Genomic DNA, 72,089 nt, shown 5'->3' with positions numbered 1-72,089 from the left:
GCCTTATTGCACCTTGGAATAAAACTTTTTTACCCGAATACCGGCACCAGGGGGAAGGGAAGCCCCGGACCAGCCAGGGTTTGAAAAGATTTACCAAAGGTGATGAAGGTTTGGGGTCAGGCCATACAGATCTGCTTTAAATATGGGTTTTGTTTTTTTTTAATAAAGATGTGTTCTTTATACTTTGTGTCATCAAAGAATCTGTGAAGAATGGATAGCTTTGCACTGTCATGATTGGAATGATGAACGTTGCAACCCACAAAAATGGCGGCCTTTATTTCTATACTTGTAGTATCTCCCCGAGCTAGTTCACACAGAGGACAGCGTGCCCGTCTGGCTCACTAGAAAGCTGTTCTGCTGGTTTGTCACTTTGCAGCTTGACTATGTCACCCTTCTTCCCAGGCTTTATTACTTACACATAACCCGGGGTTTTCTTTATTTATAAATAGGCTGCATTTCTTAGGATTTTCTTATTTTCCTATTCCAATAAAGCAGGTGATTATCACATACCACATTATCACTCAGTGTAGAGGCTGTAAAAGGTGAGAACTGTTTATACAGGTGAGATCCTCGCCTGCCTAGACTAACAACCTGCCTAGAAGAACTGGTGTGCTTGGGGGTATTAGAGAACACTTCCCTGTAATACAACAAAAAGAAATAACAACTCAATACAAAGACACATGGAAACATAAAGGTTCTCTGCAGAAAGATCTATCTATTTATCTAACTCTATCTATCTATCTATCTATCTATCTATCTATCTATCTATCTATCTATCTCCTATCTATCTCCTATCTATCTATCCATCTATCTATCTATCTATTATCTATCTATCTATCTATCATCTATCTATCTATCATCTATCTATCATCTATCTATCTCCTATCTATCTATCTATCTATCTATCTATCTATCTATCTATCTTCTATCTATCATCTATCTATCTATCTCCTATCTATCTATCTATCTATCTCCTATCTATCTATCTATCTATCTATCTATCTATCTATCTATCTATCTATCTCCTATCTATCTATCTATCTATCTATCTATCTATCTATCTATCTATCTTCTATCTATTTATCAATCTTCTATCTATCTCCTATCTATCTATCTATCTATCTATCTATCTATCTATCTATCTATCTATCTATCTATCTATCTATCTATCATATCCTATTATCTATCTATCTATCTATCTATCTCCTATCTATCTATCTATCTATCTATCTATCTATCTATCTATCTATCTATCTGTCTATCTATATATCTCCTATCTATCTATCTATCTATCTATCTATCTATCTATCTATCAATCTTCTATCTATCTCCTATCTATCTATCTATCTATCTATCTATCTATCTATCTATCTCCTATCTATCTATCTATCTATCTATCTATCTATCTATCTATCTATCTATCTATCATATCCTATTATCTATCTATCTATATATCTATCTATCTATATATCTTCTATCTATCTATCTATCTATCTATCTATCTATCTATCTATCTATCTCCTATCTATCTATCTATCTATCTATCTATCTATCTATCAATCTTCTATCTATCTCCTATCTATCTATCTATCTATCTATCTATCTATCTATCTATCTATCTATCTATCATATCCTATTATCTATCTATCTATATATCTATATATCTCATATCTATCTGTCTATCTATCTATCTATCTATCTATCTATCTATCTATCTTTCTATCTTCTATCTAATAATCTATGGAGAGATGTTGCTAGTAAATAAACACATTGGGGGAATAAGCCCCAAGGCATCCCCCCTTAAATAAAGAAAAATACATATGTGTTTTGAAGACCCCATAACTATGGAACAACTTTTAGAATATAACAGACACAGATATGCCACCTCAAAACCTGTACTGGGATACTGCCTTTTGGCTGTCAAGGCCTAATGGGAATTTTAGTTTTGCAAAAGCTGGAGGCCTTTTTGACACTCCTGGTATATTCTATCTGTAGACCTTACATAGGTGATTACAGTGCAGTTACATCCAGTGACTATTGGAGGGGGGGTCCTCTTTTCCATTCAGCCCCCAACACCATTGTGACTCATCTACAACCAGTCCTCTGAAGGGGTCAGTAAATTGAGACTGACTCGAGTACCAGGAAAGCCTCAACAAGACAGTGGTTGTGGGTATACAGATTTAAAAAAAAAAAAAAGTTTTCAGGCATTTAAATTTTGCTGTGGATCTGCAGGTAGTCCACAATAATCCCCGCAACAAATAGTCAGGCTGTGACTCTAAAAATCTGCACCGCAGGTTAATTTCCTTATGGAAATTTTCCACTGCATAAGAGATTTGTATAATCTCATTCGCGTACACGTTACAGTAATCCTCTGCAGATCTGCTCCATGTGAACGTAGCCTTAAGGAATATTATGAACTAAAAGTGTTGTCTTATAGCAATAGTACGACAATCGCTTTCTTATGTAATAATAAAAATATACTACTAATCCTCATAAAGTTCTTTCACTAAGTGCCTTGTACTTCGTACTCGTATATCTCTTGTCCTAAGGCTGGAAGTGTTCTGTGTCCCGAGCACCAGGGAAGATTGATCTGTGTACAGGCACTCTGTATTTTATAAGAAGGCTGGCACAGAGGCAGGTATTTAGCAGACAGCTGGCAGGATGTGCGATGACATGAGGGCATCATCCCTGTAATACGCCTGAGGACTTGGCACCCAGGATGGGCAGCTTTTCACACTCCGCACAAAAAGAGCAACAGGAAGAGAAGGAGACAACTGTACATGGAGCTTCCCATACACAAACATCTCCAACATATTTCACCAGCCGCACAACTGTCCCGAGAGCAACCAGCAGCCATTGCTGAGCATTCCCTCCCCAACATATCAACAGAAAGGAGATCACTAAGAAATAAGGGTGCTATTACACAAAGCCAATTTTTAACCATAAAAGATCTCAAACGACCGCTATGGCGAACAACCTGAAATCATTCACCCGTTACTTATGATCGTTCTTGCGGTCGTCTTGTCGTCACTATTACGTTCGTTGCTACTGCAAACGACCAAACGACATCTTATTCTATGAGAACAATTTGCAGACGATCCAACGATAAAAATAGGTCCAAATTCTATCAAACGACGAAAGATTTCTCGTTGGTCGTTTAATCGTTGTCTGCTATTAGACTAAATGATTATCGTTCAAATCCAAACGATCTAACGATTTTTCGGCCCGTGTAATTGGGCCCTAAGTCTTACCGGTAGTGAATAGTGTACCGATTTGCCAAACTGTTCGGGTTTAACAACTTTCTTCAAGCCCAAACACTCAACATTTTACTACCAGATGGAGAAGTTTAATGCTGTCCTAGGGAGTCCTGGGAAACATGGATATATCCATAGGCTGTGTCCGTATTTTCCTGGCAGCATCCAGCTTCTCTAGCCATTGGGAGTCAATTGGCAAGCGTTTGGGCTTGAGCAAAGTTTGTCATGTCTGCTCAAAACTAGTGGTGAATACACCTTCCACAGCCCCCTAAACTGCGGAATGGGGAATCTTTGTATTTGCAAGGTGGAAGGTACTAAAAGAAAAGAGTGCCCTATTACTCAGAGCGATAATCGGCCGAATCTGCACAATTTGGCCAATTATCGCTCTGTGTAATAGAGACAATGATAAGCCGATGACAACGATCATCGGCTGATCGTTGTTTTAGGTGTTGACCTAAAATTGTTGGGTGCCAACCGCGCATCGCTGTGTGTAATAGTGATTCACGGCCGACGGCTGATGATTTGCGGCTGACAGGCTGCTCAGGCGCTGCTGCCGCCGCGGCCGGGTAGCTGTGGAGCACAGGAGAGAAGACCAGGAGCAGAAAGAGGTGTCAGGTGTTTGGGCAAACGCCCATGGACATCACTAACAATGTCCATGCAGCCCTTTCTGCCCGATTATCGGGCCATCTAATAGGTCCAGTAAACAAGCACCGATCTAGCAGATTTGCGCCCGTTTACGAAAATGATCGGGCTGTAGTTGGCCCGTGTAATAGTACCCTAACTCAATAGCTATATTGATATGTGTTATTTTGATGCTCTCCAATATAGACCATTTAAAACTCTAAGAGCCTTCAGTGCTCATTTTCAGCGCCTTCAGAAAACCTAATCAGTCAAATGGCCAGTCCACATGAACGATTGCTGAATAGTTGGTGCTGCCCATTAAATTCATCATTGTCAGCTGATCATTTGAATGACTGTCACAAAAGATCCAATCCACCTACAAACAAGCTGCTTGTTCATTGGCTGATCGCTGTCCATTTTACAGGGGCCAATTATGTGTTCCTAGGAACTCTCATTGGTCCTAAAAAGACTAATGCATTCAGCAATCACTTCAGCTGATAGGGGTCTGACTCCAGCCTGATATACACTGGTGATACATCTTACGAATACAATCAGACTTTCCGTAGTTTTGTCCATAGTTGGGGGTCCACAATTACGGACAAATTTAGGGCCCATTATTTCAATTGGGCTGTTTACACTGTCCATATATTTACAATCCGCAAAAATCGCATCTACAAAAATTATGGACTATGTTTGCGGCACAGATTGTCCTGTAGAAGTATAGGGGAGCATCCGTAATTTTTACAGATCTGTAACAAAATGTAATCATTTTAAACCATTTCCACTTTTTTTTTTACTTTAACTTTTTGCTGATCCGCAAAAACTTTAAATTACGGATGCATTACAGATGACTTTTTTGCAGATTGGGGACAAAAATTGAGGATGATTGCAGACATGATATACAGTCCTGAAAAACTATTGAGCATGTGAATGTGGCCTTTGAGTAGATCATCAGTGTTATACTCACAGAAATTTGAACATAAAACAACTAAGTAAGCCATATACATGAGGGTATACATTCTTCATTCTCATATACAGATAGATTACAGATAGATTTACCATTCAGGAGTCTAAGAAAGTATGGTAACAACTCCAGCCTGTAGACGCTTACTTTGACAATTATTCATCTCTCATTGATAGACAAACATACTGATCAATACTAAAAATATGTATATTCTACAAACTTATAATAAAAAACTCCAATATAAACAGGCCTGCTCACATAGGGACACTTATCTACCATCTTAGGGAAACAGAGGCTGACAAACACTCTGAGAAAAGCTGGCACCTACTCTAGGATTACCATACAGAGCAGTCACCCAGATTGTGACAAATACACAACCAGCTATAGTTATATAAGGCACAGGCGGCCAAGGGGAGTGGAAGGTCTAGGTACTCCTTCAGCACGGCTGAAGAGGAGGTGAAGCCACAGGATAGTAACTTACAGAGTCTGATTCATTGTTTACACACCCAGCAGTGCCAGCCAAGCCGCTCAACACATACCGGAGCTTAGTGTATTGTCCTGTAGAGCAATCCTGGGCCTCTTGTGATAGGGTCACACAGGTGGCATTTAACCCTTCAGCACCCGCTGAGATTTGGCAGGAGTCTTTGACTCACATTTATTAAGAATGTTGCCATTTTCATACCTTGTTGATACTATGAGAAAATAGGCATCGATATCTAATGCCCAAGGGGGCCCGCAGGCCACATAATAGGACACTGGTAGAGATCAGAGTGAGTCGGATCGCTCTGCATTTGATTACTAGTGGCTGAAGAAGTTGGATGCAGCCCTAAGGAGTCCGGAAAATCATGGATACAGCCATAGGCCATAGGCTGTAGCTATGTTTTCAAGGACTCCCTAGGGCTGCAGCCAACTTCTTCAGCTACTGGTTATCAAACGCCGGGTAATCTGAGTGCAGCATGTTCTAGTTACGCTCCTCTTATTATAAATGGCTCTGATAAGTCTGATAATAGTACACATGACCCTGTTCACACTATTGTCCTATGATCACAGAGCCAGGACAGCTATGCCAGACCAATTTTCAAATGGATACTGGCAAACCCTAAGGATCCCCATTTATGTTAATTAGGCCCATCGGTTTGCACAATTTTTCTGGTCACCAGAGCGATGTATGATAGTAGTCATTGGTGTATTAGGCAAAGCACAACTCCTTCCTTCCTCCCTCACCCATCCCTGCATTGCTTACAGTCTTAAAAGGGTGAGGAGAGAGGAGGCAGCTCATCCCGGTCCCTATGACTCTTAAGCTTGGAGGGAAAACATGATTTTATAACTTTGCAAACAGCCATCAGCTAAAGGCTCTATTCCATGGGCTGACGAGAGGAGCAGACGAGCGCTGTCAGCGGGTAAGTGCGGGAAGGGCCACGGGGAGGGCTGTCCGAGTGATCGCTAGATCGTCCGGGCAGCCCATAGAGGATAGCGGTGGTCTGCTCCTATTCCACGGGGCGATGGCAGCAGATCACTGCTATCACAGTCGTTTGTCTTTCAACATGTTTGGAAGACAAACGACGCAACGATCAGCCGACATGAACGATGTCGGCTGAACGTTGCCTTCTATTCCACAGGGCAATTATTAGCCGATTGGCTACGTCTTCAGCTCTTAGCAGGATATACATCTGTCAGACTCCCTTATAACAAGAGCTGTGTAATGCTTCATTTCTCCTGCGGTGGCGCTGTATAAATATCACCAGCTTCCCCTGAAGATTATACCTGATCGCTAGTAGTAATCCACTTATTCTTGTAAATCCTTTTAACAAAAAAGGAACTGTAATCATAGAGAAGGAAGGAAACACAGGGTAGCACATTTTATTAAAGGGGTACTCTGAAGAAAGAAAACGGTTAAATAAAATTTTTTGTTATTTATCCATTGTTGTAGCTACAGTACCAAGCAGAATCCCCCCAAAATCCACGAGGTACCTGCTAGAGATCCCTACAGACAGGATTGCTTTTTGTAGTACAGTAGCTTACAAGTAATTCCCAAAACAGCCAGAGGAGAATGGCGGGGCTCTCTGCACTAAAAATAGTAAAGTACCATAAAATGTGTTACAGTGTTTTATAACAACTATGTTCCCTCTTATAGGTATCTTACTATATGTTTTTAATTTTTAAACTCTACAAGAAAAACATATATATATATATATTGCTCACGACAAATCCTTAGAGGGTGCGGAGGTAATGTACTGATGTTGGGGCATAATGACACATACTTTATCAATTTTCCATGAGAAGCATTGAGATCCATGAATTTAACGCCCTCCCTGGGGACCCCAGCCATGAGATCAGCAGCATTCCCTGACAAGAAGGGAGAGGAGTCCCCCCATTGCTGTATAGCCCAGTGATTGCGGTATATATAATGACTGGTAATGATGGGGAACTGAGCCTTTTACTATATTGAAAGCAGACCCACCTCCACATTGCACAACAAATCGGCAGTTGTTAGGGTGATGTGGTCCTAAAACAAATAAGGGCCTGGTTGTAACAATGGTAATCCACAGTGTAATCCTTACTGTAGCCTTATTCAATAGGACAGGGCCCCAGGGTTCCCTTCCTCCCGCATACCAACCGCAAATGAGAATGGACGCATAAATACATGCAAATCGTAATAGAATTTCACATATGTAATGTCGTCCATGTGACAGCATCCGGCTTCACCAAATAATCATTTCATTCTTTAACCCTTTAAATCCCATAAAGTCAATGTCGTCCCCCCCCTCCCCGAGATCCTTTATAATACCTTTTGCTCTTTCCATGCCTAATTCTCATTCTAAACATTCTAAACATCCCCTCCCCTGCAATTACCTATTCATCCTCCTGTGGGGACAAACAGAAAATTATTACCTGAAAGGCCGTCATTAGGGGATTCTAGCCCACAATCTCCCATTAACTTTGCCCAGTCCAACTTTGGGCTATTCTGCCACCTTCTTACTGGAAGGAGCAATAAACATGGCATTTTTCTGGAAAACAGGATTAAAACCAATATGGCGGTCACTTCAACTATAACCAAAAGCCAAACTAAATCTGTATCCTGTGCTTCCATATTATTGCATATCTGGGCACTAAGATCACTAAGAAAAACGGGAAAGAAACATAGAAACATAGAAGATTGTCGGACTAGATGGACCCTCCTGGTCCATCTAGTCCGCCATTATATTATTTCCTTTCTTATTATCTTAGGATAGATATATGTATATCCCATGCAGGTTTACATTCAGTTGCAGATTTACCAACAACATCTGCTGGAAGTTTGTTTTAAATCTACTACTCTTTCAGTAAAGGAATATTTTCTCATGTTGCTTCTGATCTTTCCCCCAGTTAATCTCCCACTGTGTTCTTGAGTTCAGTTTTTTTTAACTAAACACACTTCCCTCCTGAACCTTATTTAGTCCTATAACATAGATAAAGGTTTCTATCATGTCCCCCTTTCTCTTCTTTCCTCCAGACTATACAGATTCAAATCCTTCAAGTACCCATTCAAGTCCATGGCTTGTCTGTGTAAGGACAGGACGGGTTCCCAGAGCAAGAGACACTCTTTATAAGTGATCTTAAATGTAATATTACTACTTAGGGTCCTATTCCACTGAGCGATTCCCGCGATTATCTCTCTGTGGAATATCTCTCTGTGGAACAGATTCAAATCCTTCCTGCTACGTGCAGCAGCAGCTTCGGTGCGGCCTGTCTGAGCTGACAGACCGCTCAGCCAATCACTGTCCAGGACCGCAGCGACCAGTGATTGGTTGAGCGGTCTGTCAGCTCACACAGGCTGCACCGAAGCTGCTGCTGCACGCGGGACCAGGAGAAAGAGCGCAGAAGAAGCCCTAACATTTTTAGGTAAAGTATGGTGTTTAAACAAGGGCTGCAAGGACATCTGTAACGATGTCCATGCAGCCCTTGCTAAACGATTATCATAATAGGCCCAGTAAACGAGGGCCGATCTAGCAGATCAGCGCTCGTTTACATTATCGATCGGGCCCCCATTGACCCGTGGAATAGGACCCTAAGTCTTCTTTTGGATGCAGGTTCAGCCTGACACTTGATGTACTGGGCAGGGAAATATGTTGGAAATATGTAGGAAATGCCCATATTTTACATTCAGGTCATCAATCTTTGACCTAAGCAGAAGTATCCAACCATGGGGTTCAGGCTTTTTTTAGATGCCCGATTATCATCCATGTCAAGGCTTTACATGGGCCTATGTAAAAGTCACTAATTTTTTGGGTTCTTTATCATTTCACTTAAAGACGCTAATTAAAGAAACGCTTAATAGAGTCATTGCGTTGTCCCTGGGTTTATGTGACGGTTGCGTATAAAGGGTTAAAGAGGGGGCGTGGCCTTTTTTTATCACTGGGAGCTTCATAACTGCCCCGCACAATAGGAACAATTAGTTGTCCTTGCACCTCGTTAAACAACACATTAGCCGGAGAATAGTTAATTATACACCAAACAAAACAGTGCCCCTTCCCAGCAGAGGCTCAGCACTATGAATGGAGGGAAAGGTGGATTAATCCATGGGTGGGGGTGGACAAGGAGCCCACCGGGGACGAGGGGGACACTATATACATATCCATTGCCTGCATTGTACTTTCAGACAGTAGGAGCAATTAGTAAAGTGAATACAGTGGAGCATAGCTCAAGATAAGCCGCATTATACGTATCCCTGACCAAGAATTTTACACGCCAATGTTCTTAATTTGTGTAAAAAATATTCACAAAGGGTTTGGTCAGCATAGAGGTACTCATTGCTAAAGTTTTACCTATTTGAAAATAGTACACTTTTTTTTCTTTTTTTTGCTGTTTATTTTAAGCCACACTCCTGGAGATCTATGCTGATCTTTGCCCATGGTATGGATACTCTTGTCCATGACAGCATGTGAGGTGGAGAAGTCTGTCCATGCCATCCCGTTCTTAATCCTTGGCTTTGATCCATCATGGAACAGCACAAGTGCAGTTGCAAATACCACACGGCTATGTTTCCACAAAGTTTTTTTTTTGCCATTTTTCTGTTCGTTTTTTGTTTGGTCCGTAATTTTATGGCTCAAAAAAATGTCCAATATACTATGTATGATCGTAGCGTTGTGCTGTTCTCTTTCTGATTGAAATGTGCAACAAAATATCTCTTAAGGGATAAAGTCTTTCTTAAGGGATAAGGGCCCTATTACACGGAGCGATAATTTGCTAAATCAGGCCTATTCGGCAGATTATCGCTCAGTGTAATAAAGACATTGATCAGCTGATGACAACGATAACGATCATCGGCTGATCGTGTCTTAGGGCCCTATTCCACCGGACCATTATCGTTCAGATTATCGTTAAATCGTTCGAATCTAAACGATAATTGTTCGGTTCAAATGCAGTTAACGATTAACGTCCGAACGAGAAATCGTTGATCGCTTTATAAGACCTGGGCCTATTTTTATCGTTCCTCGTTCGCAAAACGTTTGCATTAAATAAGACATCATTCGGTGGTTCGCAGTAGATACGAACGCAATAGCGAAGAAATAGTGAAAAAAAACTATCGCAAATACGATCATAAGTAACGATTATCGTTCCATGGAAATGAGTGAGCGTTTTCCGGTCATAGTAACATAGTAACATAGTAAACAAGGTTGAAAAAAGACAAGAGTCCATCAGGTTCAACCTAGCGAAACCCTACTGTGTTAATCCAGGGAAGGCAAAACCCCCCGCGAGGCAGATGACAACCACCCCACCACAGGGAGGAACCCCCGCCCCCCCCCCGACTCCAACGGCAACCAGAACAATCCCCGGACCAACCTATCACCGGAAATCTAATGCCCATAACTTGTAATATTATATTGTTCAAGAAAAGCATCCAGGCCTCCCTTGAACTTATTTAATGAATCGGCCATGACAACATCATGTGGCAGAGAGTTCCACAGTCTTACCGCTCGTACAGTAAAGAACCCGCGTTGATGGTCGATGAGTTCAGCCAATCACTGGCCGGGAGTGGCTTGTCACTTCAGTAAATTATTAAAGAATTCTATAGGTTTCTATAACTTGCAGCTTTCTCTCCACAGAAATCAGTACTGAGATGAGGAAAATGGCGAAATAAAGGTTCCCAAGCTCAGTCAAGATGATCTTCTGACATTCTTAAAGCCCCCATGCATTTTATACTAAAGTCATCTGAAAACCAACAGTATAAGGTATATAGTGTCCCCTTGACGCTCCATCGATGGATGATGCTGGTGGACATAAGGGTTGGACGTGATGGATTTTCACCGCCCACTCTTGCTGCAGCTTTTCATTCCCGTAGAAAACACATGAACACTCAGCGCACTTGGACATTCATGTGTATGGGGGGGTGGGAGAGATACCTGTTGGTGGAACGACCATTTGGTCAACAGTTAATGAAGGTGTATAGGCACATATAATAGCTGTTGGCCTAACAAGCTTGATTTGTCCAAGTATACATGCATTCTCATTGGAGAGAAGAGAGAAAGCCACTGCCAGACACCAACAATTAATTGGAATCCAACATGTTTGATCCTTCATCAAGAGATGTGGTAAGTATACACATGGTTGGACAGTCCTGGCCAAATTCCTGGGTTTTGTTCATGGACTAAAAAGTCGGTAGGGCTCTAGGTAAGTAAATTTGCGCACATCAATCCATGGTAGATTACACTCAAGCTAGTGAACCACAGGTTGATGGTTGACTGGTTCCATCAAAAAGATCAGGTTCTAATGTGTATGGGGGCATTTAGGGATCTGAAACCATCATCCTCTAAAAATGTGTGACACTCACCACAAAGTATGAGTAGTTCCTGTGCATTGTTAAATAAACTTTATATATATATATATATATATATATATATATATATATATATATACAGAGAACAAACAAACTACATTGATCAGTGGCCAGTCTCGGGACTGAACCAGTATTGAAGATGTCGCCACCAGATCATAAGGAACTAATCACCGGTAACATGATAGGCAATAAAATGTCACAAAGGCGTCTGTTTCCACTGTGTGTAGCCATTGTCTCAGCAAACAGGAATGTGTACGGCATTAATTAGAGAAGTGTTAATTCATTTAAGGCAATGATTAAACTTGTGCTAATATTGTGCTAGGGAAAGCTTCCAACTTGTTCGTCGGTGATAGAAGAGTATAGCGGCGGGCTGGCTTTCGTAGCGAGTACTATACATATGCAGATGTTAATGATAGCTTGTGGCATGGTCGACAATGGAGAAGTTTCTCTGGCTGCTTCAGACAAGGAACATCCTTGATTTTAGTGGATACACATCAGAAGTGGGGGAAAAAAGAGGAAAAAGAGCAAATATTGGAATGTCTAAGTCCATAAGGATTGTGAGTGTATTGAGGGCATGGGAAATAGTGCTAGGTCCACTAATAATAGGGAATGTGCATGAACCCATTGCAGATATGAGCTGCCTTCCTGTCCTGTAGTGTGGACGGCTCCTGCAGCATCTGTTTGTGATTCTGATATATACTGTCTACGATGAGGGAATTAGCCCCAGGCACTGGGTGATGACTATACAGAAATGAGGCAGAACGTATCATTAATACCGGTCATAGAGGCTCGCCGTAACGTATGGGACTGTTGATTGATTCTGACAATATGCATATTCTAAAAATATTACCCACTTCTGCAGATAATGATCTAAGTATGGTGATAGCCCGTACCTGACGGGGTATAAGAAACAGCAAAAACACTACAATACTCTAAAGGCACACATAAATGCTTGTTCACCAATAGCTAGCTCTCCCAATACCCACAATATACATGATATTGGGCTTGGGAAATTGTTTATGTGTTCTGATTGGAGACAGGAGGGGTACGCCGCTATAAGGTTTCCCTGGCGGTGGCTTAGGTCAACGAGAATAAAAAGATCAGGTAGTTGAAATCCATTGTGCTTGATCCTCAATGATCGTGTAGGAAGGAACATATGAACAATGGCTGGATCATTTATGGATCATCATTGTCAGCCAAACACAGGGCGTTGTACAGCCAATACCAATGATTTAAATAGCCCCACAAAAGATCCGGTCAGCAGAAGTACAAATGTGGTCTCATCACTGGCCTTTTCACATGGATCGTTCCCATGTGGCCAATAATCGGCCCGTGTAAAAAGGCCTCTAGGTTCTGGTCACATCTCACAATCATTTGGCATATGCAGTGGAAAATCTATAGGGTCCAACGTACCCATCATATGCTACAATAGTGTCCTTTCGGCATATGTCCGGGTGGTACGTGTTGCCATATTTTGTTCTCTGTATGCCTATATGATCATCTGTTGCAATGTGCTACCAGTGTTGTGAACAGAGCCTAGACTAGGGGTGTCAAAAGCAGGCCCTCCAGCTGTTGCAAAACTACAATTCCCATCATATCTGGGCAGCCAAAGCTTTTGCTTTGGCTGTCTGGGCATGATGGGAATTGTAGTTTTGTAACAGCTGGAGGGCCTGAGTTTGACACCAGTAACCTGGAAGACAGACCATACAATGGAAGAACATAGGCTGAACCCCATCTAATGGGGGACTCCCAACTCTCCCCAGTAGATAAAGTCAGAGGACGGAATCATCGGACATGTTTTCCCACTCTTCATTTAGAACACATGAATGCTTGGCTGAGCTACACTCGTTGGTCTTATAAAGGTATATGGCCGCTTTGGGGGAGATTTATCAAACATGGTGTAAAGTGAAACTGGCTCAGTTGCCCCTAGCAACCAATCAGATTCCACCTTTCACTCCTCACAGACTCTTTGGAAAATGAAAGGTGGAATCTGATTGGTTGCTAGGGGCAACTGAGCCAGTTTCACTTTACACCATGTTTGATAAATCTCCCCCTTTGAGTTTACTTTAAGATCTCGCTACCTCATCTGAGAGAGAATGTTTAATAGGAATGTACCAAATCATCATGTCCAGGGGATGTCCACATGAGCAATGACACAGACATCCTTATAAGCGATTTTAATATTTCTAATGTTCTCATTAGACAAAGCAATTTTTTCAATAAACAATTGCAAACCAGCGCTTTTGGGAAGCACCTGAAATCATTCACCATAATACATGGAACAACAGTTGTTAGTTACAATCACAACTACTACAATCACGACTATACTCTAGTATAGAAACGATCCCAATAACGAATGAACGATATACAAACGGTAAACAATGATTTTATCGATGGCTCAAAAGATGTGATCAATGACCTATGAACTAATTTTTGTTAGTTGTTTGATCGTTGCCTGCAGACACATTGAAAGATTATTGCTTAAATTTGAACGATATGAAGATTTTTTGCACTATAATCTTTTTGTGTAATAGGGGCCTTGCACTATAAGTAAAAGACTGACTTCTTGTTAGGAAAACTAGTGGACTCTGCCAACAATCTAAATCCCTGTTCATACCTGTGTCATGGCATGTATATATGGTAGCAGACATGGCACTGAGCTGGGGTCCATTGAAGTTCCATGTAGTCTGAATAGGGATTTTAAAACACTGGTAGAAATACTGGCGGTGGCTTATCGATCTGAAAACAAAAGGATCCAATAACAATCCAATATACCCAATCCATATAAAATACAAAAAGGAGAGTGTCAGCTCACCACCATCTGCAGGAATCAGCAGTTCAGAGCAAATGGGATGCCAAGTCGGGCCGACTCCAAATACATGTACAAAACTAAAAAACGAGTAAGGTCTTATTCACACGTCCCGTAAAGTTGTCCGTAATTGCGGATCCTTATTCACGGTTCATTGATTTATATTGGGTTATTCACACAGTTCGTGTTAATTTTGACCCTTAGGGTCCATTTACACAGAAAGATTATCTGACAGATTATCTGCCAAAGATTTGAAGCCAAAGCCAGAAACAGACTATAAACAGAGATCAGGTCATAAAGGAAAGCCTGAGATTTTTTTTTTTTTCAAATCCATTCCTGGCTTTGGCTTTAAATCTTTGGCAGATAATCTGTCAGATAATCTTTCTGTGTAAATGGACCCTTAATTCCTAACGTAAAAAAAAAGGTGCAGATTGTGATTACGGTACGGATTACTAATAGAAGTCTATGGGACGGACATCCGCATCCGTGACATCCGCAAAAAATATGGATCAAATATATGCAAACTAGTACTATTCACATTTTACGGAAACGGATATGGAAATACGGATGATTTTCCACGGATCATGGAGAAAAAATAGCGGTAGGTTTTACGACCGAGAAAAATCACTGAACGTGTGCATGAGGCCTAATTCCCCAGCTTTGGATGAATTAAAGCTTCAGACTTTATTAATTCATTGTTAAAAAACTGTATAGAATAGTGTAAAAAAAAACACAAATAAAACTCCAACGTGTTTCGAACTGTCAAAAATTACTCATCATGGCAAGAATAACAATGTATAACAGTTCAAAACCTGACAGCGATTCAATGGCATTTTTACACTATTCTGTACAGTTTTCTAATCAAGAACTAAAGAAGCCGGAAGTTTTATTTCCTCCAGAGTAAGACAACTACTTATTTCCATGTTTCATGCCCAACCCATTGCCGAAAGATTGGAAGACCTCTGTACACATTAGACGATTGACAAGTCCCACAGTGGGTTCAGCCAACATATGTGTAATGTGTATGGTGGCCTTAACATTTGACACCGCCGGATGCCCATTGGTAAATGAGTATTTGGGATTTTCATCTGGTATGGGTGATAACCCAGCAGTTACATTCCCGTTCTCATCAGTTTTTCTACACAAAGTATCCCCTGCTTTGTGTATAAACTTGTGGTGAGAGGTGTTGTAAGTGTGAATAACTTACCAGGGGTTCGACTCACTTTCCCAATTATTTTAACCCATGAAGGATTGCACAGATGTGAACGCCCATCACAATGAACAGAGAACGGGCTGAGGGGGGCTGGTGCACCAATGATTAATTGTCTGCGCTCACAGCGTTCTGCTAGCTTTTTTTTTCCTTCTCCTTTCCAGGGATTTCCAAGAAAGAAACATTGTTTTCTGTCACTTTCCTTCCAGCTTTGGCTAAGACGCTGACAGATCTGCGAGGCCCCTCCCATAGAGATTAGGTTTAGGGAGGTAGAATAATGGGGGAGAAAGGGAGGAGGAGATAGAAAGTGGGGTAGACCAGGGAGAGGAAGGAGAATGGGACTAAAGTTAAGGAGAGTTAAGGCACTATTACATGAAGCAACTATGGGCCGTATTTGGCCGATTATCAGCCATTACGGACAATAATGGCTTTGTGTAATACAAGACAAAGATCAGCCAATATGAACGATGTCGGCTAATTGTCTTTCGTTGTCTTTCAGCATGTTGAAAACAAATGACTAAAGGCCCTATTCCACGGGCCGTCTAGAAGAGCAAACAAGCGCTCTCAGCGCTCGTTTGCTCCTCGCTCCCTGCTCGCTGCCGCCGCTATTCAACGCAGCAGCAGCAAGCGGGTGAGTGCGGGAGGGGCGGCGAGGAGCTGCGGGGGGGCTGCCCGGGTGATCGCTGATCGTCCCGGCAGCCCATAGGATATAGCAGTGTCTGCTGCCGATGCTCCTATTCAACGGAGCGACGGCAGCAGATCGTTGCTGTATCAGTCGCTTGTTTTTCAACATGTTGAAAAACAAGCGACTGCAACGATCAGCAGACATGAACGATGTCGGCTGATTGCTGCACTCTATTCGATGGGACGATTATCGTCCGTAGCGGCTGATATCGGCCGAATACGGATAATAATCGTTCTGTGGAATAGGGCCTTACAGGAGTGGTGGCAGCAGATCGCCGCTATCTCCTCCTGCAGCTCTCTCCGCAGCCCCCCTGCACTTACCCGTTTGCTGTCGGTACGTGTAATAGCGCCAACAGCGAGCGGGGAACGAGGAGCAAGCTAGCACTGGTCTGACATGTTGGCGCTCGCTGGCTCCCAGACATCGTCCCGTGTAATAGGGGATTTACTTCAAGGCTATGCGACCCTCTTTTCTCCCATATTATATATTATGGGATTATAGAAGGATGGTGGTGGTCCCATTCTAGTCAGTTTACAAAATTTCTATATCAGATATGGAAAAAGCTTAAATCCTTGAGCGCCTTTAAGGGCAAATTCATATGCTGCTGATTTTTTATGTTGATTAGACACTGAGATTGATCAGTATTTTACACTACAAGTCATATGGATGGGGTTAGGCCATATAGCGTAAGCAATGGCTGTCAAACAAAAGTTTGTTCGCCACAAGCAACCTCTTCGGATGTCCGAATACACATGAACATTTGGCACCACCAAAGGTTGATGTGTACTCAATGGAGAGAGGAGGGGTAAGCCGCTGCCAGACAGCTTTGGTGGAGAACAATAGGATTAGGCAGTTGAAATCCAACATGCTTGACCATTTCTTCCCCCAACAGGGAGTTACAGGTTAGAGAGCCGGCCAGTCTAGTTAAAGTCAGCACGTTCAGCCAACTTTTGACTAAATCGTACGAACCTCTTTAGGCCTCATGCACACAAATGTATAATGACTTCTTATGCACAAAGTCACTATACACCACCCACAGACTTCTATATACCTTTGCACACTACCTTTTTGTTGTGTCATGCTTCATCAGATATTGTGAAGTGATTTTGCCCTAGAAGCATTACCTCCGGCCTAAGCCAAACTCTTGAAAAGATTCATTATCTAGATTTATTCTTAGCTTAGCACAGTAACTACAACAATAAGATATAGATGAGCTTCCTTGCCTCTTCTTTGCCCATTATAGTGCCAGTCCTGCCTTATGCATACATTTATATTGCATATCACCTTATTATACATCTATGCTAAAGCTTACTACATACTAGCATACAAGCATTTTAGTGCCATGTTGCATCGAATGCCATATGTATGGAATGTTTCCTGCATTCTTGAGGACTATACTGTGACTGTGTAGATACTGTACCCCATATAGTCCCTGTGACTCCATAGGTTCCATGGAGTAGAGTAGAGCTTAGGCCAACACAGGTATGGGGAACCTTTGGGTCTCTAGCTGCAAGACCACAGTTCCCATCATTCCTGAACAGGTGAAGCTCTAGTCCAGGCATGATGGGAATTGTAGTTTTGCAACAGCTGGAGGACCAAAGGTTCCCCATCCATGTCTTAGGGTCCCAATCAATAATGTTAACGAGTGCCGATCTACTAGATTGTTTACTGAGCCTATTAAGGTGTGTTTACACAGACAGATTTATCTGACAGATTTTGAAAGCCAAAGCCAGGAATGGATTTGAAAAGAGGATAAATCCCAGTCTTTCCTTTATGACCTGATCCCTGTTTATAGTTTGTTCCTGGTTTTGGCTTCAAAGATCTGTCAGACAAATCTGTCTGTGTAAACGCACCATTACACGGCTTGATTATCATTAAGCAAGGGCTCCAGGGACATCATTAGTGTCCTTGCCCTAAATTGTTCATACATTACTTCTCCACGCTCGCGGTCTCCTTCTGTCCTCTGCTTGCTTTCCGGCACCACATGCTGCAGCTTCTCTGAGTTGACAGGCCGCTCAGCCAATCACTGGCCGTGGCTGATCATTGTCTCTATTACACGGAGCGATAATTGGCCGAATCTGCCTGATTAGGATGATTATTGCTCTGTGTAATAGGGCCCTTAAACTGAAGATCTAAGGGTCCATTTACACAGAAAGATTATCTGACAGATTATCTGCCAAAGATTTGAAGCCAAAGCCAGAAACAGACTATACACAGAGATCAGGTCATAAAGGAAAACCTGAGATTTCTCCTCCTTTAAAATCCATTCCTGGCTTTGGCTTCAATTCCTGGCTTTATTTTTGGAAGATAATCTGTCAGATAATCTTTCTGTGTAAATGGACCCTAAGGAACCTGGTTTCTAGGGGTAAACCGTGCCAACCCCATTGCGAAAAACCTTATAAAACTGGATTAAGACTTTATATAATTTAAATAGTGTGAAAACTTTCCTCCTATGTTAAAAGAATATGGCATAATTTGGATTGTAAATTGTAAGGCCAGATAAACACGCTGCGGAAATGTTCCAGGAAAAGCTTAGTGCCTATGGCACCTAATGGAGCATGCCACCAAATAGTCCTATGAAATCTCATCCTCTTGTCTAAGGCTATGTTCACACTACGTAAAGGTACGGCCGTAAAGGTACCCATACTTTCTACAGATGAACATTACCTATTGTTCTATGGGATCCCGGCCGGAGCGTATACGATGCACAGGGCCGCAAATAACTGACATGTTCGTTTTCTGCTAATTGCGGCCGTAGGAAACCCTGTCAGTTCACACAGTGAAGCGAGCGGCTCCGGCCGCTCGCTTCACTCTGTACTATGGGAGGTTCTGATGCGGGCGCACGCTGGTGCGCCCGCATCGGAACTCTGCGGCCGAAAGATCATCCGGGCCGGTACTGAAGTACCGGCCGGGATTATCCGTGCAGAGACCGGCCGTTCCGGGTCACGGAACGGCCGGTCTCCATACGTTGTGTGAACATAGCCTAATACTGTAATCCACTGGGCTTATTACCCCCACAGGTTGTGAAAGGTTGTAGGAATCTGATGAATAAAAAACTCAAGAACATTGAACATACCGTTACATTTTCAGAAGATGAAACCCATAGAGAATTGTTCAGATGATTCCAGCGAATTGTATAGACAGTGGGTTACTTTATATTGTCTATAGAAGTCACAGTAACAACAAAAGGCTTAGAAATAAAAAGGAAGACTGTGCACATCACTCGGCAGAAGCGATTTCTTATTCTCTCTGTACTGAGGCTATACCTTGAGATTCCTCTCAATATCTCCTTTCCTTCCCATTATTCTCTCTGCATACAGTATTTACCGCAGCCTTGTGATCCCTCTGGTGTCTCTGCATTTCGTCAGTCACCAATGTCAAAGAATATTCACAAAGAGTATTTGGTAGCCACCATCTATCGCTTGGTCTCATCTATATCTATAAAGATGCGCTACAAACCCTTTCTGTGGATATGAATGACTCGGTTTGATCTACATAAGGTCCGATGGTGTCGCTTAGTAGACATATTCTCTGTTACATAGCAATTGTGAATATAGTTATAGACTATTCAGTACCTACATTCCCAGTTACAGAAGAGTTCAGTTCCTTGTTCCCATTAGGCTGGGGTCACACTATGTTTTTGAAATCCGTTTTTAATTTTTCATCCATTTTTACAAAAAAATGGATTGAAAACGGTCGCACACAAATGCATTCGTTTTTCCATCCATTACATAAAAAAAAAAACAGATTGCAATAACGTAATGTGAACCCAGCCTGATCGGAACAAGGAACTGAACCCTTCTGTAACTGGGAATGTATGTACTGATCTGTTTTTCTATTGGCTTCCATTTTTTTACATATGTAGTCAACCACATTTTTGTTTATAATGGAAGTCAATGGAAAAACGTATCAAAACAGATGTACCCTAATGCATCCGTTTTTTCCTTATGTTTTTTCATACTTTTTTGCAAAACGGATGGAAAAAACGGATTGCAAAAGTGTAGCCTGAACCCAGCCTTAAGCCCCTATTACATGGGGCGACATAGAGCAATGTCACCGCTTGTTTGCTCCTTGTTCCCCGCTGCCAGCGGTATTACATGCGCTGGCAGCGAGCGGTTAAGTGCAAGGGGGTCTGCGGGGAGTCTGGGGGGGGGGGGGGGGGGGACTGCCCAGGTGATCGCTAGATCATTTCTTTTCCATTGGCTTTGTGGATGATAATACATGGCGACAGTGGCATAACTAGAAATGGCTGGGTCCCATAGCAAACTTTTGATTGGGCCCCCTCCCGACTGACTACTAAGCTGTGGAGCGTAGTCATAGCTGCAGGGCTTTTGATTAAAGGGACATTTGCAGATCCTGGGAGGCCTGGGAGGCCAACTCGTGCTTCAAATGATAACAGCCCAGGGGGCCCAGTCTATTCCAGGAGCAGGCCACAGGGCCCCTAATGTGGTGGGCCCCATAGTTACGCCCCTGCAGGGCAGGTTATATTACTGAGACAATTGCAGAACAAGGACGCTGAACCTACAAATTCTGATTATACTTTCCAACAATCCTGTTTCCCTGGGACTTTACTGCAAATGGGACCGCACAGGCTCAGAGTTTAGAGCTGTAAATACATAGGCCCAGTTTTTGGGTCATCCCCAGGTAAGGCCTAACATGTCCCACAGTTTGGGATTTAGTCGTTGGTAGGTGAGATTGTGCAACAAGCATCCATTTTACATTCCTGGACACTTAGGGTAATATAAACCAGTCATACTGACCTTGTGGATTTATGACTCTATCAGTATTTTATAGGGTGAATAGAACTTCGCACCATGTTGTAAACCTGATGATTCACATGGAGCTTTACTGTCCAGTCAGACTCTTCATCGATTTCCCTGGTACCTGGGACATGACACAGCTGTTGCGAAAGCCGCTTACTCATCGGACATTAACAACATGGATTCCCAATACAATTATCCAGAAAAGAAGAAGGAATTAGGAGGAATTGGAGTCAGCCTACTGGATATCCCAGTTTGTAGGATTCTAAAATATAAAACGTATTATAGGGCAGGGGTGTCAAACTCGCAGCCCTCCAGCTGTGGCAAAACTACAATTCCCATCATGCCTGGACAGCCAAAGCTAAAGCTTTGGCTGTCCAGGCATGATGGGAATTGTAGTTTTGTCATAGCTGAAGTGCTGCAAGTTTGATGCCTGTCAGTGCCACAAACCTGATATGGAAGGTCAAAGCTACCATAGACACAAAGGGGGAGATCTATCAAACATGGTGTAAAGTGAAAGTGGCTCAGTTGCCCCTAGCAACCAATCAGATTCCACCTTTCATTTTCCAAAGAGTCTGTGAAGAATGAAAGGTGGAATCTGACTGGTTGTTAGGGGCGACTGAGACAGTTTAAATTTACACCATGTTTGATAAATCTCCCCCAAATATTGCATCCTTCCTGAACAAAATGCGGTTTATAAATTATGTATATAGAGTAGAGGGGTCTCTATATACAGGAGAGGGTTTCTATATCCCAGTATGTCTCCTAGGTTCATGTCCATCCGATAATGAGAGCTTCCGCTGACTGTTTCTTAAACCTAAATCTTATCCGCTTTCACTGTTATGAAATATTGTTATCGCCTGTTATCGGCCCTTTCAGGGTGAGAACTGTAATGTTCTTCAATGAAATTCCAGAAAATTGTTCACTGCTTCATCTCACATCTTCGATTCTGAGGGTGAGAGAAATGTTCACCAATTCATGGGCTTTCTTCTTAAGGCCCTATTCCACGGAACGATTATCGTTCATAAACTCGCTCCAACGACCGCTCGTTAACGATCACTAAACGATTTTTTTTAGCGAACGATAACACATAACACACGTGGGAACATGAACGATATATATAGTGTAACGATTATTTTGCGGTCATTACATGGTTGTTTAAAACGTTCGCCGGGGGGGTCATGACCATACCACACACCTACTTTTTTTAAACCTTTTTACGAATGACTGAAAGATTTTTAATTTTACGAACCGATTAGCGAATTATCTTAAAGACCAACGATTTTTTTTCGACATGCTGAAAAACAATTTTGAACGACAATATAACGATTTTGCATTTGTCGTTCGCTCGTTTACACCAATTCCACGAACTGATTATCGTTAATGAGCGGTTGTTGGAGCGAGTTTATGAACGATAATCGTTCCGTGGAATAGGGCCTTTAGGCTTCACATGTCTTAAAGTGAACCTGTCAGGTGATTTATGACACCCTATCTCAGAGCAGGATATGAGTGAGAGAAGCCGAGCACTGTGATATAAGGGTTTATATGGTTTCTGAGTAAAAAGCAAGTAAATTGTGATAGGACTCCTAGGAGAGACAGTAGGGCCCTATTCCACCAGACGATTATCGTTCGCATAATCGTTAACGATTAACGATCTCAAACGACCGCTATTGCAAAAGACCTGAAAACGTTCACTCATTTCCATGGAACGATAATCGTCACTTATGATCGTATTTGCGATTGGGTTTTTTTCGCTATTGTGTTCTTATCTACTGCAAAGGACCGAACGACGTCTTATTCAATGCGAACGATTTGCAAACGTTTTGTGAACGAGCAACGATAAAAATAGGTCGAGGTCTTATAAAGCGATCAACGATTTCTCGTTCGGTCGTTAATCGTTACCTGCATTTCAACCGAACGATTATCGTTTAGATTCGAACGATTTAACGATAATCTGAACGATAATCGTCTGGTGGAATAGGACCCTAAGAGTCCTGATTGTCCCGCCCACACACACTGATTGCCAGATAATTTTATACACATGGGTATAGGAAAAGAACAGGGTCTAGAATCATCATCCATTTAATCTCACTTCACATTTGCAGTGTAGAGACTGACAGGGGGTATGACTTCTGGCACCCCTCTGGCAGCTTCTTCCTGTACCTGGTATTGTAGCTCAATCCATTTACATTGATAGGAGCCCTGTGGACCCCTGCAAGAAGCGAATTCACAGTGGTGTCAAGAGGGCCCTATTACACAAAGAGATAATGGGTCGAATCGGGTTGATTCTGCAGATTTCTATCCGTGTAATAGAGGCAACGTTCAGCCGATGAAACGATCATTGGCTCATCGTTTATTTAGGCCCTGACCTAAAATCACTGGGCGCATCGCTACGTGCAATAGCGGTGTATGGCCAACGGCTGACGATTGAACAAATAGGTAATATATCACCTCTTCTACTCTTGGTCTTCTCCTGTGCTCTGCACGCGTCCTGGGCTCTGAACTGACAGGTCGCTCAGCCAATCACTGGCCACGGAGGTCTTAGCCAGTGATTGGCTGGGCAGACTGTTATCTCAGAATTCTCCCTGAAGCTGAAGCCGCAGCCGCAGCAGCATGCAAGAATGAAGAATGCAAAGCACAGGAGAAGACTGGGAGCATGAAAAAAACTTTGGGCAAGGGCTGCACGGACATCGCTAACGATGTCTGTGCAGCCCTTGCTAAAAAAATTATGGCGCTGTGTAACAGGCCCAGTAAACGAGTGCTGATCTAGCAGATCGGCACTCATTTACAATATTGATCGGGCCGCTATCAGGCTGTGTAATAGGACCCTTAGAATCTCATTAATCGGACCTATTCTAATGGTACTTTTACATGGTGCGATAATTCGCCTGATCGCACGATTAACGATTTTGAATGAACAATGTTTTTTTTATAACGATCAGCGTTTAGACGGAACGATACATCGTACGGAAAATTCGCTATGCGATCGTTTTGCAATCGTTTAAGCCTATCTCACACATAGGGGAAATCGTTGAAAGACTGTTTACACTGAACGATCTGCGAATTTTTTGCGAACGATCAACGATGATTTGTGAACATGTTGAAAGATCAAAATGAACGATTTTTTGCTCGTCGTTTGATCGTTCGCTGCGTTTACACGTACAATTATCGTTCGCATTCGACCATTATCGTGCAAAAACGAACGATCAATCGTTACGTGTAAAAGGACCATAAGGATAGGTCACCAATGTAAAAGTTTTGAAGAACCCCTTTAGGATTTAATGATTATGGGCTCAGTGATCAGCACTAGGTCCTGGGTTGGAATCCAGCCAAGGCCTACATCTCTACTAGAGATGAGCGAACCTTGAGCATGCTCGAGTCGATCCGAACCCGAACTTTCGGCATTTGATTAGCGGTGGCTGCTGAAGTTGGATAAAGCCCTAAGGCTATGTGGAAAACATGGATATAGTCATTGGCTGTATCCATGTTTTCCAGACAACCTTAGAGCTTTATCCAAGTTCTGCAGCCCCAGCTAATCAAATGCTGATCTTTTGTGTTCGGATCGACTCAAACTCGAACCCGGTTCGCTCATCTCTAATCTCTACATCTGCATGGGGTTTGTATGTTTTCCCCATATTTCCCACCGGTTTCTTCCAGGTCTTCCACATCCAAACACTCCAAAAACATCCTGAATTTGAAATTCATTCATCTCTATGGATTCCATTACTTACTTAGGTGGGAAAGGTCTTTTGAAGCCTGGCCACTGTCCATAGAGGTTAGTCAGCTGCATCACGGACAATGGATGTGTGCACGGCCGCTCATTGCGAGAGATTTATTGCTGCAATTACTCCAGATTTACAATGCGTTTTTACAGAACATCATATTTACAGTATGAAATCTCCTGACACTTTTACTGACCAGGCATTAGGTGACATTCACATTTGTATAGGTTGGCAATGGTTTCAGGTTAGAAAACTGGCATGCAACCTTTTAGGATCAGTCACCCACACCATATTCCCTAACATGCGGATGTTTTCTTCACAAAAGACACACGCCATCCTGACATGTATGTTGTTCAGCAGAGCTGCGCCATCAAATGTGATGTACTTGCCAACACATATGTAAACAGAGCCCTAAGGCTGTGGGCCGACATTTACACCCCCCACCCTCATACACATGAACGCTCAGCTTAGTAGAGCGTTCATGTGTTCTGAATTGGGGGAGGGATTAAGATGCTACCAGAATACTCTGGCGACGGCTTATCTCCCTGAAAACAAAAGGATGAGACACTTGAAATCCAACAAGCTCAGAAGAACTCCATATACATTAGATAGGGGGGTCATTCCCACGGTAAAATCCATCTGGGTAGTCAGATGCTGCGGTGCTACAAAAATAAAACCAATTCGTAATATAGATTGAGCCTCAATGGGGATAGGGAGTAATGACAAGCTATATACAGTGCTATGGAATATGTTGGTGCTATATAAATAAATTATTATTATTTGGCCACATTCACACGTCAGTATGTTTTTAAGGATAAAATTCATGATCCGCAAAAATGATCTGCAATTGAGGATGGTTTTGCGGATTGCAATGTGCTCTCTGCAAATTTTGCACTTTCCCTTAGACTTCTATTGGAGTGTTCACGCCGCAATTGGGGACTGCATTAAAACCGGTCTTATTTTTTCTTGGCGGCATGGATTGCGGATCTGCAAATTTACAGGATGTATGAATAGCGCCATAGAAATCAATGAGTTGCAAAGGATCAGCAAATACTAATGAAAAATACTGAAGTGTGAATGAGGCCTTAGGCTATGTTCACACAACGTATCTTTTCGTAAAATTACGGCCGTTGTTGCCGATTGCAACTCTTTACAAATAGATACGTTGCCCAGCCTTCTATGGGATCCCACACAGCGCCACAAAGAACTGACATGTCAGTTTTCTGCGGCCTCTATTCATAGCGGCCGTAGAAAACCCTGTCAGTGCACATTGTGGAGCGTGCGGCTGCGGCCGTAAGCTTTGTAGTGTGCTATGGAGAGTTCCGATGCGGGCGCGCACGGCGTGAAAGATCATCCGGCCGGCACTAAAGGGATGATCTTTTCAGAGACCGGCCGGTCCGGCCTTAGGCTACATTCACACATGCTTCACGGAGCACTACATTGCCGCTTCATGAGCATAGCGATCCGTACCACATTACAGCAGGTCTTATCACGGCCCCGTACACACGTACGGACATGTGAATGGGACCATTGAATAACATTGGTCCTATGGTCTATCTGCAATTGCTGACAGAACAACGGACGTGTGAATGTAGAATTAGTGCGTGGCACTATACAAAGAACACTACCTGTTGCATCCATTATTTGGCAGCGTTCACACCAGGGTATTTAGCGTTCACATTATATCTGTCTTCTGTGGAGTTACTCTATAGGATTGTTCACATGGGTTCATAAAATTTGTGCGTATCTTAACAATGCGACAATCTTACTTTTCGTGGATGGAAAACGCCAAGTAAAGTCTATGGAGAGGGAATAAGGCTAGGCTCACACTAGCATAGTACAGATGCAAATTATGGCCGCAAGACCTGGCCTGATCACAGACTGTCAGATCTGCGCAAAAATGCGTCCGTATTATACTAATGTGAATCCAGCCTAAAGAACTCATAAATCCATATTGCCTCAATTGTTTAATATTTGCAATACTGATAGCATTTCATCCTAGTTCGGATCCATATTCCCAACACTCCTTTACCAATGTAGTATAAATTTAGATATTTGTATTTAAAAGAAAAAAATCCGCTTTACAGGCATGTGAACACACCCGATATACGACCACTCAACTATCCGCAATACATCCCCAGCTTTAAAAAAAAATAAAAATCTTCCTCGTAGCCGGAGACTTCTAGGAATACAAAAGAACGGGAACATTTGAAATTCCTCTAAGAGCCGGATAAACATTTGTAATACAATGAAAATTATTTATGGACTCTCCCATTAGCCCAGGATTGCAGCTCCGCATTATATTGCTGGGGACAGACTGTGCATGCCAAAAAACTTTGCATCTACACCAACTAAGCTGGTGCGGAAAATTTTGTAATGGCAACAAGGGAGTTAAACTGTGCAACCCCCCCTCTCTCTCTCTCTCTCTTTTTTTTTTTTTTTTTTGCCCTCCCACTCAAGAGGCAGAAGGGTTAATCTTGGCCCCATTCCCTCAATTGTCCATTGAGCAGTTCTTTTTAAATAAGTGTCAGTTTGCATGTGCAGACTCCTCCCCTGTATTCTGGCTGGGGATCCTGCTCTTGCAGGTCCTCATTAGAGTTTACCCAGGGAAAGGAGCAGGATCTCGAGCAGATCCTACAGGCTGGGGGGGTATGCAGTGCCCCCTCCCCATCTACTAAAAGCCAAAGACACAGGAGACCCTGAGAAAGAAGAAGACTGGAGCTGGCTGGGAGGAAGCTGGAATTCTGGGCACTTCTCCTGGAGCTGTGATTTGTTTTTTTTCTTGTTTATGCAACTTTCAAGGAACTTCAGTCCCCCCTGGATTGTAGAGGCAGGACTGGGGGGCTCTGCTTTATCTTAGGGGGGCTTAGGTGGTCTGGGTTTTCTGATTTTTAGCTCTTTTGTTTGCAATGCTGAGCAGATTGTAACATACAAAGACATTCTGTTAGGGAAAGAAAACATCTCATTCCTTAGGAGGCTGCAGGAAGTTTGCTCTGAGAAGGAGGGGGAGGCTGGCTGTGCATTGTAGTTGGGGGGGAGGGAGGCTGTGCAGTCTAATGGGGGGAGAGGCTGCCTGTGCACTGGGGTGGGGGGGCTGAGACCCTGCTTGTGCTCTACTACACTTACAGGGGGGGATTGTGAGCTGCTGCTGCGGCTGGAAAGTTTTTTGTTTTTTTTTCTCTGCCCCCCTGATTATGTTTTATAGGAGTTCCTAGCATTAGGGAAGAAGTTAGCTAGCTGTGTGTTAGGGAAGGGGGGGCTGTGTGTACTAAGGCTTACGCGTTTCTGCTGTGCCAAGGAGGGGGGGGTGGATAGTCAGCATGCCTCAGCTAAACAGCGGCGGGGGGGACGAGCTGGGGGCCAACGATGAGCTGATCCGCTTCAAGGATGAAGGGGAGCAAGAGGAGAAGAGTCCCGGGGAGGGATCTGCTGAGGGGGATCTGGCAGACGTCAAGTCCTCGCTGGTCAACGAGTCGGAGAATCACAGCAGCGACTCAGACTCCGAGGTAAGAATTCACACGGTGCGGTTCGTTTGAGGATTACGAACGTTCGTATCCATATATTCGTAACTCTGTATCTATATTATAAATGTAGTACGGTGATCTGTCGCTGTTGTAGCTACATTGTTACAACTGTGTCTCCATAGACGCTTAGATGATCGCTTATACGATGGCTATAGGCCAATCCCCAGCACCAGGGGCCCCACTCCTGACACTGTTATCAGGATAAAGGACTCTCACAACTCTGTATAACAAACACAGGGCAGGATAGCCAGCTATTCCAACACTAACTACTACTCCCTTCATCCATCTCCAGGTGGAGAGAAGACCCCCTCCAAGAGAGAGCTTCGAGAAACCCAGGGATTACCTGTCTGAAGGTGAGTCACCTCTATTGCCTCTATTTACTTTGAGTCAGAGTTCTTCTTTTAGTTCATGATGTAGGAAAACACTGGCAAAGTACAACATGGAATTCAGACTATATCAGTAGTGCAGGAAAAGTAATTGCAAGCCTTTGGGACCAGGATGGAATAAGTTACTGTGTGATTCTATGTAGTTTCTGCCTGCACTGAATGTATCTATGTGTGTTTAATATTTCTATTAGTTTCATCTGTTTCAGTTCATTAGAATTTGTTTTGTTTACATATTTACAAATAATGTGATTGTTCTATATTCATCTGCTATCTGTCTGCGGACGTGATTTACAGTTGTGATAAAATCTTGTATGCCATGTAGTTTAGATTTCTTGGGCTGGTTATACATGTGATTTATCTCTAATAGATTCACAGGCTGACTGTATAAGTACAATGTCCAAAATATTCCTCCATATTGTTACCTATATAAAATCTCATGTCTAGCGTCTGAAGGTGATGTCTATAAAAAAAAAAATCTAAAAAAAAATTATATATATATATATATATATATATATATATATATATATATATATATATATATATATATATATATATGTGCACATAAAAGTTTGTGGGTGCAGCCATGTTGTCGGCAACTCTAAAAAAGTAATGGTGAAGTAAGGATGGGCATGCGTGTTCCATTAACAAATTAAGTGCTGAATAAAAATCTGTTTTCTAAACTGCACGCTGATGTGTGACCTATGGTATGATTTTTGTTTTTGTTTTTTTTTTTTACCCTCTGACATCAAGCGATAAATTGTGATAATAGTTGTATAGTTTTTTGTTTTTATATACATAGGCCTACATCCGGTCACGTGGTAACCTCTTTATAATGACCGCCATAAGTCTTTATTATATATTTTACCAACACTTTTCCTCTTCTCCTCAGCATTCAGGAGGCAGCAGCAAGATGCCGCTTTCTTTAAAGGCTCACCCTACGCGGGCTACCCATTCCTGATGATCCCTGACCTCGGAGGCCATTACTTGCCCAATGGTGCCCTATCGCCCAGTGCCCGCACGGTAAGCACTTATATACCATGCATGGGTTTTGTGCTGTCCTCTTATTAGGATATGGTTTTATAAGCCTCAAATTGTGATGGCCTGGCATTGTGAAGGGTTTGTTAGAGTGGCTTATGGGAACAAGGGCTGGATTGTTGTGCCCAGAGAAACCCCTGATTTGATGTACTCTTGTGTGACCTGGTTTGTCATAGTGCACAGATGACTCCAATGTTGTGTTCTTCAGTGCCCTTTGATGTGAATGGTACAGGGTTCCTGTAAGTACTATAGGATTGGGGGGGGGGCACTCTTTAAATAGTGTGGTCACCTGTCACAATCTGTATTCCAGCGGAGTGTCCATATTCTCTTAGGCACACATATCCATTTATTTATAGTTCTTCCTTACAAGGGTGTATCGTCATTAACATAATATCCGCCATCTTGAATGGAAACAAACTTTTTGACTGGTGCCTATTGGCTCTGTTATTGTGACGTCTATATACACGACACCAAAGCTACAAAATAATACATGAACGTGTAGATGGCCATTGTGCCATATAGTGACTGTGTGAATTTTTTTTTTTTTTTTTTTTAACCAGTTGATGGTTTTGTTTGCTGTAATGGGCTGTTTACTGTATGTTGGCCGGCAATCTCGTGTTACAAATCCAGCTGTAAAGTGTATCCTTGTGTGCATATTTGTTCTGTCATATCCATTGTCAGGGCTGTTTACAGACAAGGGACAGAATGTTGTGCGATTCTATAGAATTAAAATGGCACATTTCAGACATGTAATCTGATTGTGAAACCACTAATAGGCTTGTGCGCAGGCAGCGTGGAATTCTTCTGTTTGACTTACGGGTACTTTGTGTTTCTTAAAGGGGCTCATGTCTGAGGAAAGATCTGCTCGCTCCATGTTTGTGTAATGCAACGTGCACACACTTCCTATACTCGTGTAACAATCTTGATATTAATACACTTACACTTTTTTTAATATATTATTTTTTTTAATCAATTACATGACATTGTCCAAATCTGTCTTCATATTGACAACCAGAGAACAGTTGTATCAATTGCAGTGAAAGGTCTATTGTCGTCTGTTTATAATAGGGATTCCAACCAATTACAATGGCTTGATTCATCCCTATACTATATGGATGACTTTTTAGTTCAGTTTGACGCAATTAAATTTACTTTTGATGTAAAACTACAATTCCCATCATGCCCTGACTGCCCTGACTGTTGTTTTGCCACATGTTGGAGGAATACTATAGAAAGTGATGTCATTGATTCCTCCATGAGGAATATGGCTTCCACCCATAGTAGCCTGATCCTTACTGTATACAACAATGAAACCACTTAAAAGTTCCAAAATTAAAGTGTCTCTTTAAAATCCAGACAGGGCCTGAATAGGGCTGTTTTACTTGGAGTTTGACTGGGGGCTGTGTGCCCACTTTGAGCCCAGCAGCGCAGGACGAGGTGTTCCTCTCCCTGCACAGACCCGGCTTTGTTACTTTACTCTTGGGCCTGTGTTTGTTTTGTGCCTGAATAGTGAATTATCTCAGTGCAAAGGATCTGGTACCCCAATAAGGGGGGGGGGGCATAAATGAGGGCTTGTCTTGTGGTTGAAGTACTTTAAATTGATGTGGTGAGTTAAAATGGAGGCCTTGTTATGAAACGTGTGGATGAGCACATAGCGTATTAGAAATCGGTGACAGGAAATATTTGGTGTAAACTGGTTTTCAAAAAAATGAAGAATTTTTTTATTTTTATTTTTTTTAATTGATCTTGCATCAAAGTAAGGGCCCTATTCCACTGGACGATTATCGTTCAGATTATCGTTAAATCGTTCGAATCTAAACGATAATCGTTCGGTTGAAATGCAGTTAACGATTAACGACCGAACGAGAAATCGTTGATCGCTTTATAAGACCTGGACCTATTTTTATCGTTGCTCGTTCGCAAATCGTTCGCGTTGAATAAGACATCGTTCGGTCGTTCGCAATAGATACGAATGCAATAGCGAATAAATAGCGAAGAAAAAACGATCGCAATTACGATCATAAGTAACGATTATCGTTCAATGGAAATGAGTGAACGTTTTCAGGTCTTTCGCAATAGTGGTCGTTTGCGATCGTTAATCGTTAATGATATGCAAACGATAATCGTCCAGTGGAATAGGGCCCTAAGTTTGTATTAGTGAATAGTTTTATATTGTATTTGGGGCTATGGTTTTAGGTCATAGCGAATTAACAAGCACAATCAAGAATTTCTATATTAACGCAATCTAATGCGCATTCAGAATATACATTAAACACGCTCTTAGAACGTAGTTAAACATATGCAGCTCTGTGATTTTTATTAAATATAATTAAAAAAAAATTTTTTTTTCTTATAAATAGTAATGGAATTCAGATTATATCCGATTACTACTGAACATGCCTGCAAAAAAAAATGGATCCCTAACTGGCTTACATTTACATTTTTCATTGACCTCAATTTCTCTACATTCACCACACTTCTGTATGATGCTGACATGCAGCCTGATGTGTTACCAGCCATTAGAGTCTAATTGTGACTACATGGTCCATTCCCGTGTATTTCCGTATAGGACTTAAAGGTGGTCGAACACATTTTTTGGTCTCCACACAGAACACACATATATATGTTTAAAATATGGATAAACTAGTCCTATTTGGACTGCATTTGGCTCATCAAGTCTGTGGGGATGCCGGCAATGCACCAGGCTGCACGTCGGCATCCATTTTTGAAAAGATGCCAGCGTACAGCACAGCGTGGCATGGTGTGAATGTAAGAAAAACGAAAAGTATGTTTTCAAAACCTACACAGAAGGCAAAATGTAGTCAAGTGTACACCGAGGGACTGTGTATGTGGGGGCACCTGTCAATGTGTTCAAATGTATACATCAAGTGAGCCTTTGTCACCCATAGCAACCAATCACAGAGCAGCCGTAACAAAGACTATATAATCTTCCTCATAGTATTTGATAATTTATAACCAAATTTTCTTCTTGTCAGTTAAATACTGGTTCAGATCACATTTAAAACTTTAAACCTGAATCTGGTTGCTATGGGCAACTGCTCCCACGAGATTAAGGCCCAGACCTATCAAAGTGTGTGACTGTCCATAGCAACCAATCACAGCTCAGCATTCAGCTCTAGCGGTACGAAAGCCGATCTGGGCCGTTGACCAGTTTATACCAGTTACTATTTTCCACACTTTAATAAATACGGGCCTACGTGTTTTTGTTGCCCTTTGTTGGTAATTGATTTGGGATTTATGTGGTGTGGAAATGACGCATGGTTTGTGCAATTCATGTGATCTCTGTAATGATTGGTTACGACCATGATCAGAAGTCCGGCTAATAGCCCTAAAGTTTGTTCTAGTGATTCTCCCAAAGTTCTTATCGGCGATCAAATTTTCTGCATGTTGTTCGGTTTAGGATTTGAGTGATATACAGTGGTGCGGAGACAATGGAGCTGTTGGTGGGATTATTGGAGCCCTCTGCTTTTGTCTGTCGCTCTCTTTCTTATTCAGAATGCCCCCTCAGCTACCCCTGAGTGCTGGTAATGAGCTGGCATTGTGTGCTCTGTTTTGGGAGGTGATCAGGGTGAATTGTCTGGTTGCAAATTAAATTCCTCTACAGACAGGAATGATGCATTCCCCTCCCTGTGTGCATTGCAAATTGCCTCGCCCTGAGGGACAGGAGGAGGGCCTATAAGTCATCTCAAATCTACCCCAAACAAGACTCCATTACAACACATGGCCGGGAGCTAATTAAAACCCCATACCTGTCTCAATTAACTGCAATGTGTCCCCCGTCAGCAGGGGAGGTCAGGGAACTTCTGTCATTGTTATTGGGAACTTGACAATGTAACAACGTTCCATCCCATACACTCATACGCTGCATGCTGTGTTATAGTTATGCAGGGGCACAGCCTGGGGTGGTATACAAACAATTCTGCCATGGTGTAGACTGCCACCTCTGGATCTCGCAGCTATCTAAAGTGTGTTTAAGTTGTTCACATAGTGTTCAGTCACAAATCTTGGTTTAAATTAATTAAAAATGTCATCTATTATGCATACTGTGAGCAAAGTAGGGAAGAACCAATAGAATTGGCATGAATAAAATTTCCTCAAAATTCTGTATCAAAGTTCTTTGAAAATTTTCAAATCACTTTTGTGCTATCTACTACTACACAGCCGCACATCTCCTCCTGCCTTGTCCATCATGCTCTATACTGTACTATTACTACCCTACACAGCCGCACATCTCCTGCCTTGTCCATAATGTCCCATACTGTGCTACTGCTACTGCTACCCTACACAGCCGCACATCTCCTGCCTTGTCCATCATGTCCCATACTGTACTACTACTACCCTACACAGCCGCACATCTACTGCCTTGTCCAACATGTCCCATACTGTACTACTACTTCTACTACCACCCTACACAGCCGCACATCTCCTGCCTTGTCCATCATGTCCCATACTGAACTACTACCCTACACAGCCGCACATCTCCTGCCTTGTCCATCATGTCCCCTACTGTACTACTACTACTACTACCCTACACAGCCGCACATCTCCTGCCTTATCCATCATGTCCTATACTGTACTACTACTACTACTACCCTACACAGCCGCACATCTCCTGCTGTGTCCATGTCCCATACTGTACTACTACCCTACACAGCCGCACATCTCCTGCCTTGTCCATCATGTCCCCTACTGTACTACTACTACTATTACTACCCTACACAGCCGCACATCTCCTGCCTTATCCATCATGTCCTATACTGTACTACTACTACTACTACTACCCTACACAGCCGCACATCTCCTGCCTTGTCCATAATGTCCCATACTGTGCTACTGCTACCCTACACAGCCGCACATCTCCTGCCTTGTCCATCATGTCCCATACTGTACTACTACTACCCTACACAGCCGCACATCTCCTGCCTTGTCCAACATGTCCCATACTGTACTACTGCTACTACTACCCTACACAGCCGCACATCTCCTGCCTTATTCATCATGTCCCATACTGTACTACTACTGCTACTACTACTACTACCCTACACAGCCGCACATCTCCTGCCTTGTCCAACATGTCCCATACTGTACTACTACTTCTACTACCCTACACAGCCGCACATCTCCTGCTGTGTCCATCATGTCCCATACTGAACTACTACCCTACACAGCTGCACATCTCCTGCTGTCAATCATGTCCCATACTGTACTACCCTACACAGCCGCACATCTCCTGCCGTGTCTATCATGTTCTGTACGGTACTACTACCCTACACAGCTGCACATCTCCTGCTGTCAATCATGTCCCATACTGTACTACCCTACACAGCTGCACATCTCCTGCTGTCAATCATGTCCCATACTGTACTACCCTACACAGCCGCACATCTCCTGCCGTGTCTATCATGTTCTGTACGGTACTACTACCCTACACAGCCGCACATCTCCTGCCGTGTCTATCATGTTCTGTACGGTACTACTACCCTACACAGCCGCACATCTCCTGCCGTGTCCATCATGTTCTGTACGGTACTACTAGCAGCATTGCTTTAACTAACATGCATAGAACTCACTATGTAGCTCCATGCTAAATCTTTGTAGGCCTAAAAGTAGGATGTGTTTTTTTTTTTTTTTTTTTTTTTTTTTGTTGCATTTTTTTCTCCTCAGACTATTTGACAGTTCAGTCCCATTAGTGCATGGCCAAGACTGGGGGAATTCTCACATTCAGTAATTGTGGTCCGTGCATGGACAATGTGCTATGGATAGGAACTTGGAACTCCCAGAATCCTTATTTATTTTGATGCTAGGAGCTTTGAAAGTTTTTAAATCTTTACCCTACTGTACTGACCATCAATGGGGGTTTGTCGGGATGCCACTGGCTTCCTGCAAGCAGCTCCAATGACTTTGCAGAACCAACCTAAGACCAACCTAGCATTTGGCCCTGATGATGCAAAAACAGAAGGTGGGCAGATACGGTGGATTCATATGTGGCCATAGGCAAATCCACCACAATCTTGTCTTAGTTGTAGATTTATTGCAGATGTGCTGTGAATTTCACCCTTTACAATTAGAGTGAAATCCAAAGCAAATCCACATGTAAGAAGTGGAGTTTATGGTGATTTTGTCCATTACGTAAAATGACGCCACTTGTGGATCCACCCTTCCAGATTTAGCACTGGAGCTCAGGAGCAAATAATTGTATGAGAGGTCAACTAGGAGTCGTGGTAAAGAGGGCATTGTTTTCTCGACCAGCTGCCATGTAAAGGCTTTGTATATATAGTAAGGGGCATAAAATGGGATGTTACACCGCATTGTGGAATAACAGAACGCTGTCACATTGGGAAATTAGATGAACTAGTTCATGGGTTACTGTAGCTAAAGTGGACCGTGTTTTCTTTGTGTATCGTGCGGCTTTGGTGTGACACACTGGTTTGGAAGTTTTGTGCCCAGGAGACTGGCTTGGTAGCGTGCCAGCTGACGTGGTGTATGGGTGGAGCGTGCTGTTTTCAAGGCCTTTATAACAGCTCTAATGTTCTTTATATCCAGGAGACATGATTTTGGAATTTGTTAGAAGTGCTAGGCAGATTAATCCCAGACTTCGAGGGGTGTGATCAGCAGAATGTCAGTTGGGGCTTTGGTTTGGCAAGGGTTAACACTTCCGCTCTAGCCTTTCCTAGCTCCCTAGCAGATATCATGATTCCTGCATTCATGTAAAAGAACTTCGTTGAAGGCCCAAAGCGGCGCTGGATTTACTCCTCCGCAACACGGTGCCAAGTCAAACCCCAACCCTCGCTCTGGTTACGTTCTCACAATTGTAAGAGCTCTGCCATTTTCCTCACCTCCTGCTCTGATAGCAGCTGTCCTCTGTCTCTCGCCATGTGTTCGGTTTCTTCCTTTCATAAGTGGCGAGCTCTAACAAGCAGTCCTGGGGTATGTGCCCTTCTCATATACACAGACCCTGAATATGAAACACCGCATTGAGTGCTGTTCCAACATAGAGAATAGGGGGATATTATAAAAATAACTTTTCTGTCCTGTTTATTACCTATGCAGTAGTTTTGTATACACTTAAAGCCCATAGGGGCTTTACTTTCATATATAGGCCCAACTAAGAATTGGAAAATGTCACTCTATAAATAGCAACATGCACCAATGTCCAATAAGATAGTCTATTTGACGTTCTTTCCACTAACCAGTATTGTTAGGATAGGATGCCTATCCTAGAGCAACCCTTTAAAGAGATTTTTTGGAAAACAATTATTGGTTAACCATAGTTTTGAGCGGACTTGTCATACTCATCAGTTCTCCGAGCCTATGGCTGTATCCATTTTTTCCAGGACTCCTAAAGCAGCATCCAACTTCTGCAAATTTAGGGAATCAAATGCAGAGCGTTCAGATTCAGAGAACGTTGCCGAACCCAAACTGTTTGACAGGTCTATTCAGTACTAGTGACCTATACTGAGGATTGGTCAAGAGGGAGTCTGATACCCAGTATGCCCACTGATCAGCTGTTTGCTATAGCTGTGGTGCCACCATTCTTGGTGAGATTTCAGCTCTGTACATTAAAGTATATGAGAACTGAGCTGCAGCAACTCAGAATGACCACTACACTTCATATGGCAATGTCTGCTTCCTGCTGTTTCCCAATGTATGGTGATGCCACAGCTCTGGAAAACAGTGGAGGCGCCTTGTGTCAAACATTTACTTTTCTGATATTAATGACCTGTTTTGAGGATGAGTAATTATTAAATCTTTGCCCAGAAAACCCCTTTAACTTGGCTGCCTAAGCAGGTATGGCCTTTATGAGAAATCTCTCTGGTTATTCAGTCACTTATAGCTGTCATGGCAGCCATATTGGTTATCCCTCTTGCTTTCCTCAAAACCTACACTAATCATATAGTTGTGTTCTCCAGCTTTGGGTATCCGGGCATGCTGGGAGTCGTAGTTTTTCCGCAGCTTGGAGGACACTGATACAGATAATCCTGTGACAGCGTTGTACTATTTTCCGTAGAGCGCAGCATGTGTTGTGGGTTGCCCCGCATGTTTTTATCTGGCTCTTCCTTCCCAGAGCCCAGTTTCCTTCCCGCTTTCCTTCCTACGAGTCATTTTTCTCCATGTGTGGGTCCAGTTGACACTCAATGTATAAACAGAAATGTAAACTCTGTCTGTGCGGCCCGTAATACTCAATGTGGCGTATCCCCTTTTGTCTGTGCGTCTTATCCTTACAGCTCAGCTTGGGCCCGGCTAGTAGGAGACCAGAAATTCTGTTTATTTTCTTCTAAGCTGTTAGCTCTTGGGCCCACCCCTTCCATAAAGTCTGTATGTGGCGTCTCTTATCTGCGTTCTTCGTTTCCTGCGTGCGTGTCCTGGGCACAGGTCTCCATGTTGCTACAGAAATAACATCTCTAGTAATTGGGAGATGGGGGGGCGGGGGAAACGCAGACCTCCTGTTCTGAGATTAACAATAGGTGTTAAGTGAATGAGAGCAGGGGGGCGGCTGAGCATACAGGGACTAAATTTACGCTATCGCCACCTTTTGTTACCTACGACTTACAAATCTGAGCCGAGATTTTAGAGTGGTTGCACCTGTTTTGTACTCGTGAGTAGATTTTGTAACTTTGCCTTTTTTTTTTTTTTTTTTTTAATAAAGTTCTTTTTTTTAAAAAAAAAATTTCTGTTTGTGACAACCTCTCTGGATGATGTAATGGAGGTTTGTATTGGTGGTCACCCAGATTTTTTAAGGAACAGATATAACTAAGAAAAGGCAGTAAAATCTGAATGGGAATGAAGGATTTATTATATTTACTGGAGTTTTGTGCTATTTTTGTTTTTTACTTTTTGTGGATAGCGGACAGATGTAACTTATTATCCTCTGTCTCCTTGTGCTATACAAAGAATGCATTGTGGTTATGTGGTTTTCTTCCAACCATGAAGTTATACTTTACCTTTAAAGGAATTAATGGCTCTAACAAAATTTGGCATCTCATGGTGGTGCCAGGATTTGGTGCATTTTTAAATTTTTGTCTTAAAATAAAAATGTATTAAAATAAAAAATGTAAGTGTCTTTTCACATAAGCATCAGAAAACCAACTGTGCACATGGCAGCTCAAGAAACCATGGAGTACATCTTGAAGTACATTGTATGTCATGGAAGACTAGCTCAGTCCTTTATCAATGGTTCTGAGAGGGTGCTGCAGGGATAAGGAACCTGCTTCCCTCCAGCTGTTACAAAACTACAACTTCCATCATACCTGGACTACCAAGGCTCTCCAGGCATGATGGGAATTGTAGTTTTGCAATAGCTTGAAAGGAGCTGTAAATTCCTCATCCCTGGGGTAGTGTATCTCCTTCAGGGGAGTGCTACACTGGTATATGGAGCCTTATAAGTCACGTACTATGCAAAGTAGCTCTCCCCCAAATGACAAAAAAAAACTGTTCCTCACCGCTACTTATTGGAGGCACAATCACTTTAAATTGAGTCTTATAACATGACTGGGGATTATATGCCAAGGCAGAATCTCTCCCAGCAGAAGTAAACTTTTGGAGGAGTGCTTCACATAACCATGTTGTGTTTTAGTCCTTTTCACAACTGGGTATAGTAGTCTTTGGATGTAGAAGCTTAAAGGGGTTGTCCAGCACTACAAAAACATGGCAACTTTCCCCCTACTGTTGTCTCCAGTTTGGGTGGGGTTTTGAAACTCAATTCCATTGAAGTAAATGGAGCTTAATTGCAAACCGCACCTGAACTGGAGACAGCAGTAGGGGGGAAAGTGGCCATGTTTTTGTAGTGCTGGATAACCCCTTTAAGATAGGCTTTTATCAACGAGAGTCTTGTCTAAAAAGATTTGCTTACTTCCTGCGTTGGCATATGTGGCTAGGAAGAAAAGATGTGGTCCAAAACATGTAGGCTTGGTGTAAAGCTAAATTGGTTTTGGTGAAATTGAATAACTGTTCGAACCATGATCATTTGGTATTTGAATACAGGTGGCTGAAAAAGTTGGATGCAGTCCTAGGGAGTCCTGGAAACCATGGGGGAGATTTATCAAACATGATGTAAAGTAGAACTGGCTCAGTTGCCCCTAGCAACCAATCAGATTCCACCTTTCACTCCTCACGGATTCTTTTGAAAATGAAAGATGGAATCTGATTGGTTGCTAGGGGCAACTGAGCCAGTTTCACTTTACACCATGTTTGATAAATCTCCCCCTATGGATGCAGCCCTTAATATTGGTTTAGTTGGTGGCTCCCATATAATCCACATGGCCCTACACCACTGTTATGGAGGGCAGTACCATCCTTTACAACTCCAGTCACGCTTTGACCACCATTAGCCAGAGCATGATGGGAATTGTAATTTTATCATCTGGAGTGCCACACGTTAAGGAGTAGAAGTATTGTTGGACTACTTGGTGGTCTTACAATAGTATTCAACACATGGATAATAGAACTGTATGGAGTTCATAAATATTCCAATGAACCGTAAAGGAACTCGCGATCCTCTGAAATTGGGGCCTACGAGTCTATCCCTTTTTAGCGGTAGTTTTCCCTGTGCAGGATGTCCTATTGTAATCTGCACTGACAGTTTGTTCTAGTGAATTCCTTCGGGGCTTTTCCTTCAGTGCACACCTGTTTGGAGATCATTTTACTTTTCTTAACTGTTTCACTTTTTTCTTTCCACCACTTTCCTATGGTACACTTAAAATATTTAATTTCTATACTACACCCAGATACAAATTATTTTTTTCCTGTATGTATACATAGTGATCGCCTCGGGACACGGAGCTGGAACTGACAATTAATAAAGATGGTTCCAAAACAGGAAAGTTAACCCTGAGGCATGCTGGGACTTCTAGTTGATGGCCACCCTTTGACACAATGAGCTGACCCAGCATTGTCCAGAAAGACTTGCCAGATAATCTAATCATTGATTGCATCCTAAATGACACTTAATTCCACCCTTGAGACTCGCAGTAATTTGGATTGTTGTCAGAAAACTTGCCTTGTGCAAACATTTCAGAATAAATAGATCCTAGCGAGTATGTGTGTTTTGCACACCGCTAAATGAGGTCTTTGTGTAATATTCAATTAACACTTAACTAATAATCAGTTTTTTTTTTCTATGTTGCTATTGAAGAATAAAATTGAGAATTTAAAGGATATTTCTGGTACAGGCTTAAAGGGGTTATGCAGGCTTAGAAAAACATGGCTGCTTTCTTCCAGACTCTTGGGGTTTTGCAGCTCTATTTCAATTTAGTGAATGGAGCTGAATTGTAATACTACACATAACCTAAGGACAGGGGTGGTGCTGTTTTTGCAAGAAAGTAGCTTTTTTTTTTTTTTTTTTTTTTTTTTCTTCTTCTAATCCTGGATAACCTCTTTAATTTCAACTTCGTTGATCTCAGTGCAAAGTATATTGCAGTACCATATTCATATTACTGGTGTCTTATGTGGCAAGGGGCATTTGGGTCCCCTGATGGGCATGACTCTTGCCCCTGCACAACCCTGTATACAACATAAACAGAATGGTGGTGATGAAGTGGTGGCTAATAGAAATAAGTTTGTATATAGTGGACGGAGCGCTCATATTACCCATGAATTTTCCACTTTGCTGTACATGTACAATATTATGACTTTTATGGCCTAAAAGATCAACAGGTTTTTGCGCTGCATATCTTACAATGTGTACATAGTGTTGTATTTGATCAGTACATACTAGAGTTAACAAATCTACAATCGCCTTTTTTGAATCCAATCACAAAATATTGAAAGCTTAGAATTTTAAAAAAATTTTTGTTTTAGGCCAAGAAATTCAAACTTTTTTTAAAACTTTTTTTTGTGTGTGTTAGGATACAAATGCACCACGACATAATATAGCAATATATCAATTAAGGATGTTTTTCTGTTGAATTCGGTAGAAAGTGTTCTGTGATGGGGGGGGGGGGGTAGCTTTATATCCTAAAAAATAGCCATGAGTTGTATACATACCCTAACAAGACTAAATGAATGAATGGCCTATTTAATATACTTGAGTAGAAAAGTAGAAAAAAAATCCCAAAAAGTAGGGTGCCATGTGCAAACTTTAAGAGTACATTTGGCCACTAAGCTTCTAGAATTTGCCATTTTTATTCTAATATTGGAATGATACACTAGTACAATGCTTAATCCCAAAACCTTGAGATGTTTGAATGCTTTTTTAGTTCACTGTAGAAAGCAGTGTAACACCCTTCTACAGCGGAGCTGTTTTCTAGGACGAGAAGTGGGAACAAGTCTTAACTGGAGTGGGGCCCTGAGGCAGAATGCAGAAAAACACATCCTAATCCTTTCCCAGAAGTACCTAGCATTACCTCTCCAGACAGGCCTGGGCTACATAGGTATAGGGCGACATAATGCTGTTCAATTAATTACTTCTCCCAAACTTATCTAGTGTCGCCACTGGCGCTTCTGTTTAGGAAAGTGCAGCGCTTTATCAGTAATCTACCTGTACAAGTGATATCTCAAAGTGCCTGTCCTTTAAGATAATAGAGCCTGGTAAGAGGGTTTTTTTTTTTTTTTTTTTTTTTTACACACCATTCTGTAACAAGCAGCAAGCCAGAGCTGAGGTGTGACACTGGAGTGACTGAACTGACTTAAAAAAAAAAAAAAAAAAATTGGCGTAGATTGTCCACTCCTTTGTGTGAACATAGTTGTACTTCGTATTTAATTTTATTATTCTACATGGCGCGATAGTGTGGTAGGAAGACCACCCTTCTGTACACCAGATGGAACCCAAACTGCTTCAGGTCCAGATGAGTTTGTGGGATCTTGGGTTAAAGTTGTCAGTTTCATCTGTTTCTGGAAAAGATTAGAGAAAACCAGTATGGCTGCCATTACGTCGTCTCGTGTTTTTATTTTTATTTTTTTCAGTGTTTGTGGTATATTTGATGGCAACCCATGTTGGCTTTGTTGGTTGTCAGGGGGCTTTCTCAAAAATTCTGTTTGGTTTTGATAGTTCTGTTATCTTCAAAAATGTAAGCTTAAGATTCAGGATTAATTCAGAGGTTATACATTTAAAAAATACTACTACTCTACTCCTCCATTGGTCCCAGCTGGTCTTCTATTTTCCCATGTCAATGACGTGTTGCACATCCCTGTGACAAATTCCTCAGCCAAATTCTTCAGGGGAGAAAAATATGGCCGTATTGGGGGCTTTAAAAAGACCTACAAAACTTTTGAGCAAAAGCCTAAATGAATCGATTGCTGATACTAAATATTACTGTAGACTTACAAAACTATAGTTCTTGTACATAAGTGGGAAAACATCCAAAAAGTAGGGTGCCATTTTTTTTAAATTTAGTGGTATATTTGCCTTTGAGGCTCCTAGAATGTAGAATACTGCAGTCGATTGTTGTCCTATGGGCTAGGATCGCATTATGTAAATATGATGGCCGTATTTCATGCGCAAATAACACCTGTTTTTTAAAAAGAAAATAGCAGGCGTTATTTGCTTAATGACGGCCGTTATTATAAAAGACTGCCATCATTTTTGCATAGTGAGAGCCGAGCCATGTAGTGGTCTCGGCGTGACAGTACGGTATGCTACCCCTGAAATTGGCAGTAGTGGTCACGTCTATGAACGGCATCTCATTGGTGCAGATGACTGCTAACAATCAGTGTTGCAGCCAAGAAAAACATAGGAGTGTTGCCCATAGTAACAGTGTGAGGTTTAAACTTTTATACTTATAGGGGGAGACTTATCAAACGTGGTGTGAAGTGAAACTGGCTCAGTTGCCCCTAGCAACCAATCAGATTCCACTTTTCATTTCTCAAAATGAAAGGTGGAATCTGATTGGTTGCTAGGGGCAACTGAGCCAGTTTCACTTTACACCATGTTTGATAAACCTCCCCCACAGTGTTTATTATATAGCTATGGCATACTTTTATACCAGAGGCCCATATTGTCGTTACTGCTTCTATTTTATTTCTGCATCATTTACAGGTGGCCGTAATGTGCCATAAATTATTACCCTGGGAACAATATCTTTTGTAACCGGTTCCTTTCTCCGACTGTAGGTTTAGTATATAAAATGGCCACCTCCATTGGCTGTACACAATGGGTACAGTTGAATGCCTTTTTCTTTTTTTCCCCTGGGTTTCGAAGTCGAAAGACAATGCAGCCAGAGCCTGAATGGCCTTCACCCTCTTACTCCCCATTGCCTGTATTATTGGATAGAAAATGAACGGGTATAACTGGGGGGCAGATCCAAGGGGCATTCCAAGGGGGTGGGCGCACACTGGGTAATGCTTCTTTCTCCACATTGACGTCCTGAGCTGACATGTTAGAGGAATAACAGGATTTTGGTTAGTCACTTTATTTTCTCTGTATTTGAAACTGGTGGCCATCTTATAGGATGCTTTGGTGGCTTAGAATTTCAACACCACATCTGGGTGACTACATGGGTCCTCATCAATATAGTGATCCACTTGGGACACCTGCTGGATCTATTGGATGTTGCTAGGCAACGAGAAGACTCAAAGGACTTCATAGGGAATCACTTGAAATTTTTGGGAATTTTATCTGTGTGTGTATATGTATAAATTCTTTTTATTTTATTTTTATGTATGTATATTGCCCCCGGATACTATATAAAGGAATGGGCTGATCAACACACCCAGAATACAGCGTTGTGGTTGACTTCATTAATTTTTTTTCCCCTGCAGCTCCATAACCACTTGTATTAACTCATAGGCCTGTATTATAATACCAAGGTGTTTATTGCACATCAAAACCAGATGTTTAACGCCTAGTGTGTACAAGCCCTTAGGATATATTTATATTAATTCTGTGGCCAAAAGCTACAATACTATATGAAGAAACCAATTATTTTTTTTTTATTTACGCCACTGTTCTCCCTGATATTAGCCTCGTCATATGAGCTTGCAATCACTGGGGTGGGAGGTATCTGACGTGGCTGGTTATTGAGTGCAGATGGAGAGTGTGTATGTTTTGTCCTCTCGGTCCCCCCCCCCCTTCTGTTCCTCCCCTTCTTTGCTCCATCTAGGCTGCGCTCCTGGTTTGTGTTTTTTACAAACTGAAAGGGGTCTGTGTTCTTGCACCCTCCGCCCTCTCCCTCCCTGACATGTGGAATTTCACAGCACTGCACGGCCTAAAAATGAGCATGTCACTTCTGCATCCTGTGCATGGTTGTCCAAAGTTATGTACGTGCGTGCAACTAAAATGGCTGCCAGGCAGTGCGCAACAAACCACGTATTTAGCAACGGCCCTCATTGCTACCATCACGTGTTATTTATGGGTCAAGGCATCTGAGACAGAGGTCATGTTTATCAGAACATTGGTCATTTTACATTTTCTTTTAACTTAACTTTTTTTTTTTTTTGAGTATTATGGGGGGGTCTGATATGCCCCCTAATACCTGCACTGCAGGAGCTCAGCCAATGAAAGGTTAATGGGGCAATGCTCTGCAGTGTACCCCCCTCTTCTCCCTCCCCAGGCTGTGCACACAGCTTCTTGTCTCACAGGCTGAAAGGACCTATTCATCCTCACAATACACAGCGCAGACCATGAAACCAGCTGAGCAGGATTCGGAGCCTGCGGGAGAACTCCCCCCTTCTACCCTGACCCCTCCCTGTCAGCCCCTCAAAACTCAAGCATTCAGCACGCTCACAATGACAACCCCCGACCATGTGCCTTATTGCTCAGGTACGATCTGGCGGACAGTTGTTGCTTTTTGCAATGTACTTTGACAGGCCATACACTTACTTAGTGGCCCTTTAAGTATTGGATTTATACCTGAAATCCGCTGCTTGTTGAGGTAGCTATATCATTCGTGCTGATATACATGATGAAAACTAGACTTTGGTATGGTAAGTGATAATCACAGCTCTAATTCCATTGAAGAACCCAGCAGGCAGGGTTACTATAACTTTAAGTATTGGAGTATTGACATTCGGCCTCTACCACTATTTTCATATGGTCATCGACCCAGTGACATCCAATCAATATATTGCTCTTATTGGTATAGGTCTAGTAACATTTACTCAGTCTCGTAACGTTTCATATTGGGCAACTGTTTTATTACGTTACTAGTTCGCTATTGCAGATGGCTTTTTTTGTTTTAATATAGTATTATAGTGTGTAATGTGAACACAGATCTGGAGAACAAGGGGTTAATCCCCCCTTCATATTGGTCACCGCTACACGCTAACAGACAGCTGCAAGGGCACATCTGGCTCGTATTATTTTGGGGAATGAGCGTCTTGGAGGGGGGCTGTGAGCGTATGCATGAGGTGGGGGCCAGAGGAGGAGGAGGAGGAGGGGGGGTCCTTAATTATGATTCCCATGCAGTAAAATCCAGCTGCGCTCATAACTTTCTCTGTTTTGTTTAACCCTCTCTGAGTGCTACCTTTTACTTAGTATTGTCAGGATGAAGAATAGATGTGTAATCTGAGGAACTGCACCAGATTTGGCCTCTCCATATTGCCATTGTATTATGCGGGTAGTAATTCCTAAGATCTGCTTACAGTATGGCACAGAGGTGTATGTATTTATACTTAATATGGAGACAGTATTCTGACATGGTCTTCATGTCCCGATACACATAGAAATCTCCTTAAGGAATGGGGTTCAAGGAATAATTTTTAAGAAAATTGAGATTGGTTTTCTTAGGTTTTTATTAGAGTGTCAGCTCTGTAGATCAGCACAGCTGTATAATTCACAGGCTGCATGGGTACAGGTCTCCATATGGCATCCAGTTGGCCCAGGAAGTATGCCTATGAGCCCTGTGTAATTTCACACCCGTCGGTGGTGGGAGGTGGAGTGCAGAGTTCTGGGATAATTGACACCTCAGGGGCAGCTGTTAAACTGCTCTCCCGTCTTTACACTCCTCGTACTTACACCCCACTCTGAACCCCATCAGCTCATAGATTTTAATTGTAGACCAGAAGAAGCATTTGGCCCCTACGCACCCTTCCACCAGCTGTGTCCGTTGTAGGGGTGACAAGGACAGGGATCTTGTTCCTGAGCACTGGACGTATAAACTGATTTATTGAGTGACAAGAGGAAGTCTTACCATAGACCTGTGTTCCAGGTGACCATAAATAGGCCCGGGGCTGGGGTGAATTGCAAGATGTAAAGATACTTGACCTCGCTGGTGACTTTTTTTTTTTTTTTTTTTTTTTTTTTTTTCTTGTCTTTATATTTACGGGTCAACCCATTAGTTTTAACAGTCTTTCTGCTGGAGCACAGTTCAGGCTCAGATTATTTGTTCTATTGATAGACCTTGACCTATACTTAAAGAAAAAGTTTAATATTAGGGGTATCTGAGTTAATAAGAATATCCACTGTTCGGGATCCTCATCTCATGGCCAGAGGAAAGAGTATTTATAAAGAGGGTCTTTTGCTCTGGAGGACCTGTCCTGTCCTGCATTAGGTAGTAGGCCCATTAATCAAACATAGAACATTGTAATGCTTTATTTCCCCTGTGGTGGTGCTGCAGGGAAATTTAACAGATTTCTGCTGGGGGTTGCAACAGGACCATTGTGAACAATGTCTTGTCAAGGAACCTTTCAAACTAGTAAGAAAAACCCCTCTAAAGTGTATCTGTTGCTTTACAAAAAAAAATAAAAAAAATTATCCAAATGTTTTCATCGGGCAAGAGGAAATTATATCTTCCCTCCCTATGATCAAGGCCTTCCCATAGACTTACAATGTACACACCTGGCGCACGCTTATCGCAGCTAGTTCTAGGTCTGTCTGTCAAGGTCTGAACACCCATGTCTACAAATCAAAAGTTTCCAAGTGACCATTTAAGGTTCAGAAAGTTTTCGACTTGAGTTGGGATTGTAATATAATGCAGAGCCTTGGATTATTGGATGTTCATGAGGTGCGCTGAATAGTTTGTAAAGGCGGGGGGGTTTGTGTTAAATACCCATAGTAAATAGATTAGAGGATAAATTACATTCATCTCATTTGCATGGGGGAGGCAAGAACAACATTGGGGCAATGGGATGGTAATGGGTCTGCTATGGGAGGGGGGCTGGATGACTTGACGTGACACAATTGACTCAGTGTTAGAGGCTGAGGGGGTGATTGAGTATATTGCGGAGATGCAGATGGAAGAGTTAGTGGAGAACAGGAAGTGGGGATATTGGAGGGAAGCATTAAATAGCGTGAACAGCTACGGGGCATTTCTGAATGATGGGGTTCAGATTTCAGCATTGAGAGAACACCAGAGCGGAAGTGGCCCCCACCGCTCCCTTCTCAATAGACCCTACTAATAACTTCTAGGAGTCTAAAGTGTTCTGCATTATATTGTGAAAGTCATTAACCCCTGCAGAGCCTGGGGTTAAAGGGTTAATATTCCCTTGTGGAGACGTTAGACAGAGGTGGTTCCATGGTTTAAAAAAGTTCATTCCGCACATGTGTTTACGTTTCACGGTTCACCTTTAGCAATAGACTAGCGTCCGCGGAGCATGGGGATGGCCGGCTTATCGTAATAGCGAAAAATGTTACTTGCCTGTGTCTAGATCTTGTGCTGTCGTCGCCTTCTGTGCCCATTACAGTGCCGAAAGACTCGTAACACTTGTTTTTCCTCGCTTACATGTCAACCTTAATTTTTCTTAGTTTTTCAAGCGCCCATTCCTCACCCAGTTTGATAGCCCTATTAAGAATTTTTATATGTTCTTGGTTGGGCGTAAACACCATACTGGTAGACTACTATCCGCACCCCAACATACCCCAAATTTTAAGTGGCATACCTGTCATATTTATTTTTATTATTCTTTGCATACTATGTTTTTTTACTATTTTATACAGCAACAAGATGACATCAATACGTAGCATTTAGTTTCCATTGTATTAATGCTAATGGTCCTTTACTATGCTATGGAAAGTATACAGTACAATTGTGTCTTGAGAGCTTTGGATATGGAAAAATTGCAAAGAGTGACTGATCTAACAAAAGACGTCACCAGTAACAGAAGTAGAAAACAACCCTAAAAGCTATAGGACCACAGGCTCAAAGCTGCTGCTTCTAGTAAGTGTCTGGTTACACTGATCATTACTTCTGTATAAAGTCCTCCATGTTTCTTTGTATGTACGATAGAGATGGTGATGTTGTGTTATTTGTGTGGAAGACTTTGTGTAGTCTAGGCTCTACTCACCCTATTGCTGAACTGAATAAGGGAAAAATGCAGTAACATGCCAAATTAAATTGTAAGTGAATACTGCCATTCCTGAAAAGTCATCTGTAACATCAGTTATACCTTTTATTTATGTTTAAAAGGGATTAACCAGGATTAGAGGGGGGAAAAAACAAAAAAAAAAAAAAACAGCGCCACACTTGTCCCCAGGTTGTGTGTGGTATTGCAATTTTAACTGTTCACGTGATTGAAGCTGCAAAACCACACCCACAACCAAACTGAGGACAGGAGTGGCACTGTTTTTAGAAGAAAGTAGACATGTTTTTCTAAGCCTGGATAACTCCTCTAAAAGGGGGTTACTCTGGCAGTCACATCTCCCTTGTCAAAAGGGATCAAGAAGTAGAGAGCAGCAGGGGACCTGGAAAGTGTCAGACAGGACCGGATGTGGTTTTTTTTTTTTTTTCACTTTACAACATTCTGAGCCATTTGTTACTTAAAGGGGCTATCCCGCAATTAAGACTTTTTTTCCCCCTAATGAAAAAAAAATGTGAAAAATTTTTAAGAACCAAAATGAACACCTCTTTAGCCGGAACATTCCTCTCTCCCTCTCCGTGGCATGCACTCTCTCTCTATTTCTTCTCTTTACTAATAGTCCCTATTGTGTCTCCACGAAGAAGTGTCTGCTTCTCTACTGAATAGGCCTTGTTTCCATGGGAACTGAAGCCAAAGGCCTGGTTGACCTATAACCCCTTGATTGCAATACCCCCCCCCCCCCCCTTCATTTGATTGTGCAGAGAATTGTGCATATAATTTAACCCTCCCTGCACCTTACACACATACAAAGTCTCCTTTAAGATGGCTCCTGTTTACATGCAAAGTTAGAAACTCTCTACAAAGTTTTAAAAAAGTAGGAAAAAAAAAATTTCCCCAACTATCTAAGTCCATTTGTGTTCTACAATAGAGAACGGGTTACATTCTGTTTTTGACGCACTTTTGTAACTTTCTCCCTCCTAATACATGTTGCCCCGGTGCCCCCACCCCATGCTAGGGCCCCCATTAGCTCAGCCTGTACATTCCTCCCTATAACTGGATTTGCAGCTGTTTTAAAAAGGGATAACGAGAAAAAAAAAACTTGCATGAGAAATCCTAAACAGCTTGTCCTGCTGTCAGAAGAGGAGGGAGGGGGCAATATGGAGACGGGATGAAGTGACCTGGGACTAGGAGTGGAGATGACTGTAAAGTAGGGCCCCCTTTAACTAATAGATTGTAAGCTTCGCTGCAGCTGGGCCACCACTCTGGCTTAGAGCCTATTGTCTCTAGTAGATGTCGTTTCTCATTTAATTCCTTCATTTCGATCTCCTAGTGCCGTTTCCCTCTCCCTCCTCTTCTCTGCAGCTGCGTTCTGTCCTTTTCCAGCTCTAGGAATGCTGCAGATATTTCATCTCCCAGACATGTTTTATTTCTAGAGGAGAGACTTCACTGAGCATAGAAAGGAGGATCCTGGTGAAACATGAATTGGACCAAGATAGGATCTTTGTATATGGCCATAAATTAGGTCTTGAGACGTGGTGCAGGCAGGTTAGATGAAGGATTAGTTCACAATTTAGCAAGGTTCTTCGGTCTGTATAAGGAATGCTACATGGTAAAATTAGAAAAACGCTCTTAGAACTTTTCTTCGTGTTACATGTGCCATATGGCAGTGAGCTCCTTCTAATTCCATCTTTAAGATTACATTTGATACAATAGCGGGGGTGTCTTCCAATGGACTCCATACTTCAAAGGGCAATAGATAGCATCTAGTATGAACAGGTTCCGTTTTTGTACATTTCGAGAAAGAAAGCCACCTTAGGGTTCTGGAAGCCTATGTTCTCAAGGTGCACATCCTGGTATTCTTCAGCAGTAAGAAATTTGCATGTGAGCGTAATCCTCCAAAGGAAACCCACAAGTAAGAGAAATCTAGACTCATCCTACTCCCATGTGAACATACACAACTATTTATGACCCTATGGGTCAATAGTTTCTTGGTCATCACCGCTGTATGAGCGAGTTGTCTATGATCATGTGTTCTGAAGATAACTTGTCGGTACTGCCAAAGACCGTTCAGTGAAGGAATGAATAATAGGATACTAGTAATACAATGAAATGGAGCCAATTTGTATTCACACTCCGCTGAGCCAACTCTAAGTTATTGCAGCCTTCGTGTTACAGCCTGTTGCATGAACTCGCATGGCCGTATTAAATTTAAGTTTGGGAGGACTGATATACTATAAACTACTTCAACGTGTCAATTACAAAAAAAATAGAAATCCATGAGCAACAGTGCTTTAAAGAACCACGATCACAATGTATACTAGGCACTGTGAATACAGTAAATTGGGGGGCGGGGAATCTGCTATCCAGATTTAGAAGGTCTGCATATGTGAATTTCCTTGCATTGAATGACTAAACACCGCTGTTCCCGGTAAGCAGGTTGCATGTTGATGTTGGCCTCCATTATGTTGGCTAAGATCCGGCCACTAGTTTCAACGTCTAACTCACCTGTGATTCTGGGAAAACTAGGACCCGTGTGTTTACTCGAGTAGGAGGCTACTTCCCCTCAGGTCATTTTTTGTGAATGTGGGTCGACTGGTTACATGAGACTGTTTATTCATGGGATGGTATCATTGTGTGTAGAGCTTCCACCCTGCCTGGACTGGCCTGTCTGACTGCACCGTGGCTTGGTCAGTTTTGTAATGTCAGGACCGGTATTCCTTAAATTGTTCAAGATCCGATCTAGAGATTTAGTTCTGTTGGCTTGTTCTAGAATTGGGAGTTAGTACAATTATCTTCCAGCAGGTCTGCATCATACACGTTGAGGTTACAAATAACTGAGATGACTGGATCTGATAGGGGTACAATACCATTAGCAAAAAATTCCTACATAAAGGCCTGGCCTGAAATTTATACTGTCTTTTTTTCTCATTCTTTTTCGGTCCAAGATATTTTAATGAGGCACCATCACAAGACTCTCAGAGCAGACCAGATGACCCTTTGCACCAATTCCAGTACATGTGTGAATGATTGTGAGAACTACCAGCAGCCCTTCTGCAAGTCTTATAAAACCCCATGTCAAGTCTACTATTAAAAACTAAAACTGGCATAACTATAGGAGGTGCCGAGGTAGCAATCACACCTGAGACCTGGGGCCTAGGGGCTTTGCGGTACTGGTATTATAGGTGGCCACATAGTAGTTGGGGACCCTGGTACAGACTTTGCATTGGGGGCCAGGAACTTCAAGTTATAGGTGCAAGCATAAAGTATAGCCTCTTTTCCACCATATTTAATATTTTAGGGTAGTGTCTATAGTAGTTGCAACTAAGGCATCATTGGTACTAACCATAGTAACTCATACTTGAGGTAAGCACCCATGGGTGTCCAGAAGTAAGCTACACACATGCAGATGAATTGCCATAAACTAATCCAGTGCTGTGGTTGGGAAGTGGACAGAGTAATTGATGTAGGCTCTTACCTTCTGGAGCTAAACATTCATGGGTTTCAAAGAGTACATGTCTACATCATTACCCTGTCCAGACAACATCCACTGTACTGGCTAGTTTATAGCAATACAGCTGCACTCTAAAACCAGCAGGTGTGTAAGTTAGTTTAGGTAAACCCCCATGGTGTCCAAGGATAACACATGCTGTTTTTGGAATGCAGCAACATTGGCGCAAACTAGTCCTCATACACTATATTGAATAGACTGTATAACAGATATAGGTACACACCTAGTATAGGTAAACATCCACGAGAGTCCAAGGTTATGGTAAGTGCCTACATCCAAGAGCATGTCCTACATTATTTCTATGTCCAGATCCCATCAACCATACTGGCTAGTTTGTGGCAATTAAACAGCATGTTTGTAACTTACCCTTTAACACCTATAGGTTTTTATCTCTACCAAGTAGCCATTACACTAACCAGTCTTGAAAATATAACAAAACAAACTATATTCAAAGTGGTGGATTTATACCATACAGTATTCATATCTAAAAATGGCACGTGTGTAACTTTCCCCTGGACCCCCATGGATGTTTACCACCACACATGTATGCTGTTTTTGAAGTGCAGTTAAATTGCTACCACCTGTCCAGTCGCCATCCACTATCTTAGTGTTAGTTTACCACCCTCTCAATGCTTACGCATACGCGAAGAAAGTAAGTCTTTCTCCATATGACTCTTGGTAGCCCATGTTTTAGTTGGTGTGTGTCACTTTAAGATGAGCATCTGTTTGTGAGTAGTAGTGATGGTGGGGGGAGTGTGCACTAATCTTTGTGCAAGGTGTAATCCCTCTGGAATGAGTTTTGTTTGCTCACCTTGTTTTCTTAGTCTAGATGGGAGAGGGGAGGGAACCGGAGTAAGGGGATATACAGCTATATGACTAGGCCTTGTCCCCGTGTCACTATCCCACCCTCACACTGCTATTTTACATTAATTTCCTGGGAATGTGGGGCTGAGGCGCTATGTGCACTGACCCTTGAAGTGAAAGACCATGTGACCTCATGTGCATTGTTGGGCTCTCGCCATTTAGACATGTTCATTCAGGTACAAAACCCAACTCTCTGGGAAAGGAGGCATTGTCCTGGACTCTTAGAGAGTCACAATGGCTGTAGCTCAGGATAATCTCAATGATGGTGGCTGCAGTTACTGATTAATATATCCACAATGTGAGATGTTCCCCGCAGTGCTTGCAGATCCGGTCAGTCCTAAAATGTAATCTTGGTCCTATGTTCTGTAAATATGTGACTGAATCAACTCTCTAAAGTCCCCACAAAAAAAATAGGGATTTTAGAGAACTAGAGATGTCTTGCAGGGTAGTGATCATGAGTGAAGACCTGTTCCTGGCCTTGTTTTGGCAGTTTACAGGGAGCAATAGCTTGCCTAGACTTTCACTATAGCCTCCTCTCAATCCGTGCTGCAGTTTTTGGAGGCCTGCTGGTGCGAGGGTTAACACTGCCCTCTATGTGAGCTGTAAGGAGGGGTCTGGGGTTCCCTGTTTGTATTTTTGTCTCTTTGCCAGATTTGGGGACTCCCCCTCTCTACCCAGTTCTTTCATCCAGCGCTCTGTAAGCCGCATCAAAGGCTGTGCCGGAGGAAACATCACCATGAGTGGGGTCAGGGGAAGGCTGTCTGCAATCCCAAATACAGCCCCGCCACCTTGCACTTGGCTTGTACCGAGAGTACACTGCTTTTTATAGCTTGGGGAAAAATAGACGAGCACATTTTCTAGGAGTTATTACGAAGCCTGTATTAGGTAGCCTGGGACCCCCGGCTATTGATCTTGGACTCTTTGCATTATGCTGGTATCGATATGTACGGAGCTGTGGTTGGACTCATCTGTATAGGACGTCACTTTCTTTCTGATAGGATATAGCATATTACTTGTTCCAGTATAGAATAGAAAATTGTGTTCCTTCCCTCAAGAACCATATATGCCAGCATGGAGCTGTGGAGTTTTTGGGTTTGAAATTTGGGGATGATGCCTGCCGATACCGGCACTGAAAGTCAGCCACTTAACCCCAGAAGAGGGCAGGAGACCCTGTAGTGCCATGTTATGGTGGGCAATTTCACTAAACTATATAGTTTTATAATAATAAAATTAAAATCTTCAACTATCAATATAAGCGCCATCTTACCACTTAGACATCTAAGGTGTGTCTAATAATTTGCATACTTAGAGCATGGATGACCACTGTCTTCTACTATTATAGTCAACATAAACTATATATTCCCATTTATTTCAATGGAAGTGTATTGAGATCCAAGAATCGCAAGGCAATAAGGAGGAGCACTTTATTTAGGGCCAAGCCCAAATGCCCTGATAGGCCTAGAATACATATAGCGGTGGTCATGGACAGTCAAAAGCTATTCTTCCCGAGCCCGTACACATGCATGTTTGGTAAGAGTGCATGTGTTAGTATAGGGAGAGTGATAAGCAGCTGGGGTTGAGGGAGGAGAGTCTGCATACCCTCATATACATAACATAGACAGTAGGTAAGTCTCACTAACCAAACATGGCGGCACTGTCAACGTGCCCATACAATAAAAATAAAAGCAGGTGGCTCTTATTGTAAGGGCACGTTGACAGTGCCGCCATGTTTGGTTAGTGAGACATCTTATGTAGCCAGCCTGTGAACCGGAAGGCCCTGTGTATGCCCAAACCATATCAAGGCCTTGTCCCTCCTGGTGGTCGCTCAGTCTTCCGATTTATAGTTGAAAACTTGGTTGGTGAATGTTACGATCTCCACTTTTGTGGCCGGCAATGGGACTCCTTTCCTTTCGGCACTCTTGCCCTGGGATGGCCCCCTAGGGAGTCCACCCATTACAACTTTTAGGAAGACTTAGCAGCATATAGCAGCTTTGTGTAACTGCATCCCCTCCCTGAGTCTCCCTCACTCTCTCTCCTTTTTCCACAGCTATAGGTCTAGGCCCAGCCAAAGTAAACATCCCCAGGGCAGCAGTGACTGGGAGACTGTGCCACTTATGGGGGGTGGGGGTGAGGAGGCGGGCAGAGCTGGGGATCGAGGGGGGGAGGCAGGGAGGGGAAGCATTCCTGCAGGCTATAGCAAAGAAAACAATTCGGCATTAAGAAATCTGTCTGCATGTTACTGTCTGTATAGCTGGCTCTGTTTACGTGCTTGCAGATATCCACCAGTGCACGGGGAAAAGTGCATGTGTATCGAGCGGTGTTTGCCGTTTCACGTAATATTTACACACTTTCTACTCTGGACACAAGTTTGCACTGTCTGCATTTTTGGCACATTAGGTGCACGTTCTCGTGTGCTCTCAATAAGTCACATGCATTACTTCCAGGTCAGTGCATGCAGATGTAGCAGAGCCGACTCAGTAACTTGCACTTATATGTATATTAAACACACTATATCACGATGGGTTGTGCCGTGTGACTGTATCTGCTCTGCTACACCAGTGCCAAGAAATATATAGTGTAATTGCTACAGGAAAGCATTTCCTCAAGCTGGCAGTCTATTGAATGTAAATGCGCTTGGCTTCGGAGAGGAAACTTAATATAAAGAGCAAATGATAATCATATGGAAAACTGATAACCTTATGATATCATCAAATGACAAGGTCAAAACGGCAATGTCTGTATAGATGCCAGAAACTGGGTGTATATATAAACTGGCTATAGATGTATTCTTTGTATTGTACAGTATGGCCAGGAATGAGCCTCTGTGGTACTAGGATGGCTGGCACCAGATCTATTGGCTGGCATGTATATGGCAGCCTGGCAAGGTATGGAGAATAATTCACTTAGCAGCAGCCAGACATAGCCGGTTCTGTAAGTACCTTAGGACAACTACTTCTTTATCGCAGGAACTGTTCCATTAAGTGTATAGACAGATAAGCCGATATCTCAAGAAAAGGGAAGAGAGTTTAAAATTGGAAAACTGTGGGGGGGGGGGGGGGGGGCATGTCGGAGGGGTCTGAAGAGGGGCGACAATGCCATTTGTCTGCTTGAGTTCTGGAAATTGTCATCGGGAACAATAAGGACATTTCCTGCTGGATTCCAGTCACTCTGCAGGCTTACAGAACCCTCACCCTCCCCCCAAACACCCACACAGCAGTCTCCGGCCTGGCACACTGCATGCCTCGTCTTTGCTGGGCATGGGCCCTCTTTTTCTTTTCTTTTCTTTTCTCTTTTCTTTTTTATTTTGTATGTTCTCCATGTTTTTTTTCCAGTCTTTGCAAGCGTCGGAAAGGTTAATAAAGTTTTAGCAGCTTTTGCTGGAGGGAAAGCTGCTATGTGGTGACTGCTGCGAGGAGAACAAGGTCTCCAGTCACTTAGGATGAAGTGGAATCTCACAGCTGGACCTTGTCTTGCTCTCTGTTGGTTTTACTGCCCCAGTTTTTCGTTCTCCCATGTAAACATTCCCGGGATCCTCCAGGATTTATATCTGCCCATGCAGGCAGTTTCCTGCTACCCCCCTGCCCTACACCAAATCCCTAAATCCTCCACAGCACTGGAGCATCTGTGGGAGGAGGACGGCTCAGATTTCCTCCATAGACTACCAGCTTTACAGGCAGCTAATTTGACAAATGGACTCAATCACTACCTCATTTTTTTTGTTCACTTAATATAAATTAAAATATACAGATATATGGAAAAACTTTTGAAAAACTTTTGAAAAACTTTTGAAAAACTTTTGAAAAACTTTTGAAAAACTTTTGAAAAACTTTTGAAAAACTTTTGAAAAACTTTTGAAAAACTTTTGAAAAACTGTCAGTTTGTAGCAGCGTTCCTTAAACTGAACCAGCAGTTGCATAACTACAAATCCCAGCATGCCATGCCAGCTGTTGTAGTTTTACACCAGCTGAAGAGGCACATGTTAAGGAAACAATAGTGTGGGCTGTATTCTGTTTGCATGGAAAGGTTAAGAGAAAGTTATAAGTTAGTCTCTATATAATACGTTCATGATTGCATCCCTCCGGGAGCTGCGTCTTTATGTCATAGACCCCATGTTTGATGAATATGCCTTTAGGTCTAGGAGTTATATCCAGGTGTCCTGATCCTTTTGGAAGATGACGTTATTATACCTATAACTAATTTATTTTAATGGTCAGCAAATGTAGTGTCTTAATAAAGCAGCATAAAAACTAATTGGATGTTGTACAGGGCCATAATAGTGCTTAATACGGATATGTAATTTTTCTCCATATGGCCGTACATCCAGCTTGCTACTACTTTCCTTGTGCTCGGCCATGTGCAAGATGCCTTAGATAGATTATCTGTTTTTACTATATGTAGTTGTGTATGCGTGTGTGTCGGTATTTATCACTGTTGCCGTACAGTCTTGGTATTTCTAGCAACTTTTTTTATATGGCAAACTAGAATAGCGCCGTCTAGAGCAGCGCTTCTCAAACTTTTTCTACTGGAGCCTCACCCAACAGACTTAAGGCAATGCCTGGGCCTCACCAGACTGACCAAAAGGGCCTGGGCCTCACTATCTGTGGTGAAAGTCCATTTAAAAGCTGAAAATAATGCTAGGGCTACTTTCTCTCAAGCTCTAGATTCTAATAAGGCAAGTAATAATGTTGCTAAAATGGACATTTTGCAAACCGAAAAAGGACTGTGCAGATCATAGTAACTTCTGTGCAAACTGCCTCCCCAGCTGGGCCTCACCAACAACTAGGGGGCGCCTCACTGTTTGAGAAGCACTGGTCTAGAGAACAATTACACTAGTAATTTACAGTAACACTGCGTGTTTGCACTATATTGCGCTTTCTAGGCCTGAATAGGTTAAAATTAACCATTTTTTTTTATTTTCCTTTCAGTACTTGCAGATGAAATGGCCTCTCATAGATGCCCCCAGTACAGCTGGCTTAAAGGATGCCAGGTCGCCATCACCTGCACACATGGTGAGTATTGCCTAGTAGGTGGATTCCTTTATATTGAATACATGAATGTATACAGATAGGGTTTTATCATCAGAAAACCCTTGATTAATGATAGCCTGTCTTCAACTATCTAATAAAATATCTTACTACCTTCTTTAATGAAAACTGTTTGCCTCACTTCCTGTCCTTGCTGTACACTGTAGCTGGGAATTGAGCTAACTCTATCTCCTTCGCTCTACATTAGAGGTGTCAAACTGTGGCCCTCCAGCTGTTACAAAACTACAATTCCCATCGTATATGGACATCTATAGTTTTGCAACAGCTGGAGGGCTGTAAGTTTGGCACCCATACATTGACTGTAATCCTGCCCACAGTAGCCTCCTACCTAGCGGGAGAGAGTCGGCTAAATTCCTAGCTAGAGTGTATGACAGGATCAGGAAGTCGGTTTGAAGATTTACTCTAAACAGGAAGTGGGAGAAGGGAAGAAAGACCACAGAAAGGTAGTAAATAGCCAAGTTACCAATACATGTTAGAGTTAATGAGTTTGTTTCATCATAGAAAACCTCCTTTAGGCTGGGTTCCTACCACCTTGGTTTTGTGTTCTGCTTCTGCATCCCAGACACCGACTGCACCCTTTTGAACCTTTTTTGCCCTGTTTTGTCCAGAATTTTTGACGGCAGTCCTGTTTGGAGCCTCCGCCACAGATGTGAACAAGGCCTTAGATCCATATTTAATTGCTGCATTAGTTATTAAGTCTGGAAATTATCTAGGGAAATATCCTGAGTTATGTCGTATTATGATAGCCCTGCGGTAAAAGCCAATGACCTAATTCCTTTGGAGGGTTTCCATAGAGAGACAGATGTCTTTGTGTGGATATCACTCCTTGGAACACGGCGCTGACCCATACAGGTCCGATCCTTCCCAATCTTGAGAGGAAAACAAAAGGATCAGTTCACTGCACAGACATTTTCCAGCCTGTCAAGTGTGCAGTATGAAACATTGCTGATGTCTTCCTCCTACATGGACCTACTGACCCTATTGATCTGATGAGGTAGCTAATTCTTACCATGTATGCCATATGTAAAAAGTTAGTGTTAGGAATGATGATATAACATTCCTAGGAGCCCTTGAGAAACTAGACTGCATACCCTGCAACCCACTGAAGAACCTTTAAAGGATTTTCTGCATGTGAATTTGCATACTTTCCCATGATGCTTTGCTCTGTACTACAGATCTCTTCAATAAGAATCAGTACCCTTCTTGAACTCCTATCCAGTTGTAAATATTAGCAGCCCTAATGGGGTCTGAATGCTAAAGATTTAGAGGTGGTTTGAAATCATAGCCCTTACCAATAAGTAGTGCTGAATAACATGAATGAGTATGTTTTAGCCTTAAAGTGATTGTATGGGATTACAAAGAACATGGCTGTTTGGTGTGTGTGTGTGGTAGAGCATCTCAACCTGATTCAGCAGGGCCTGAATAGACCTGGCACTGTTTCTTAAAGTGAAAAGCTGTTATGTAAATGCATTTAAGTGCAATCAGCCTTTAAAAACGGAATCTCCATCCGTGATTCTAGATATCTATTATATAATTAATTCTTGTGTAGCCCCTGTGTAAGAACTAAAACTTGGCTATTTTGTGTAGCCTATTAAGTAGTTTTCCACCATTTAAATAATTAAAAATAATAAAAATAAATATAATATATATAATATATATATATATAATATATTTTTTTTTATCATTTAGCTTATATAATCATTTAGACCATAAGAGATAACCAGTTTACTTAATATTACACCATCTGGTGTTCAAAGTGTATAGCAGTCTGCACGTCCAACTACTGACCTCAGTGCTTGAGGACACACATGCTCAGTCGCTCTCCTCACAGCTAGAGGTCTGTGTGGTGATCCTTAGCTGACCTTAGAAATTGCCTTCTGTCCTGCTGGTCAGGAGAGGACCAGAGTCGGTGCAGTAACCTGGTAGTACGGCTCAGAGAGCAGTTGTGGAAAGAAGGACCGGATGCTGATTCTGTCCTAAACTCGCCCCGAGCAGCACCAAGGGGACACATCTAAGCAAAACATTATAAAAGTAATATTTAATGCAGTAAATGACCTGGAGCTAGCTATTAACAGGCTTTCAGGTCTTCTGGTATGGAAATGATTCATGGGATAACCCCTTTAATTTGGATTACATACCCAATGCAGATGAGGAAAGTATTTTAATTATAGCTAAACCGCAGTGCTGGATATAAATCAATTGTCAGTAAGTGATGGATTATTGTGAAGCAAGTGGCTATATGATATATATGTATAATGGAGTAGACTATGTACCATGACTGATTGTATGCACTGACAGAATACACATACATTCATGCTCAGTCTTGCTGCACGCCATGCACACACATACGCATGCTTGCATAGCTTTACACGCTCACTCATGCTTGCATCTGTGTGTGTAAAATGTGTTTCTCGTCACACACGAGGCCTCTTTTGTTCCTCCTTTGTATACCTGTATTAGCACCTGGATTCCTCTCTATTCTTTAAGCATTAAGTCTTTCAGCATAAGAGCTGAGCTGCTACTTAATGTAGGAGAGGGGGTAGAAGAATGGTTTAAGGGTGAGGCCCGGCCTGCTCAGTGTCTGCCTCCCAAATACTAAGTCAACCTTAATGGGGCTCCGCTAAGGGGGAAAAGTCCTGCAGAAGGAGTAGATTACATGTGTTTGTTACAGGCATGTTTTACCCGTTCCTTCTACTAGCTTTCAGCTGTAAAGCAGTCGCTCTGCCAAAACCCCCATCCCCCTACCATTGTGTAAGGGATAGATGGGCACAGATGGATCCTCTCCTAGCTTTCCTACAGCCTTAAATGGCTATTCTATAATAAAGTACTTATGAGATATATAAAGATTGCAAAATTTAACAAAGATGTTCACAGAATCTTTACAAATTGTTTTTTTTTAGTCCAACAAGGTGCCAGTTGTCCAGCACCCCCATCACATGCACCCTCTAACACCCCTCATCACCTACAGCAACGACCGCTTCTCGCCGGGGACCCCTCCTGGACATTTGTCCCCTGAAATAGATCCAAAGACCGGTAAGACTGGGCTGCTTTATGGTTCATTTAAATTTGTGGGGTTTTTTATTTTTGTATTCTGTATATTTGTAGTATAAACCACTAAGCTGTCTTGTTTACAGGAATCCCGCGCCCACCTCACCCGTCAGAGCTTTCTCCATACTACCCGCTGTCCCCTGGAGCTGTAGGACAGATCCCTCATCCCTTGGGCTGGCTGGTTCCACAGTAAGTGTTTTATGCCTAATAGGTTATTACTATAGTATAAAACTTTTCTTATGGTATTCCTGTAGTACGGTTTGTTTCATAGTAGTCTTTTGTCTCAGGCAAGGCCAACCCATGTATTCCATCCCTCCCGGTGGATTCAGGCACCCGTATCCTGCGCTGGCAATGAACGCCTCAATGTCCAGGTATAGTATTTCCCTATTATATTTACGGTCTTGTTGCTTCTCTCTTCTTTACATAGTTTAAAAAAATATTGTTTTCTTTACCAGTTTGGTTTCCAGTCGTTTCTCTCCACACATGGTGCCCCCTCCTCACCATGGCTTGCATACCTCAGGGATCCCTCACCCTGCCATTGTCTCCCCAGTTGTAAAGCAGGAGCCGTCCTCTGGAAACCTCAGTCCCAATCTCAACACGTAAGTGCTTCCAGTCTTTATTAAGGTGTATCCCAATCTAAAGGCCCTATTCCACGGAACTTTTTCGAACGATTATCGTTCAAACGACCTCTCGTTAACGATATTCGTTCTGTGGAATAGCTGTAAACGAACGACAACAGCGAAATCGTCCTTGAGTCGTTCACTATTTTTTTTTCAACATGTTGAAAAAAAATTGTAAGTCTTTCAACAATAATTCGCTAATCTTTTCATTGAATAAAAAATCTTTCAGTCGTTCTTGAAATCTCTACCTACATTTCCCCACGTTTTAAACGACCATGTAACGATGTAACGACCGCAAAAAAATCGTTACACTACAGATATCGTTCACGTTCCCACATGTATTGTGTTATCGTTCGCTTAAAAAAATCGTTAAGTGCTCGTTAACGAGCGGTCGTTGGAGCGAGTCTATGAACGATAATCGTTCCGTGAAATAGGGCTATTAGACATTGCTTTGCACTGAGCACTCCGGCCCATTGTGATTAGAAGCTGGCACTTCTGTAGACCATAACCTGTTATGCCATTGGCGTAATGATATATTATAAATTTGAAATTTAAATTATTTGTTTTAAATGGTCCCCACCAATATTCTCTTTCAATCGGGTATCCCAACAATGAGCTATTATCTATGCAGAAACCTGGCAGCAAATAGTTCTCCTGTAGCGCCACCACTGGGGATGCAAAGCATTACACAGCACATAGTCAAAATGGGCCTGCTCTATAATGAAAGGAAATGCCAGGTCCTCTTGGATAAGAACGGTTCTGTATAACTACTATCCCTTCTGACAAATAGATGAGGATTCTGAAATGGGGCGACTTGTAAGGTTACCCACCCAAACCCCATTGAGATCACTGGTTCCATTAAAGTGTCACTGTCGTGAATTTTTTTTTTGCAGAAATCAATAGTCCAGGCGATTTTAAGAAACTTTGTAATTGGGTTTATTATCCGAAAAATGCATTTTTATCATGAAAAAGCAGTTTGAAGCTCTCCCCCCCTGTCTTCATTGTTCTCCTATGGAGAGAGCTAAAGAAAAGACCAAAACAGGACAACAAAGAGTTAATCTACAAATCCCTCACGGGATATCTCCTGTGACAGTCACCAGTGACCTGCCTGAGCTCAGATTACAGCTGTCACCCAGCTCCGTGCCTGTAATCCTCTGTTATCTGCTTTCTGCTGCCGGCTAACTCCCTCCTTCCTCCTCCCCCCTTCCCTCTCCCTAGAGCAGACAGGGTACGTCTCCTGCAACAAGTCACAATTTTCAGATTTTTCAGAGTGGATGAAAAAGAGGAAGGAGGGGGGGACCTGGGAAAAGGCTTTTTACATGCAGATAATGGCAGATTTGGCTAATAAACCCAATTACAAAGTTTCTTAAAATCGCCTGGACTATTGATTTCTGCAAAAAAAAAAAAAAATACGACAGTGACTCTTTAAGTCGGCAGTCTTGGTACAGCTTAAATGCCACATTTGGACAGTAGTAACCTCATACAAAGTGGTTATCTGACACCAAAACTGTGTTCATTGGTGTGATAATGTAAATGAAGCTCCTTAAAAGGATTGTCCCAGCAATATCGGTGTATATAATTTACTCGAGTACCTGTTTGTTTTGTCTTTGGGAGCTGCTCAGCTATCTTTGGCAGCCCCATAGTTAGGTTTCAGCAGGAGATTTAGGCCCCGTGACCATATACAGTCCCTATGTTGTGGGTGTGTTATTGGTGGAACAACCCCTCTAAGTAAATATTGGTGTGGAATTTTGAGTTTATACTAAATGTATGCCCATAAGTGACCTGTTACTCTGCATCTAGTGATGGATTATTCTGCAGTCATTATACACGTTGTTAGAAGTTTTTGCTTTTCCATCCTTTAGAAAATCCAGCGTGTCTATTAAAAAAGAAGAGGAGAAGAAGCCGCATATTAAGAAGCCGCTGAATGCCTTTATGCTGTACATGAAAGAGATGAGAGCCAAGGTTGTAGCGGAGTGCACACTGAAGGAGAGCGCAGCCATCAATCAGATCCTTGGCCGTCGGGTAGGTCCTAGCCTCATGCACTTGCTGAAATATGGACTTCTATTAGAGATGAGCACGACTTGAGCATGCTGGAGTCGGATTGCTCACCATTTGATTACCGGTGGCTGATGAAGTTGGATGCAGCCCTAGGGAGTCCTGAAAAGCATGGATACAGCCTATGATTGCATCCAGGTTTTCCTGAGCTACATCTAACTTCCTCCAGCCACTGGTATTCATTCGCCAAACAATTTGACTCGAGCATGCCCATATCGAATGTCTGTCATGGTAGGCAAGGCAAAGACTGAATGTCTCTTCTCCACAGTGGCACTCTCTATCGCGGGAAGAACAGGCCAAGTACTACGAGCTAGCCAGGAAAGAGAGGCAGCTTCACTCCCAGCTCTACCCATCGTGGTCCGCAAGAGACAACTATGTAAGTATGCCCTTATATCCCAATATTGTATCTGCTGGTAAATGTGATAGGGCTTATAGCCCCTGCTCAATGTTAGCATCCAGTTATGTGCATTTTAATCTGTGACCTATTCAGATGGGAAATAATGAATGCGTATGTGTTCTGTATTAATGAAGGCAAATGGTCTGTTCCAGGGTAAGAGAAAGAAGCGGAAGAGGGAAAAGTCCCAGGAAGTGGAAGGTAAGGAGTCAGTACATGTTTCCATAACCAGAATAATATGATAGAATGTGGTTGGTCAGTGCATGCTTGATGTACTAGGAAGTAGCACCTGATAAGTGGGAGGGGTGAGTGACCTGCATCCCTTGAAGTCTATGTTCCATCATGTTTTAGTGGTCCACAGGCCCTATTACACTGATTACCGGGTTTATTTGGCTGATTACCGACTGTTCAGTGTTATAGCGCATGTTAAACAGCAAGGAATAGCCAACATGCAGGACTCTGGCTAATTGTGGTTTTTCAACATTTTGAAAAATCAGAGGTGGTCTGTAGCATGTCGCATCATGCAATAGCTGTGGGGGCAGCAGATTGCCACTGACTTCAATGGGCTGCCCGAACGATCTAAGGACTGTTTGGACAGCCGCTCCTCGCTTGCTGTCTGTGCGTGTAATAGCATAGTGTAGCGTTCGGGGAACAAGGTCTGCGCTCAAGTCTGTAAAATATCTAGAGGTGTAATAAAACCTTAAGTCTATGGAGCCGATAATGCTGCAGCCAGACAAGGGAGAAGTACTTTGGCTGAGTGCTTCTCTCACAATCTCGTTGCAAGAGACCATTTTTCTAGTCTTATGGAGCCAGCTCCAGCAGCTAGACAAGCAAGAAGTGTTTAGCCAAGCCCTTCTGTCTAGTTCTAGCAGTCGATGGAGGTGTGAACTGACTGATCAGAACTTTTAATGTGTCTGACATGTCAGAATTGACAGGGACACTTTTAAGCTGGAGGGGCCTTTTGTATTACCCTTTGTCCTCTTTCAGTAATATGAGGGCTGCTTGTTAACTTTTGCTTGGTGCCTATAGAGTTGTTATATGAGGGTTGTCGGGGACCAGGCAGATGATCTCCTACCATGTTGCTGCCTATACCATCACTGAGTATAGGAGTCCTGTGCAGGAATGGCCGCTCTAAACCTGACTGACCCGTTTCTGCATAGGGGCTGAGAATAACGCCGCTGGTTGTGGTCACTTAGAAACAATGATGATGATAGCTTCTCCTATCTCCACAATACTGAAAGCATGACGTCCGATAATGTATATACATGTTAGACACATGAACATTTTTCTTTGTACCCGTCAATTCTAAGCAGTCTCCTTTCTCATTTGCAGCATCTAAACCCAAGAAGGTGTGTGTGCAGCATCTCCCTTCGGAGAAGACCTGCGATAGCCCGGCCTCCTCCCACGGCAGCATGTTGGACTCGCCAGCAACGCCCTCAGCCGCTCTTGCCTCTCCCGCAGCCCCTGCCGCTACACACTCTGAGCAAGCTCAGCCGCTGTCTCTCACCACCAAACCGGAAGCAAGAGCACAGTTATCTCTCAGCCACTCCGCAGCCTTCCTGGCCTCCAAGTCTCCTCCGTCCTCCAGTCTGTCCTGCCACCTGTCCTCCCCTGTCGGATCGCCGTTGCTCTCTCGCCCCATCCCACTCACATCTTCGGTGTTGTCTCCACCTGGCATCTTCCCGTTACCCCTATTGCAGACACAGCCCCTCTCTTTGGTGACCAAATCCAGTGACTGACATGAAGAAATCCTATGGCTGGGATCACTTCACAAAAAAGACATGATGGGAGTTGTACTCTGCAGATCTGCACATACTCTGCTCTGCACTAGTATATGTATACTGCTTTGCAGATATGGATATTGCTCTGCACTGATTTGGTGTGTGTACATATATATAACGCTCTGCCAGTGGGGACCACTTTTAGCCTGCTCCGTGACTCTACTCTTCCGGCACGGACAATGCTGTGTGGATATGGACACCACTGAGTAATGGTGCAGATATTTCATGACATTGGCCTTAATGGGCATGCATCACTTGACAAGTGACTCACGTGGTGCGGTGAGCAAGATCACTGCGGGCTTCTAAAGGAACACTTTCACCAGTCCAGTGGGGGACACCAGCTCGCCCGAGCCCTGTATCGTGCAGGTGGATTACAGATTGTACCTCCCTTCCAGCTCGCAGCCACTTAACGCATTGGGCCACAAGTACACAGACCGCATACATTATTGGTCAATATTTGACCTCGCGGTTTTTTTGCTTAACTCTGCGGAACGTATGGAATTTTTTTTCTTTGTTTTTTTGTTTTCTTTAATGAAGTAAAAGTGGAAATAATAGGAAAAATAAATTCATGTATATTGTACATACAAATGTGCCCAGGTAGGGAAATTGGGGGTGTGCATGTTACCTTTTGTGGGAGGGTTGCCATTTTGTATGTCCTAAGGAAAAGTTAGGAGGAAGAAAAAAAACAAACAAAAAAAAAGTCTTGGTCCCTTTTTAAATGCTGGTCTGGGGGCAGCAAGCTATTTTTTTTTTTTTTTTTAATTATATATATATTTTTATTTTTTACCTATCTGGCATTCCCGGGGTTACTATCACCTATATATGTATTTTCTCTCTCCCACTTACTCTAAAGATTTTGTGTGTTTTTATTTTTTTCCTCTCCACCTTTCTTCTCCATTCCAGTCTTCTATACAGTTTTATGTATTTTTTTTCTCTCTTTCTTTTTCTTTCTTTCTTTCTTTCTTTCTTTTCTTTTTTTTTTTTTTTTTTTTTTTTTAATGGAAAAGAAAATTCTTGAAAAATGTGACTTTTTGTAACAAAATAGAAAATATATTGTGTTTTAAAATATATGGGTTTGTACTTGTGTTTTTGGTACGGTGTGCAGAGTAGAAGGCTGTGTGCGGTTTATCCCGTGTATGGTTGGGCACCAGCTACATGACAAAGACCTGTGTTGAATATAGAAGACAATCAAAGCCAAATAAAGCTCATGAGGTGACTCTATGGATCCTTAGTATTTGCACTATTGTGGGAAGAAACCAACACGTATAATACAACTGCAGTATAAGGTGCAACGTGAGCCAGCTACGAATGGGTAGATGTCACTGAAGAGAACAGTCAGGCACATTGGATTCTATCTGCCCTGTTACAAAGATGTGCAGGCAACAAGCCGACGAACAAGTATCAATAGCCCCATTATAATATTATTATTATTATTATTATATAGCGGCCTATAATAGCCACATGTAAAAGCGCCCTGGCTAATGGGGAGCGAGGGTAGCCGGGAGCCTCACACAGCCGAGCAGGTCATGTATGCTCCGGGCTGGGGGTTAAAGGGGACCGGGTCACATATGCGCAGCAGAATGAAAATTCCACTGCGGGTATGTGACCCCATAGACCTTCACTATACCAGGATCCGCAAACTCACAGCATGAAATTCTCTGTGGATTGGGTACGTGTGAGGCTACTCTTGTAGATTTGGTCAACTCTAACCAGGACTATCTCCTACTCTTTAATTTATGGTGGCCTGCGTTTGGTTTAGTCAACCTTCAGCGATTGGGGAACTTTTGGCCCTCCAGCTGTTGCAAAGTTACAATTCCCATCATGCCTGGACAGCCAAAGATATGGGGGAGATTTATCAAACTGGTGGTAAGTGAAACTGGCTCAGTTGCCCCTAGCAACCAATCAGATTTCACCTTTCATTTTCCAAACAATCTGAGGAAAGGAAAGTGGAATCCGATTGGTTGCTAGGGGCGACTGAGCCAGTTTCACTTTACACCAGTTTGATCTCCCCCATGGTCTTGCAATCTAAAGGGTATAGTCTTGCAACAGTTGGGAGTGCTGAAGGTTCCTTGTCCCTGCCCTAGGAGGTCTGGGTGTTGCAGCCGTAATAGAGACCTTAAAGGGCATATCCATTGTTAGAAAAACATGGCCACCGATTTTTCTCCCCAGTTTGGGTGCAGGTTTCACAACTGTTCCATTGTGGTGAATGGAGCTTAATTGCAAATCACATCTGAACTGGAGACAAGAGTGGTGCTGTCTCTGCAGAAAGTGGCTATGTTTTTCTAACACTGCACAACCCCTTTAAAATGTGGCTGCATTATGCCTAACTAAAAGCAGCCGGTGTGCTTGCTTCCATCTGTCAGTCCATGCCATAGATTTTGGATGGAAAGGAAGGGTGCGTGCTTCACTGCCACTTAATTTAAGCTACTCCTTGCTGCAGGAAAGGGTCCCGAGGACTATCAATCAATGGGGCTCCTGCTATGCCATTGTTAGCTACCCTTTTTAGCATTTATTGGAGGAGAGATGTATTCCTAGCGTAGAAGACTGCATTGTATAGGCAGTGAGCAAAAAGGCATGCCAACAAGTACTAGCCCAATATATGCAACAAGCACACTATTGGCCTACATGGGGACATATTAACATGTTGGAGGTATAGCAATGCTCCCAATTAAATGAAGCAAAGCACTTTGTTTGATCAGCACTTCTCTGCTCCCTGCCGCTCCTCCTAGGATGCCGGGAAAAGCTGGATCCAATCCTGAGAAACTGGGAGAAGTTTCCCAGGATTGGATTGCGCTTTTTCCCGGTACCTTGGCTGGAGCGTCAGGAAGCACTAAAACGGCTTGATGAGCGGAGCACTGATCAAACGAAGCACGTTACATATCTCCACTCCCAATATATATCTCCCAGATTTCAGAAGAGCTCGGAAATCGCAGCCATTTTCTTCCAGAAACCTCGCCACTTCTGTCCATGCGTTGTAACACTAAGTCATGGGTGGGCATGTTTCTGGGTTTAAAAACAAACATACTACAAATATCATATGCTTTTAAAATTAAAATAAAATAAAACTCTTTGCATACCCTGACATTGTACACAGTGAGGGTCCTTTTGACACAGGGATAAAACTGCACAATACAAGCACTGACTATATAGCAAAACAATTGGTGCTTGTTTAGAAGACCCTTCATAGGAGCCTATGGATGCTGTATAGCTGAGAGATTGTGTGAAGGTATAATGCCCTCGTTTTACATTATGTTTACATGAGAAGATGTGCTACTGACCCACCGGCATCTCTATGTCCACAAACTATCAAATCAATTAATTGGTAAAGGGGTTGTCCAGCGAAAATCTTTTTTTTTTCTTTCAAATAAACTGATATCAGAAAGTTATAGATTTGCTATTTATTTTTATTTAAAAAAAAAATCTCAGGTTTTCCCAAACTTATTAGCACCCATATGTCATGCAGATTTTATTGTATTTTCAGTCTGACACGGTGCTCTCTGCTGACATCTCTAGCTGAGACAGGAACTCTCAGTTTTCTATGACTCCCCATAGAAAACCTCTCCTGCTCTGGACAGTTCTTGTCTTGGCCAGAGATGTCAGCAGAGAGCACTGTTAGACTGAAAATAAAACATTTCCTGCAGGACATACAGCAGCTAATAAGTATGGGAAGACTTGAGATGTTTTAATATAAGTAAATTACAAATCTATATAACTTTCTGACACCAGTTGGTTTGAAAGAAAAAGATTTTCACTGGACAACCCCTTTAAGTGTTTGGTGGTCGGGGGCAATTATCGGCTGAACGTTCCTCCTGTATAGTAATAGAGCCTTTACAGGACGGCCAGACTTCTAGATCTAGACACTATTATTATTTTATTTTTTTTCTTTTATTAACCTTCTACAACTTTTTGGGTGTTGGCAGCTTTAGAAAAAGAAAAAAGTGTGTGTTTTAATATCTAGGAGGACCGGCCCCCAGCAGGATCAGGGTTTTACTTACTGAGGTTCTCAAATTACAACAATTGATCCATGAGGCCATTGTCTCTAATGCCTGAAAGCATCTTCAGTTTACTTGACCGCCTCTGGAATTTCGGCTACTGATAATAGTATCAGATTCTACGGCGTCCGACATGGAAGCTGAAGCCGGCAAAGCCCTGGAACCTGGGTGTTCTGTAAGAGGAGAGGCACAGGTTGGGAGTCACTAGTCTAGTATATTCATGTGTACATGGGGGTTACATGGTTGCCCAAAAACAATGCAATAGGAACGCTGCTGATCTGGTGGCACATGTAAATACTGAAGAACATGCACTAACTGGCTATATAGTAGTGTCTCACTGCAGTACATTGTGGTACTACATGTTCTATACCACTCTTTACCTGCGTCAGGATGAGCTGCTCCATTTTGCATCAGGTAAGGATGGTCCTGAAGAAGTCCCTGTTGTCAGAGAGTGATTCACAGACATGGTGATCAGCTGATCGCCCATTGGTCCTGCTTCTGGTTACTCTAAAAATGGTTGACTGTATAATAAAAGCTGTGAGAATACAAGCATCGGTGGCTCATAGAGGTTGGGAGAACCCCCTCTAATAAAGCTTATGGATTAGAGTTCATGTCACGAGAGAGACACCTTAAAGTGGAACACCAGAGTTTTTTTTTTCTTTCAAATCAATTGGTATCCTAAAGTTACACAGATTTGTAAATTCTATTTAAAAATCTCAGGTCTTCTAGTAATTTTCAACTGCTGTATGTCCTGCAGGAAGTGGTACAGTCTGACACAGCGCTCTCCACTGCCACCTCTATCCGTGACAGGAACTGTCCAGAGCAATAGCAAATCCCCATAGAAAACCTCTCCTGCTCTGGACAGTTCCTGACATGGACAGAAGTGTCAGCCTGGAAAGAATACACAACTTCCTGCCGGACATACAGCAGCTGATGAGTACTGGAAGACTTGAGATTTTTATACACAAGTAATTTAGAAATCTGTATAACTTTGATATTAGTTCATTTGAAAAGAAAATAATAATTATATGGGGGGAAAGAATTCAGCACTGGGATATTGGAGTACTATGTAGACATTTCATGGTGAGAATTAAAGTTGAATAAATCTCCATTAGGATTCACTAAACCTGAATATAACAAATAAGTCATAGATTCCTTTAGGCTTCATTTACTCGCAGTGATATAAGGGTTTAATCACACAAGTTGAAGTTAAATTGTGTTAAAGCGATGAAGAACGACTGGACGGCAATTAAGTGATTAATTACAGTGACGCAAAGTGAATGCATGTGTGAATACAGCCTTAGATAGGGGTTACCGGGCACTTTTTAAAATCTGGCAGCCGGCAGTGGAGAATTTGATTAGGAGTATGGTCTCCCTGTACCCGCAATAAGTGGCAGGACCATTCTCGGGACCCCCGCCAAGTTCTTTGATCTCTGGCGCTGACGCATCACAACCTGGCTGATGGACTGGCCGTTCAGCCAGTCAGTCACTGGGGCAGGACACTTCTCCGGTCACTGATTGGCTAAGCGGACAGTCCATCAGCCGGGCCAGGCCTTTTCCCCCAAGATGTGACGTCATCACAAGTGTCTGACGGTCCCACCGCTCACTGCTGGCATTTAGAGAGGTAAGTTCCTACTCCTGATCAAATTCCTGCCCCTGCCGGCTGCTAGATTTTAAAAATGGCCAGACTTCTCCTTCATTCATTGCAGCCAGATGTAATTATCAGGGAGTCTCGAGTGCTAATGGCTAGCAACTAACTAGCCACCAGTACTCAAGGCTCCCGGAGGATTGTGGCAGGCATCTGGCCTTG

The 72,089-nt window shown here is 42.5% G+C and overlaps 1 protein-coding gene across 2 annotated transcripts; it reads left to right on the top strand.

Moving 5' to 3' along the window:
* The first annotated feature begins 28,159 nt into the window (after nt 1-28,159).
* On the top strand, nt 28,160-67,225 carry TCF7L1 (transcription factor 7 like 1). 2 transcript variants are annotated; one of them, XM_069944213.1, is made up of 12 exons: nt 28,160-28,345; nt 28,656-28,716; nt 29,639-29,769; nt 58,270-58,353; nt 61,290-61,422; nt 61,524-61,626; nt 61,725-61,808; nt 61,893-62,036; nt 63,920-64,079; nt 64,381-64,488; nt 64,662-64,707; nt 65,839-67,225. In XM_069944213.1, the coding sequence occupies exons 1-12, from the start codon at nt 28,160-28,162 to the stop codon at nt 66,243-66,245; spliced, it is 1,647 nt and encodes a 548-aa protein (XP_069800314.1). In that variant the 3' UTR covers nt 66,246-67,225. The 2 variants fall into 2 exon arrangements, with proteins under 2 accessions (XP_069800314.1, XP_069800305.1); XM_069944204.1 differs by having other exon boundaries at nt 64,644-64,707.
* The last annotated feature ends 4,864 nt before the right edge of the window (nt 67,226-72,089 follow it).

The sequence above is a fragment of the Dendropsophus ebraccatus genome, chromosome 1 (genome assembly GCF_027789765.1).
Source record: "Dendropsophus ebraccatus isolate aDenEbr1 chromosome 1, aDenEbr1.pat, whole genome shotgun sequence".
In the NCBI taxonomy this organism is placed as follows: domain Eukaryota; kingdom Metazoa; phylum Chordata; class Amphibia; order Anura; family Hylidae; genus Dendropsophus; species Dendropsophus ebraccatus.
Note: the sequence above shows the minus strand (reverse complement) of the source record. Positions and strands in the feature narration are given on the sequence as shown.

Excerpts from the sequence above, each read along its gene's own strand:
- TCF7L1 (XM_069944204.1), top strand. The coding sequence starts at position 28,160 with ATGCCTCAGCTAAACAGCGGCGGGGGGGACGAGCTGGGGGCCAACGAT. Across the intron at positions 29,770-58,269 it reads TATCGCCCAGTGCCCGCACG|TACTTGCAGATGAAATGGCC; the intron begins GTAAGCACTTAT and ends TTTTCCTTTCAG. Across the intron at positions 61,423-61,523 it reads TGAAATAGATCCAAAGACCG|GAATCCCGCGCCCACCTCAC; the intron begins GTAAGACTGGGC and ends TCTTGTTTACAG.